General features: G+C 48.6%; 1 protein-coding gene across 1 annotated transcript; it reads right to left on the bottom strand.

The window, feature by feature from the left end:
- Nucleotides 1–16,193: 16,193 nt before the first annotated feature.
- On the bottom strand, nt 16,194–25,714 carry Ccne1 (cyclin E1). The gene is made up of 12 exons (XM_051207257.1): nt 25,459–25,714; nt 24,923–24,974; nt 24,730–24,817; nt 24,417–24,485; nt 20,956–21,104; nt 20,702–20,837; nt 18,733–18,879; nt 17,984–18,079; nt 17,672–17,806; nt 17,456–17,567; nt 17,208–17,365; nt 16,194–16,820 (listed from the first exon to the last, which is right to left on the bottom strand). Exons 2-12 carry the CDS (start codon nt 24,943–24,945, stop codon nt 16,698–16,700), a joined length of 1,236 nt encoding a protein of 411 aa, XP_051063214.1. The 5' UTR covers nt 24,946–24,974; nt 25,459–25,714; the 3' UTR covers nt 16,194–16,697.
- Nucleotides 25,715–71,315: the final 45,601 nt, after the last annotated feature.

Genomic DNA, 71,315 nt, shown 5'->3' with positions numbered 1-71,315 from the left:
CTCTCTAGCCTGCACAATTCCTGTTCATTAAAGCCTCTTGCGTTGTTGCAGCAACTGGACTGGACATTGAGTTCTTGGGGATACTGACCGAAATTGGGAGACTCCTCATTCTGAGGGTCTTACACTATATCACTGCTTTACTTCACCATTCATAATTAAATTCATAATTAATCTATTTTGCATGTATATGTATAGTATGTATGTATGTATGTATGTATACACACACATGGCTTGAGGATGGACACAACTTTTCTTTTTCTCTACTGTGGAAAGCTCAGACCCCTAGTGACAATTGGTAATTCAAGGTGTCTCACATCATATTATTTCATCACCTAACATGACACATGTAATTGATTTACTCTAGATGCCTACACTATTCTATTTGTTTCTAAACAAAGATCTCTCACTATACCACAGCAATTTGCGATAATACCAGTATAGCAAGACTTTCCCTTCCTTCTTTATCTTTTTTGGTTTTTTGAGACAGGGTTTCTCTGTGGCTTTGGAGCCTGTCCTGGAACTCACTTTGTAGACCAGGCTGCACTCAAACTCAGAGAGATCCACCTGCCTCTGCTTCCCAAGTGCTGGGATTAAAGGTGTGCACCACCACCACCCGGCCCCTTTCTTCTTTTTCAAAATTGCCTTAGCAGATCATCTATCATTTTTGTCCTACACTGTAAATTCAGTTTCCCTAATTCCAATATAGCCAGACTGGAGTTATTATAATGAAATGATATTGACTATGTAGAGCATGTGATAGAAAGTTTACATTCTTTTAAAGGTGAACGTTCTAGTTTGCTTTCTGTTGCTGTGATAAAAATCTCACCAAAAGAAATTTGGGGAGAGGAGGAAGAGGGTTTGTTTGGCTTACAGATTTGCCCGTCATTGAGGGAAACCAAGGCAAGGACCTGGAGGCAGGAATTGATGCAGAGACCATGAAGGACCTCTGTTTCTTGGCTTGCTCCCAGGTCCATGTTCAGGTATTTTTCTTGTACAGCCTAGATCGACCTGGCTAGGATTGGCCCCGCAAATAGTGGGCTGGGCTCACCTACATCAATTAACAGTTAAGAAAATGCCCTATGAGCATGCTCAAAAGCCAATCCGATAGAGGCATTTCTTCATTTGAGGTTCCCTTTTCCCACCTATGTCAAATTGACAAGCCAAATTAGCCACTACAGTAAGACACTTCCTCCTATTTACCTATCCAAATCATTTTTAAAAGCTGTACATGGCCATTTCAGGTTCTTCTGTTAGCTCACTGTCCAAACACTTCAGTATTGCAGAGGATATTATATTTTTATTATATTCTCAAGAATTATAAATGGAGAGAGACCTACTACTGACTATATCCTCATCTTAAGCAAACTATCGTGTTACAGTCTTCTTAGTTTAGCTAATCTGTTGTTTTCTATGTTGATGCTCATTTGACAACTATAAAGGGTGCCCAGCCTTTTTTTTTTTTTTTTTTTTTTTTTGAGACAGCCCTATGTAACAGCCCTATCTATCCTGGGATTCTCTATGAAGACCAGGGTGGCCTCGAACTCACACACTCCCACCGGCATCTGCCTCCTGAGTGCTAGGAATGAAGGCGTGCAGCACCACACTCGGCAACGGTGGCTCTTTGCTTCCAACCCTTGCACCACTCACTGAGTTTCCCACCTGACTACAGAAGTTGGGGCCTTCAGTGACCCCTCCCCCTGTATCTTCCATGTCTACATCTGGGGATTCACTCAATGGATGACTTGTTTTCCAAGCTGAGCAAATGAAGATATTTTTTTTTCCCTTCTGGGATTGAGATCTTCTCTCTCTCTCTTGAGACAGGGTTTCTCTGTATGCTTTGGAGGTCATCTTGGAACTCCCTGTGTAGACCAGGCTGGCCTCGAACTCACAGAGATCTGCCTGCCTCTGCCTTCCAATGCTGGGACTAAAGGCATGAGTCACCAACGCACGGTTTTCTTCTCTTTTTTGTAGACCTGTGCTGGGTGGAGATTGGCCAGCCATTAACAAGCTGCAGCAACCTTTGGTTCTGTGACAGGTTCTATGATCAGTTCTACAATTCATCTATGATCCCTGATGAAGTGTTTTGGGAGGGGCCTGCCTGTGGAGTGTGTTTATCATATGGTTGCTGTGGGTTTCTCTGATTATACTTAGGACTGTAGCATCACTATATTCTCCACCTTCTGCTTAGAACTAAAATCAACTAGACATCAAGAAACTCTGCAGTCAAATCTGAGATATCTCTCCCACAAGGGACACAGTCTGTTCACTCTTTCAGGTGAACTAGAAAGGAGAAGGAAACTGGCAATCTTGTAGTTTCCCAAGATGTGGAAGATGTGTAAGACAGAGATGCTGTGTGCCCATGTAGCCATATAGTCTGTTCAGACACTTGGTGCATTCACTGCAAGAGAAGGCAGGTGTTTATCCTCTAGGAAGAAATAATGTGCAGAGTGTTAAGGACTGAAGATCTGATGTGTGACTTTGGAGAAATCGGAAAAGCTGGAATGAGGATGAATGGTATCCCAACTCTCATCCATCTTTAAAAAGAAGTTAACATGTATTTTTAAACAAAATGGCATTTTGCCTACTTTTAATCTCCCTTTTTTTATACAGGAGCTCACCCTAGTTTTACATGGAATATTATTTATGAATAAAATGTTTTCTATTTTTAGCATTGGAGAGAGAGCTCATCAGTAAAGTGCTTGCCTTGCAAGTTTGAGGACCTAAGGTTGAACTTTAGAGCTCATATTAAAACAAAAAAATAAGCAGCCAGGCACAGTGACTCAAGTTTGCATTCAGTGCTCAAGAGGTAAGACAGGGTTTTTAGAGCTTGCTGGCAGCTACACTATCATACTTGGTAAGTTCTAGGCAAGTGAGACACCCTGTCTTGAGGAACGCCATATTGTGCTCTGAACCACACCTAAATACCCATACACCCTAATGTCTGCACATGCACACCTGCATCTGCACATACATAGCAGTATGTGCACACACAAGTAGATACATGTACACCTGCAATCTGCACACATACACATGTACACACAAACCAGTATCTACATACATACTGGCATCTGCACACGCAGGTGCATACACACCATTTCATAGTAAATTCCAAATCCAGTTTTTTCAATATCATTAGTCCAAAAACAATAGAGTATAATATATAATGGCATTAAGTATGATAATCTAGAGACACAGAAGACTATAACAAGTTACATGAAAATATTACAGTATCCTGTGTAAGGGTAGCACAGCCTCAGTTTTTATAATTTTGGTGGTCCTGGAACCAAACCCCCAGGATTCCATGAACAGAGGTAGATCCAGAGAATACCCTTGCCTTTTTCTTGTCTATCATTTTAATGAGGAGGTTTCGATTTCTACATATGGATAATGAATGAAATTATTTAGAAATGTTAGCACAAAGGAAAGACAAGAATAGTGGATCTTCTAAAAAGTCACAAGTGTGAGGCACTTTTTAGGGTCACAGACATGAGTTAAGCAGAGAATGAAGGGAAGGGAGATTGTTTTGGGTTCTTTTCCTTTTGGGGAGAAGCTTCAAGATAAGGGTTCTCTGTGTAGTCCTGGCTGTTCCAAACTCGCTCTGTAGACCAGGATGGCCTCGAACTCACAGAGATTCATCTGTCTCTACCTCTCTAGTGCTGAATTTTTTTTTTTTTTTTTTTAGACCAGGTTTCTCTATGTAGCCCTGGCTGTCCTGGAACTTTGGCTGTAGACCAGGATGGTCTTGAACTCAGAGATCTGCAGGTCTGGGCAAACTTGGTTTCTAAACTGTAAAAGTAAAAACGGCCAGTGGGGCCAGCAGCAGGGCACATGAACAGCACTCCTGAGGCCTAGGTTCAATCCCTAGTATGAATGAGAAAGAGGGAGGAGGAGGAGTGGGAGTCAAGGCGGAGTGAGAAAAGGCAGTAAGAGAGGGAGCACGAAGATGAGGGGAAGGGGATAAAGGTGTAATGAGCCTCCGTGGATGACGCATGAGGCCTGCACCGCACCAAGCCAGAAGAGCGGAAGAAATAGGAGGGCAAGGGAAGAGAATCCGGGACAGCCAGTCTTCGCCCCGCGGTAGCTCCAGGAAAGCAGGTCCGAAAACAGAACGGTCCCGGAGCGCCTGCGCGCGTGCAGCACTCCGGCCCCGCCCCTTCAGCCCCGCCCACACGATGCCCACCCCGGGAGCGGGTGCTCACGCCTGGCCCCGCCCCTGCCTGTCCAGCCCCGCCCCCTCGCGGTGCGCCGCGCAGCCACGCGGAGGCCCAGGGTTCTGCCTGCCCGAACAGCGCTCCGCCCACACGCTCAGCTCTGCGCGGCGGCGGGTGGCGTTAGCTCCGCGCTGCGCAGCCGCACGGACGTGGGGCGGGGCCGAGGGGTGGGGCCGGCTCGGAGGCGGAGGCCGGGGGGCGGGCTCTGATGTCACGTGGGTAAACACGCCGCACGTGGAGCTCAGCCGGAGCCAGGAAGGCGGGGCCGCGGACTGGGAGGAAGGAGGAGGGAAGGCTCTGCGCGCGCAGGGAGGTCCTGGGCGGCCAGGGGCGCGGGCGGCCTGGCTGTGGCCCGAACTTCAGTTCCTCCATCCTGCTGCAGTGGTGACAGCTGTGGCCAGCCCAGCCCCTAGGGGACGGGTGTAACCCCTACATGATAACTCCCTACCGTGCGCGCTCTCCCATTTCACAGAGGAGGTAAAGAAACTTGCCCCAAGCCACGTGGCTGGAAAGTGGCGCCACCAGGATCCGCCTTGGGCAGCCCGGCTCCTGGGGCTTGCTCAGTGGCTTGCGTTGCAAGATCTCTGGGTTCTGCCCTTGCCCCTGGAGCTGCATGTACTTGGCTAATAATGGTGATGTTTGCTGCCCCGTGAGCAATGAGGTGACAGGGGTGCCTGCTTCCCCAGCAGTCTAGAGCCAGGCGCATGCCAAACCGTCGAGATCGTTTCCGCCTGGGTGGAACCCACGGTGGTCCAGACCCCTGGCCTCACATCGCTGCTCCCTGGACAGTCCCTCCTCCCTGCCTTCTTTCGGAGAATCGCAGAATCCCTTTCAGAGGCGACGCCCAATGCAGTGGGCTCTTACCCTTCTGCCCCAAAGGGCCTCCTTCCTTTCCTCTCTCCGTTCTCCTCCTCTCCCATCTGTGCCGCGTGACCGGGGGGAGGCGCCGTACAAGGCGCAGTCCAGGCGTGGGGCCCAGCCAAGCTGTCATCCCGGACTGGCGGGCCTGAGGAGGCCTAAAAGGGGGACCCGAGTGCTTGGGACTGGTAGGAAGCATGCTCCAGGCAGGAAAGGCTGAGCTGCCAAGAGTCCTGGGGGAGGAATGCGCGCCCCCTGCAGGCTTAGGTGGCTAGGTCCTGCGGCCCTGAAAACCCATTCCTGGGGCCCTCCCAATTTTGGGTTTGGGGGTTCAGGAACTTGTTAATAGGAGATTCCATTAGTCTGGTCGCCGTTCCCAGGCAGCTCCGTCTAGCAGCAGGCCAGTGTAGCAGCAGGCCTGAAGCCGGGCGCTGAACCTCGATTTTTCTCGTATTCTCCGGATTCATTTACCTAGATGCCAGCCTCTGTATGTCCCTTACTGACAATGTCTTCCCTTGCCCTCTAGCCAGCACCCCTACACATTCAGCCACGTGTGTTCTCCCCGTGCCTCCCAGAACAGCCGTGGGGTGTTGGGCTCATCCCATGTAGGGTTGCTCCATGCTGCACAAAGGATTTCTGTAGAGAAACCCTAGCTTGGAGATTTGGCTAGGGAAGACCCCTCCCGGGCTGTCTTTTTCCCCTGAGTGAAGTTGAGGAAGAGGAATATGGAAGCCAAAACACTGGGAGCCCCAGGACAGAGCTTAAAGGAAAAATTGGCAGAACCCTGCTGGGTTGTACCCCGCCCCGAGGCTAGGGGGTGGACAGGCTTCCCCGAGGCTAGTCACTGAGACCAGCATAAAAAGAGTTGTAACTCCTGGGGAATGGGTGACTATGGCTTCTCAGCTACAGCAAAAAAAAAAAAAAAAAAAAAAAAAAAAGCCGCAGTGAAACGCAGGATGCAGCTGTTCGCCGGCTCATCCCTGCTGCTGCTCAAGCCTTAGCCAGGATCTGTGCTGTTCCTGCATTTGCTGCTTTAGCCAGACCCCTGAGGAGCCCCCATCCCCCTTCTGTGGAATCGGGTAATTCTGATGGGCTGACTCCAGTTCTGCCCCAGGGACCGATGCCTGCCACATGCCTGTCCTGCTCCAGCTCTGCATTCCTTGGCCACAGTGATTAGGGACCCTTCAGCTAGAGATTCTAAGGAGGAAGTTCTGGCTGGCAGGAATGTCAACCTTAAAGATAATGGAAAATACCAAGTGGAGAGTGAAGTCAGAACCGAGCAAAGCCAAGCTGGGCAAGGGGGACCACTTCTTAACACCCAGATGGAGCTGTGCCTGAAACTATGTAGAATTATACCTTGACTGTTTCTCAGAATTCATAAATTTCTTATTTGTCCCCCTGGCAGTTGTTACACTTTAATTTTCTCTCGTCTGACTGTCTAAAGAGAGGGGAGACCCTAGCTACCACCTCTGAATAAAATTTGGGGCTTCAGGCCACATGGTCCACCTGAGTTCAATCTGTCTGTGTGTCTCCTATGTGTGCTCTTGCCTGCTCTGACTTTCCCCCATCTCTTGACCAGTGATGACCCTGAAAGAGTACTCTCTGGGTCTGTCTTGGTCCATGATTATACTCTTGGGGCTTAGAACCTTTGTTCTCAGCTAAGGGAATGGGAACTAGCCATTGGTCGTCCATGGCTAGCTGGGATTCGGTGTTGCCTTTCTGCTATTGGGATGTGCTAGTTTGAATGGCAGTTCCTTCTCTGCTTGGTCACCTTACCCGTTGTGACCATTCTGCCTCTCCCATTGGGCCCTCTCATAGATGCCGTATAACCAGTCTTGGGTAGTGAATGAGAGATGCATTTTCAACTCTTAACTTTACCCCTCTGGATCCTGAGTCCCACACAAAGGCTCAGGCACTCCGAAGGCCACAGCTGTTACCCACCAGCAAGCCAGAGGGTGGGAAGTGTGAACACACAGGAGGGGAGAGGGTGCTGTGTGGGGATACAGACGTGCGCCTCCCAAAATGTGCTGCCGCACATCTGCCCAGAGAAAAAGGGAGGCTCAGAATCTCCAGCTTTTTGTTATTTTTACTTTTTGGTGTGAGGGGCCATCTGTGCAGGTTTGAGCTTGTCTAGAGGCAACCAGAACTGCAGATGAAATTCAAATACAGCTTACTTCCCAGGCTGTGATGCAGAGACTTCCTCCAGGAGCTGGGATTTTTTTAATAGCATCAGAGCATGCCGGGGGTCCAGCAGCTATGCACATGGAACCTGCCACCTCAGCCACAGTCCTCTCAGCAAAGGCTCAGAAAGCCTTTGCTCACCAGTCCATGGAGAGAAGAGGTTGGCAGTGCCAGAGGTGGAGTGGGGACAGGTCTGATACCCCACACTAGCACCATGGAGCACCAAAAATGCCTCCATGAGCATGCTGCTGTGGACTTGGCCTCATCTTATTCCTATGGCCTTTGCTCCCCACCCCCACCCCTCCCTCCCTTCCTTTTGTTGAGCTGCTAGGAATTGAACCAAGAACCTCAAGATTGCTAGACAGTACTGAGTTAGAGCCCTAGCCCTCTTTTTACTTTACGAGACTCGCTAGGCTCCCCAGGCTGGCATGAGCTTTCAGTCTTCCTGCCACAGGCTCCTGAGTACTTGGGATTCCAGGCTAGCCATCAGGCCCAGCAGGGCCCTGACTTAATGGCAGCCTACCCCCCAACCCCCACCACCCTATGCTGATGAAGTTTATATTCACTTAGAAACACAGTCTCTTGTTGCTCTAATGCGGAGTGGAGAATGCTGGGTACTGCATAGATGCTTCCCTGAAGCCTCTGCCCTGCCTTGACTCCCTCATGGGGTTCTGCTCATCAGGGAAGGAAAAGAAGCACAGGCCAGTCTTCTGTGACATTCCTGACACCTCAGCCTGGGCCTGTGGTGAGAGGGCAATGATAAAGTAGCCAAGCAAATTCGGTGTAATATCATCAAGGACCAAGAGAATGAAAACCCCAGATTTCTTTCCTCCTTTTGTCCTTCCTTCCTTCCTTCCTTCCTTCCTTCCTTCCTTCCTTCCGGTTTCCTCTCCTCATCTCCCCTCCTTGTCCTCCCCTCCCTCTTGTTCCCTTTCCTTTGTTCCTTCCTGGAGAGTCCTTGCTGGGTGTGGGGTCTGCGTGCATTTCATTTTAGCTCTCGGGAAGCAGAGGCAAGCAGATTGCTGTGAGTTCAAGGACAGCTGGTCTACATAGTGAATTCTAGGGACACATAGTAACTCTGTCTCCAAAAGCAGTACCTTAGTGAGGGATAGGATTGGAGGATCACCAAGACCTCTGCCTCCTGAACGACCCCGGCCTCCCGCTGCCCACACACAGTTGCACTTGCTCGCAGAGACAAGGCTAGATGCCAGTGTCAGAAGAGGGGTCTCCGTGTGGGCTACAGAAGAGCATGGTAGAAGTGAGGGTAGGAGGCTGAGGCCGGGCAGGACTGCTGCCTTCGTTCCTAGGGTACAAACATGACAGGGTGATGGTGTACAAGAACTTCCAGGGCCTCACTGGACTCTGGGCTCACATGGTGCCGACTAGCTGGATAGACAAGTGGCCCCGCCCCAACCAAAGCAAAAGATAAGTCATTAGTATGTTCAGAGTAAATTACTGAAGTGCCATTGTTATGAGGCTAAGAGAAATATAATCGATAGCCCCACCCACCCCTCCTTTTGTGCTTGCATGAGCCCTTACTGATGTCTGCCTCTACCCCATCCTGCAGATGGATTGCCCCTTCCAACTGCCTTGGACCATGCTGAAATGCACCCGCAGGGAATCAGTCATTCTAGGATCTAAAAGCATGCCCTCTGGCACCACACCTCATCCCTAACCCTGACAAGATGCTTTTGGTCTTGATATTCCACTATGAGACGAAATGAAGCAGGTGTGTGTGTGTGTGTGTGTGTGTGTGTGTGTGTGTGTGTGTGTGTCCCCATGTCCTCATCCTCCTGCAGTGCAGTTCAGGAGCCAGTCCAGGAAGAACAAAGCCAGCCCTAGAGTGAAGGATTTCTTCAAGAGCCACTTTTGCCTAGGATTCTTTTACATGGCCACCCCGCAGGGCAGCAGAGGTATTCAGCTTCAGCCTCTCTGTATATAGCAGGCACCATTTGGGGGAATAGCTGTAAAATCTCACCTCCCCCACCTCTGGTCATGACACTCCTTAGCTGGGCTGAGGGTCAAAGATGACTCCAAAGATCTCAAAGAGACCAAGATCTTTGAAGGCCAAGGGAAGGTGGGACCTACCTGCTTGCCTGGGTGACTTCTGTGCTATGTACTGCTGTGGGCCTTGACCCCACCTACCCTGACCTCTAAAGAAATGAAACTACCTTTGCATGAGAGGAAGCAGGGGAGTTGCTTGATGTGTGATTGCAACCGCAAAACGCCCCAAATTAGTCTGTCATCACCATCTGGGAGAGCATCCTCCAGGAAACAGAAATGAAGCCTTTGCAGGTGACCCTGAATTTCTGCTCTGGGTACTGTGCAACAGCATGCTTGGCCTGTGGAGAAACTGAGACTCAGCTGTCAGTCAGCCGGGCCAAATGACAGTAGAGCCAACTCTCCTGTGAAGCAGTACCTTACAGGCTCAAATGTTTTTGAAAAGCAGGTAAAAGAACGCTTCTGTCTTTTTCTATAGTAATGGTGTGTGTGTGTGTGTGTGTGTGTGTGTGTGTGTGTGTGTAAGGATTCTCTGTGTAGCTCATACTGGCCTTGAATTTGTAGCAATCCTCCTGTCTGTGCTTCACCAGTGTTAGAACCACAGGCAGCTTGGATGTCAAGACATTTGTATTAAATATTAGCAGTGATTGAATACGTGTACTTCTGGGAAGAAATGTGAACTTCCTTTTCTGTAAGAAAAAGTTTAGTGTGTTTTATGTATATGGGTGTTTTGCTTGCTGTATGGTAACCACATGTGTGTAATGCCAACAGAAGTCAGAAGAGGGCACTGGACCCCTTAAACTGGGGTTAGAGACAGTTGTGAACTCATGTGGGCACTGAGAGTTGAACCCAGGTCCTCTGGAGGAGACTAGACTTTTAACCACTGAGCCATCTCTCCAGCCTGTTTTCTGTTCTCCTCCTCCTTTTTTTCTTAAGTCTTCCCCTTCTGTTTTCATTTTGAAACCATATTCTTTTCTGAGGATGAGATCTCACTATCATCCTTAAACCCCTGGAGATCTTTCTGCTTCAGTCTCCCAGGTGCTGGGTTCCAGGTGCAGCAGCCCACCCAGCCTTCGTTCTTTTTTGAGAGTCATGAGTCAGAGACATATGTGAAGATGGACAGCACTGGACCTGAGGCCACAGTATGGACTTGGAGAAGCACCCTGGCACAGTGCTTCCAGGGTCACCCAGAGCTAAGGAAGCCATGTCTAAATGCCAACGCTCTCATTTCTAACATTTCAGGACTCTGTAGCCTGTGTTGGTTTTCAACTCTTGGTCCTCCTGTGGTTTTAGCAACTCAGACCCAGCAGAACCCCAGCTGCTCTGCTCTGCACCACCTGGGGGAGCAATATCAAATGCAGGGCTTGGGAAAGCCTAGATCAGGAGGCCACTTGAGTAGGGACTTGGAGCAACTCAGAACTTTGGGGATGGCACTGTAACTGCTGATGTGTATTGACTTTGGATAGGTTAGGTTCCTCCTATCTCTGCCCCAAAGCAAATGGCTTGTGTCTCTGATGATGTGCCGTAGACAAGGCATGCTCCTCTACCTCATCTGACTTTTGCAGCCCTTCCTGGGATTGGGATCATTGAAGAGTGATTGCTTTGCTCAACCGAAAAAGAACAGAACCAGGGGCTTAGCTTGGTTCCTTCCATTCCATTCATGCCTTACTTTTCAGTCTTCATGGATGAAGACAATCTGTGGTATAAGAACTCATCTCTATCCGCCCATCTCTTTGGGAACAAAATTTTAACGACTACCTGTTTTGTGCCAATCCCCAAGTTTGGGAAAAGAAATTAACTGTAGATGATCACTAAAAAGTAAAAACAAAAGAGAGTGGCTGAGGGCACGCACGTGTGTGTGTGTGTGTGTGTGTGTGTGTGTGTGTGTGCACATGTGCTCGAGGCAAATGCAGGTGCACACTCACAAAAACACACTGAATTGTATCTATTGAGATGGCCTTGAATACCTGAACTTAAGGTATCCTTCTCCCTCAGCCCCTAAGTAGTTGGGACAATAAAGGCCTGCATCTATGCCTACACACACTGTTTCTTTTTTCCAAGACAGGGTTTCTCTTTGTAACAGCTCTAGCTGTTCTGGAACTAGCTCTGTAGACCAGGCTGGCTTCAAATTCCCAGAGACCATTTGCCTCTGCCTCCCAGTGCTGGAATTAAAGGCATGTACCACCACTGGGGGAAAAAAAAAAAACAGCAAATATTTCCCTCTATAAATTCAGAATAAAATTTGGGGCCAAGTTAAAAAAAAATTTTTTTTGTTGTCTTTTTTTTTTTTTTTTTTTTCCTTGAGACATTGTCTCACTATGTAGCTGTAGCTAGCCTGAAACTTGATGTGTAGACAGGCTGACCTCAAACTCAAACTCTGCCTCATCAGCACTGGGATAAAAGGTATGTACCACCATACCTACCCAAGGAGATATTTTAGCCCCAATAAAATGGCATTTCTGAGGGATTGGCACTTTCTATATTTTCCATGTTTACAATATTCTAACTTATAATGGGCACACTTTGGCAATGAGAGTAAAACCAATAAAGTCATACCATAGGAATTTTATTTTTATTTATTTAATCTCTTCGAGAGATGATCTTACTTGAGGCTGACCTCAAACAGAGAATCCTCCTGCCTCTGCCTCTCAAGTATTGTAGTTACAGGCAGGGACCACCACACCTAGCAAAATAATAGTAATGTTAACGGGAAAAGAAGTAGGTGATTGGAGGTTCAGGGACAAATGTGAGGAGGCGGGAGCTTTCTCTCCTCCCTGGCTAAGGCTGCACATTGGAGGAGTTGGTCACAGCTGAGGAAGGTACAGGGACTTGTGTTCTTTGGTGTGGCAATGTGCCCTAGAGGAAGCACTCAGCCGATAGCCACATCTGTGCTCCTCACTGGGGGAGCCTAAGCAAGCTAAGCAAGGGTTCCAGTGCCGAAACACTCCCAGGCATTCCCAGCCCAGTCCTCTGGTGGTATTACTCTCCATAGTCATGACAGCCCAGAGGAACGCTAAACAGGGAGACAATAATTGTGTATGGCTCACTTCAGGAAGTGGCAGAGCCAGGTCCTAAGGCAAAGTGCCTTGCTTCCAGAATCCAGTGAAAATATCTTTCAGTGAAAGTCAAAAAGGGAATGGGCCCACACAGGAAGGTACAAGCTAACCTAGAAAGGTGAGCAGACAGATGTACAGGGCAGAAACAGCTCTGACTAAAGAAGAGTCAGCAGTCACTTGATGTGAGCGTATGATCTTAGAACCTAGAAGGATGAGGCAGAAGGATTATGGGCTTACCTGGGGTATATAGAACTCCCCCCCCCCCCGTTTCAGAGGGAAGGAACGATAGATTAGTGCATTAGTGCTGCTTGGGGGATGTGCACACCCATAATCCTAGCCACTTGGGAGGCAGAAGCAGGAAAATCGTGAATTTGAGAGCAGCTTGAGCAAGTTAGCAAGATCAACTTTAAAGAGGGACAGAGGCCTGGGATATTGCTCAGTGGGGAAAGCACTTAACATGCAGATGTTTGGAACCCTAGAAGCAGTGTAAAACTCAATGCCGAACTGCACACATCCGTAATCCTCGCTGTCCTGCAGTGAGATGGGAGGCAGGGAACCCTTGGGAGCCTGTGGGCCAGTTAGCCCAAAGCATGCACTAGTCAACAAGAGACCCTGTCTCAAGGAGGAAGATGAGGACTGACACCCAGGTTGTCTCCGGACCTTCACGCTTGCGCTGTGGTACATGTGCCCATGCTTACTCTCGGGAACAAACACAGACGCAAAAGTAAAAAGGGAGGTTGTGCAGCGTCCCTCAGTCTACGTGGTGGAAGGAGAGAACCGACGCGGTTGTTCTTTGACGTCACACGCTCACTGTGATGCACATTTAGATGCTCACACACCCCAAGTAAATAACTGCAGTGAGTGTGGGGCTGCTGGGTTTTGGTTATCCCGGTTGCCTTCCCTTTATGGCCCTCACCTAGTGCGGGTGTTTTCCTACAGTGTCACAGAACCATACCTGAGCCACTTCCCTCACTGTCTGCCTCCAAACCTGCTCTGAGCAAGTCAGTCGTCCCCCGTCCTTCCTTACTAACCCCAGCTTCCTGCAGCACAGGCCACCACACCCATCTTCAGTTTGATGCACAGTCTCTGTCACCTGTTTGTTTGTTTGTTTGCTTGCTTGTTTGTTTTTTCTCATCTTCCTCCACCCCATAGGAGGAACACTTTTTGCAGACTGCCAGAGAGAATTCAATAGCCACGCCTCGCCTGGCCTGGTGGGGGCACACCTGTAATCCCAATTCATGAGGCTGAGGCAGGAGAATTGTTGGCTTCAGGCCAGCACGGACTACACAGCAAAACTCTCTAAAAAGACAAAACTGCAATAGGAACAGTTAACTGCTCCAGCCATGTCCCCGGAATCCACCCCACTCTCGGGTTGCTGTATTTTCTGGCCTAGACTCCAGCCCACAGTCGAGAAGGGACTGGAAAGTACTTCATCTAAGTGGGAAAAGCCAAAGCTACCCTTGAACCTCTTGGGCCCGTCTGATGCTACACGTTTTAGGATTGGAATTGATGAGACAAATGACTTAAAAGGGGTTGCTTATTTAATAATAGACAACATTGTCCTCCCATCCGAGGCTCCTTGGAAATAGTACCAGGTTAGCCAGTGAAACTGAGCACATTAGAGTTTTCTGGAGTTAAATTCAGAATTTGGACAAGGTAGGGAAAATCTATGCTCATTGAATAGAAAATGCAATTGTCTGTCAGCGCAGGAACTGAGTGTCTGCAGCAAATTATATTTAGGACTCTATTGTCGCGGGTAGATTGGCTAATGCCTGGTTTTAAGTGTGGGCTTCTAATGCTGTTACTCCTGGTTAACTTTGCCTGCTAGGTAACCTTGTGGAACAAATGACTGCATTGCTTGAATAACATATTTGATCAAATAGGACAATTCTTTCAAAAATTGAGTTCTCTGTGGCAATTTGAGACCTGTAATCAGCAAATTAGATGATTACAGCAGGGATAAAAATAGTCTTCTAACAATGTCCAAGGTATAAATGTGATTTGAATTTCAAACTGCTGAACATGTGGTAGGAAAATGCTCGGTTGGGTAAATAGGACGAGACATTATCAGAGCTGATTTCCCTTCCATGCCTGCTCTGAGCTACAGCCTAATTTTGTCCACATATTTTGCAGTGTCCTCTACAACTGAGTTTGAAGGGAAGACAAAGGTGGATCAGGCAGTGTTCATGTCTCAAAGGGCACACCTGTCTGCCTCAGAAACAGTCCACATGACCTTAGTATCACTCATCTGTCCACTTGGTATGAAATGAGCTCTATAGTACAGGACGATGTTTTACCATCTGAGAAAGATGGCACTCACTGTTAAGCTTTCCCTGACAACACCGAAGTACCTACGTTTTTGTTTTAGGCAGTAGTTAGAGAAATGACAGAGACTGGTAAACCATGAGCTGGGGAAGAAATTGGTGTGCTGGACCAGTCGGCTACTGCGTCCCCATGTCAGATGCAAGATCTGTGCTCTCTGCTCTTGATTCTTTAACCATTGGCTTTTCTGATGATCACCTGCCCTCAGCTGCTTTTGGCTAAATGGTAGAACAGAGAGAATGCTGCAAACAGCTCTAGAGCCAAGCTACAAGAGGCATCAGCCACAAACTGTCACCAGATGGGAGCTTTGCTAAGGGACCAGTCACTTACCAATGGTTCCCAGGTTTATTTATTTATTTAGTTTTCCTCTGAGAAAAGGTTTCTCTGTGAGCTTTGTAGACCAGGCTGGCCTCAAACTCAGAGATCTGCCTGCCCCTCAAGTGCTGGGATTAAAGATGTGTACCACCACTGCCCACCATGGTTCCCAGGGTTTTATGACAGAGCCACACGTATTATAGGTTTTATTCACTCATGAGGAATTGTCCTTTGTTAGTACAGATAATGGATTTGCTACAATACTACAATTTGACTAGTTCCACGTAGCCAAGGCTGCCTTGGGCTTTCTCCTGCCTTTAAGACAAGATTGTCTCAACTTGAGACTTAAACTAATTAGCTGGTTGTGGTGACCCAACTTTAACCCCAGCACTGGGGAGGCAGAAACAGGCAGATCTCTGAGTTTGAGGCCAGCCTGGTCTACAAAGTGCATTCCAGGACAGCCATGGCTACATAGCAAAAACATCTCTAAGGACAAAAAAATAAGTGGTTAGAAATAGTGGTTTGTATAGATGATGTTAGATGTAGCCTTGTTTTATCTGTATGAATGTTTTGCCAGCATGTATGCCTGTGTGCCATAAGCACACAGTACCAAAGGAAGCCAGAAAAGGCTTTGGATTTCCTGAAACTGGAGTTAGAAGTGAGCTGGGAATCAAACCTGGGCTCTCTGAAGAGCAGCCAATGCTGTTAACGATTGAGCCACCTCTCCAGCCCCAGGTGTAGGTTACACTAATAGGAAGACAATATTAGAATCTCCAGGCTTTCCTAGGTGACCCAGGGTAACCTAAAACTGGATCCTCCCACATGCTGACTCAGCAGATATATACAGCAGTGTGCCCAGGTTCATTCTCTTCTTAGAGGCAGTTTCAGGCTATGTTAAATTGTTTAAACAAAGTCTTTCACATTCTTTAGGTTTGGGGAAGGGCGATGAACATGAATTATAGCTCTGTAATGACCTCTAATGAGTTTGGAGAGAGATGACATTAATGAAATTCCTGGGGTATGGAATGGCTTCACTAGCATAGCCTACCCCAGCTGACGACTCTGGTGTGAATAGCACCCAGTGCAAGGCATTGTGGGAGGAGTCTTGTGGAAGTCCAGGCTACATAGCAAACTCTAGGCCAGCATGGATTGGTGCACTGTAAGACTGTCTCAAAAATTATGAAACCAAGAGACCTGGTAGAGCCATTTTGAAAGGCAACTTCTAGCTTGTTACAGTGAAGACAGCTGCTTCAAAGATAGTATTATCTTTATTAAAAATGGATAGACATAGCAGCACTTACAAAACAAGAGTTCATGAAAGGCAGGACATGCTGTCAGCTGACAGTGGAAAAGGGCGGCCTAGCCCGGGTTGTGGGCTCTGCATCCCATGCTCGCACACAACCACCTGTCCCACCCAACACGACAGCAACCCACAAACCCAAGCAGAGGCCAGCAGCAACCGTGGCCTCCTTAATTTCAAGCTTTTGTCATGTGTGAAGAGTCCAGTAGGTCAAGTAGCACCCTCCTTAGCAGCTTCTGGAGCACTCAGTGGTGTTCTGGAGGTGGCTGGTGTACCTGACCCTAAACACCTAGCATTCAATATAAGCACTTCTGTCCGAGGCCATTTTGTAGACGCCTGATGCTTTGGAAGAGATGCGCCTTTCCGCAGAGCATCGGTAGGGACTCCCAACCTCCAAGGCAGCAAAGAAGCTCCAGGCAGCTGCTTCCACACCACTATCTTTGGCAGGGCTGGTCATTCTGTCTCCTGCTCACTGCTCTGCTTCTTACTGCTGTGTGGGGGTGTCAGGACCCCACTGGGAGGAGGAGAAATCCTGTTTTGTTCTGACAATATGGCTTTCTTTGCCTGGGCTTTGTCCTACATGGAATAAAAAGCAACGTTGTCAACATTAAAGAAAGTGTTGTTTCACTTGATGTACATTTTAAATATGGAGGCCAGAGGGAGAAGTAACAGAAATAAAAGTAAAAGTTAATACATCTAAAGTTAGGCATGGTGGCAGACTTGTAATCCTACCACTTGGGAGTAAGTAGAGACCAAAGACTTTTGAGTTTTAGGTCAGCCCAGACTATCTATTAAGACCTTGTCCCTACCTCCTCTGACACAGGATCCGTGGACCAGAAACATTCATAATGCAATTAGGAGAACTAGCTTTTCCTAGGCTCTCTGGGGCCTGCCTTAAGAAGTAAGATTGTTCAGGAAACATTGGTTAAGCACTTGTCTGATGGGAGCAAGGGCATCACTGACCAGCAAATCCAAGCTGTTGGTGTGGGTCTGGATGTTGTGGGAGTTTTCTATGGGAACTCCCCGGAAGTGCTTGAGCTTGGAACTTCCCATCTCCCGGATAACCATGGCGAACGGAACCATCCACTTGACACATTTCTCTATGTCGCACCACTGATACCCTGCCAGTACAGAAGTTAGAGGCTCAGTCTGCAGCTCACAGCTGGTCTAGGCGGAAGCATTGTCTGCAAACTCAGGAAAAACCAACATACCTGAAACCTTCTGCATCAGTTCCAAAGAGGAGAAATGATACAAGGCGGAAGCAGCAAGGATACCATAAGGAAATTCTAAGCAGCCAACATCCAGGACACACAGATCTAAAAGCTAAGGGAAGACAGGAGTGCTGAGACGGTGCCACACAGCTTCTAGAAGCCCCTGGTGTGCTCTGTGCCCCCCCCCCCGCATTGGGGACGCAGGCGACCACATACCTCAGCGATCTGCACAAAGACCTGTTGTGGGTACTGAGGAAGCAGCACTTCCCCGGTGTCATTGACATATGCCACTTGGACATAGACATTCAGCCAGGACACAATGGTCATCGGGCTTAAACGCCACTTAAGGGCCTAAAGGGAGAGAGGATAGCTGTGAAAAGTTCAGGAGATGCAGCCGTAGTCCCTGCCACCACACGTCTAGCTGGAGAAGACCCACTGGGTGCACCCACACCTTGAATGGGAAAGACAGGTGTATACATTTAGTTGAACACACACACATACAGACAGAGGTATTAATGTGTAACCTGCCTTCATCATCATTAATTCCATGGTAAGAATTTCATCTCCTGAACAAGCGCCATCTGTAACATAAGCAAACTGGTGCAACTTTGGAGGGTAGATTTCCTAAAAGGGAACAGAAGGAAGATGCTATTAGAGAGAAGCCATTCCCGGCAGTTTCAGTTTGGGACATGCACCCAAAATGATCCTAGCATGCTGACATGAAAGAGTACATACTGAAAGGCTCCACAAAGGTTCACTTCACCAATCCCAAACACATTAGATATAAGGAGGTGAAACTAGCTGGTTGTGATGGCTTTTAATCCTAGCACTCCAGAGGGGTGTGTGTGTGTGTGTGTGGACTCCATAAATAAATGGAAAAATAAACAGAACCTTAAATGTTTTCATTCACCCTATATAACCACACCAAAACATTATTTTTGTGTTGTTCTGAGAGGGTCTTACCATCTAGCCATGCTGGCCTCAAACTCTGCATCCTCCCCCTCAGCTGTCTAAGTGCTAGGACTACAGGTGGGAACCATTACGCCCCAATGTCAATCTTTTCAGTCCCAAGTTCAATTACTAATCTAATCTAAATGGTCGGTGTACTTGCTCCTTGCCTTTATTCTTGGTTGGTTTATGTCTGACCTCCCCCCACCCCGACACCATGTACCTTAACTTTAGAAGCCTGAGTTAGAATTCAAGACACGTATGACCAACAGTTGGCGGAACTTAGGAAATAATGCTTGTTACATAAAGGACGTTAGTGAGTTGTTTACCTCAAGTTTAGAAGCAATAAATAAAGCTGAAATTCCAATAAGCTGTAAAAGCGTTTTCAGGATATTCTGTTGTGATGCCATGTAACGATCAAAGAAGTCCTGTGCCAAGTAGAACGTCTCCCTATGAAGCTTATAGACTTCACACACCTGGAAGAGGGCTCCGTGTTAGAATAGCTTCTTGGGGCACAGCAGTAGCAAACTTCCTGAGGTCTGACATAGTAAGAATGCTACCGGCTTTTCTGACCAAGAGTGTTGCTATGACAGGGCAGCAAACCAGACAGGCTGCTTGCTCCAAGTGGCATTTTCTTAGGCCAGTTCCCACCCTGGAAAGTCTACAGTGCTCAAAGAAGGCAGCCCCTTTTGCAAGCTTCACTGGGACGCACAAAAAGAACTCGTGTATTTCTTCAGAGCTGAGCAGTACCAGTTACATTCCTTTTTGGAAGCCTCACTATACAGCCCTGGCTTGAACTGGAACTTGGGTCCACCTGCTTCTGTCCACCAAGTGCTGGGACTGACAGTGTGCCACCACATGCCAGTTTATATTTCTTTCTGCAATGGTGGGGATGGAGTAGTCATAGCATTACATACAGGCTTGTGCCATGACACCTGGCTTATACAGTGCTTCCAACCTGTACAACTCTGCACTCAAAGCATTTCTAGAAGATACTAGGAACAAGAAAGCAGATTCTGGGGCTGGAGAAACAGCTCAATGGTTAATGGTACTTGTCAGTTATGGTATACATCTGTAATTCTACTTAGTAGGTGGAGGTAGAAGTTTATATACAGAAGTTTTGACCCTGTAGCAAGTGAGAGAGCCTGTCTAAAATAAAACCAAGACTCACGTCTGATTGAGGCCCCTGGATGCCCACATTAGCAGAGACGATTTTTTTAAGTCTGGGATCACCAGGGCGCATAAAAACTAGAGGCACTGGCTACCCATTCATTCAAATGACTCTTTTAGAAGGCGAACTTGCCAAGGTGATTCTTTTCACCTGTCATAGAAAATGCCTTCTCTTACTGCAGGCACCTAGGAAGCTCTCTTGAAGCCAAGCACCATGGAGAAGTGTAGCAGTAATCGAATCTCACTGCCTGTCGGCAATACTGGGGATCGACCTTGGGGACACACGTGGGGCCAATGTACCAACCAACCACGGCCAGAGCGCCAGTCTTTAAAACATCTTTTCTTTTTTAGTTTTTAATGATGATCTTGTTAGTCTGTCATACTTTTCAAAAGTGGGGATTCTGTTTGTTTCTTGGCTGTCTGGAATGGAACCTAAGGCCTGGAGTAGGTAATCAAGCTCCACCCGGGCCTTGTGTACCTGTTTATTGATCAGCAGCTGCACAGAAGCAGGAAAATGATTCTCAATATGATTAGAACAAGACAGCCAGATGAGAAACCCTTCTGGGAGCAGGGCGGTGGTAGTGCACACCTTTAATCCCAGCACCTCAGAGGCAGATCTTTGAGTTCAAGGCCATCCTGGTCTACAGAGCAAGTTCCAGGACAGCCAGAACTGTTTGTTACACAGAGAAACCCTATCTTGAAAAACAAAAAAATCCTGGGAGGAAAGAATGACCCAAAGAATTTAAAGTGATTGTAAGATCTGGCTGTTGCAGGTAACCTGAACAGCTGGTAAGTACATTCCAGGAGACATCTTTAAAAACAATTTAGCACATATAGATACACATAGTTCAAATAAATTATAATGTTTATGCCTACAATTTGTTAGACAAACACAGCCTTTGTAACTATTCAAACGTAGGAAAAACAATGAGATGCCAACTTCAAAATATCTAAGGGACAAAATGATTTCAGAAATGTCAGTAATTTAGAGAAAAAAAGAAACACCATCATAGCACTTATACCAGGCAACTTCAGAGACGAAGAATGTGCCAATGCAAATGAGCACATACAGACAGAAAGATCTAGTAATAACGGTGATGCTCCAGCGGCCAGGACAACCAAGCTCACCTCCATTAGCCAATCCAGAAGAACTGCTCGCATCCGTGCCTGCAGGAGAGGATGGCGTTGCAGAAAGTGCTCATCTCTTAGGTAAATCTTTTCCTTGTTTAGCATGATCCTCCAAACTTCTTCTCTATTGCCCCAGCTGTAAAAAGAAAACACAAGAAACATCAAAACCTCAGATAGATGTCATTCTGCATCCACACTAATGTGGACCAGAAACAAATGACGCCCAGAAGTCATGGGTCAAAGTCAACACCTACTTCAAGACTGGAAGTGGGGAGGCTCTGGGTGGTCTGATTTTCCGAGGCTGAAATGCAGTCTTGGGGTACTCAAGCTCATCGTCCTCCTCTTTATTAGGGGTGGGGATGAAAGAGCAGGGGTCCTCACACGCTGATTTATCATCCCAAGGCTGCCAATGAAACACCACAATGTGTTGGATGCAAACCAATACCTTGTTTATCCACGAACTGGTAGGTTACCTGGGCTTGGCACACTGGCCTTTGTTAATATGGAGACACCATGGATTAGCAGGAGCCGCAGGCATGCCTTGAAGCTTCCATGTCACTCCTATAACTAGCTTAGGTCACATGGACATCAGATTAAGTGTTTGGGTGGCCAGCTGGATATAAGAGAGGTCAGCTTATATTACAAAAAAGATTGGATATATATATATCCAACAATAGGAACCTTTGGTTCTATCTCCCTCAAAATAAAGACAAATCATTACTTTTTAGAAGCAAATCAAGTTGCAATCACAGGTCAAACTAATGGATTCATGGAGATGATTTTGTTTTCTAATAAAAAGCTCGTAGTTTAATCTCTAAAGCTATAAAACAGAGACTATGGGTTGGAGAGCTGGCTCAGAGGCTTAGAATACTGGCTACTCTTGCAGAGGACCTACATTTGGTTCCCAGCACCGACATGGTGCTTACAACTTTCTATAACACTAGTTCCACAGGATCCAACACTCTCTTCTGGCCTCCTCAGGCAACAGCTACAAATGGTGGTGCACACATAAGATACAGGTAAAGCACATATAAAAGTAAGTTAATCTTAAAAAAAGAACAAAGGTATTAAAGCAGATAATGAATCTGCTAGTGTGGAAGCCCCTGGGATCTAAGACTTGCATCATTTTATGTACTGATTCATTCATTTGTTGACAGGGTCTTGCCTACGCAGTCCAGGTTAGTCTCTAATTCATAAGCTAAGGGCACTAACGTGGACTAGAAAACAAAACAGGTAACTGAGATGTCTACCTGAATTGAATACCCTTGGAAGCTCTTGCAGAAGCCAGGCCTTTGGGAGGAAGACCAGGTTTCCAACCAGTGGGAAGAGCAAAGCTCCACACAGCTCCTCTCTGCCCAGTGTACAAAAAATCAAGCATGCAAATTATCTACAACAGCTCTCGACAGCTGTTCGAGAAAGGCAGCTTCCTTTCAGTTCTCGCTCTGCATGTTTGGTAGCATCGCTGGCGCTGACTCAAAAGGTTCACATTACCACTATTGGAAGTGGTTCTTCCTTCAATACGTCCTTCTAAAGGTACAAGCTAGGTGGCCACCCTCCACAGGCAGATGGCTGGAACATCTGGGAACGGGCCTTTAGAGATAAAACTCAGTAGTTTCCAACCTACAGCTCATAGACAAATTAGATGAGCCTTCAGCAGACAAGTGGGTTCCAAAGTTGGCTTTTTTAGAAGCCAGTGGATAAGGCAGAATAACTAAGCCTGTTTTTGAGTGTATATCAAGTTTCACAAGATGCCAGATCAGCCTGACTTTGAGATCAGCTGCAACTATGGCTCACTACCTTTTATCCTTATACTGGATTTTTCCCCTTATGCAAACAAGTGGAAAAGTAATTGTTGACTAGTATTCAGCGCCTAATAGACAGCTATGTCTTGCCAGGCAATGCACACCTTAATCCCAGTACTTAGGAGGCAAAGGCAGGTCAATTTCCATGGGTTCAAGGCCAGTCTGATATACAGAGTGAGTTCTGTAGGACATCTACGGCTACACAGAGAAACCTTGTCTCAAAAAAACCAAGAAATCCAAGGGAAATAGATTTTATTATAACAGGGCATTCTTCTCATGTAGAGTAACTCAGGTAGTAGGGTATATGCTTCTAATCCTAGCACTTTGGGGGCTGAGGCAGGGGTTTACTAAGTTTCAGGTCAGTTTGGGTCAAATATAGGGATTCTGTTTCAAAAACAAAAATAGTAGCTGAAGAATCAAAGATCTTTGTTGATGTTCAGCATCACTAAATTTAATATGACTGCTTTCATTGGCCCCAAGCTGTTGCACAGGGCTGAATATAACTCCACAGAACAATTCTATGCCATTAAGACAAACATATAAACTCCCGCAAAATTAATCTTCACTGGAAAGGAAAACACAGTACATCAGCAGTTGTTTGTAAGCTATCTACTCTACTAGCTCATCTCTGGACAATGGTTAAAATGTCTTCACATAGGAAATATGAGACAGTCACAACTGGATTCTTGCTATTGTTTCATTCGTGGGCCGCAGCTAGTCTCCATAGCCCAGACAAGGAGTCAGTCCTTTCTTGGACACTCTGAGCACTGCTGTGGTTATCCTGAGAGCAGAAGTGAGCCTGAATCTCCAAAGCCAACATGGGTGGCTTGGCTTTCACTCGGACATTTTGTTGGCAACATGAACAACTGAATCCTCCAAAGCATGGTTATCTTATAATAAATCCCTTTCTTCAGGGACTATGTCTTCCAACAGGAAGAGAAACTCTTTAATGGGGGCCCTCTCTGGAAATATACATTACTGCAGCTCTAGGTGGCAGGACATCATTGCCCAGAAAGCATTATTCAGAACCGCTGCCTCTCCCTGTCACTGTTAACCTCTTTGGAACTAGAGATGAGGTCAACAGAATACTGTTCCTGCTCACTTTATCTGTGATGAAGGCTGAAGGTCTCGCCAGCCACTCTGTAGATAGGCTGTGTCCCCTACCAGAGCCATAACTATAGTCTCCAGCCATTTCTGGAGGCAAAGAGATAATACAAGCTCTCTTTGCAGGGATCTGCTGATATTATGATACCATGCTGCATTTGAAAGATCTGGCAGGCACTACACAGGAGGGACAGAAATATAGCAACCAGTGAAATACTGGTTGAAGCATACGTCATTTCAGACCCTCGCTGAGGCCAGGCAAAGCCCAAACAGCAGAAAAGTTTTCATTTTTGTTTTTCCAACAGACTCTCACTATATGGTCTGGGCTGGCTTGAACTCAGATCCCCTGCCTCTGCTCCGATTAAAAGACTATATCATCATTCTTGGCAAGAAGTTTGAAATCTGACCTAAAGGGACGGAAGAAGTCCACATTCGACACAATAAAGCCACACATGTGTATGAGGGAGTAGTTGGGAGTCCTATCCTCCAAGGCACTGGCCTTTGGCAATAAGGCTACGGGCCCAGCTTTGCTATGGGTTTGCAAAGGGTTCTGGGTTGACTTCTGAGTCTCTTTCATCCTGGGCTTAGAGAGGACCAAATTATATGATGCTCCCTCTGGTTCCTCCAGGTATCAGTGCCTGTAACCTCAGAGGTGCTTCTCAAGAAATCCAAACCCTCCCCACAACCCCAGGCCCCAAAGAAGCCAGGCCACACTGACAGGCTCCCGTGGCTCAGCCATGTGGCCTGCAGTTCTGGTTTGGGAAACTTGGAAGAAAGAAAGCATGGAACTCTAGCCGCAGCAGACCTACCTGACTGCTATCCTGGCTTTTCACAGTCTTGTCAATTTTGGCAATTTCTTCATCTGGATCTTGCAAAAACTAACAAAAACAAAACAAACAACAAAAAAATCCCAATCCACCAAGGGAACACATGGAGCAACCCAGAGACAAAAACATGGAGGGGGGGGGAGTTTGTTAGGTTGAGTTCCATTAAACTAAAGGAAACCTTCTGGCCAACTAATTCTCTTCACTAGTAGGTGGGAAGACCCAAATTTGGTACCCAGGTAAGACAGAATGGTGGTGGTGCTGGGGGTCCTTCCCAACCTGTGTCCTTTGTACTCACAACGGCCACATTTGCCTTCCTTTTTCTGGAGCGGGCGGAGAAGTCTGGGCCACCTTCTTCTTTCATGCTGCCGTGATCCTTCGCATCTCTGCAGAGGCATGGTGTCAAGGAGGTGCTGCTCCCCAAAAATCTCAGGCCGCCCCTCCCCCACCGCTGGCCACCCTTCCCCTCCCGCAGGAGCAAGGCCACTCACCTCTCCTTCCTTTCCCTTGGCATGGCGCAGGGCTTGGGCTCCGAACTCAGACCTGGGGGGTACATCAAGCAGGCATCTCGGTGAGCACGGGCCACAGAGGGGACCCGAGTCCGCCGGTCCGTCCCAGGCACCCCTCCCCCCTCCCGCGCGGACGGCAGCGGCGGGAGCCTCCCGGGCCCGGAGGCCGGCCCGGAAAATGGCCGATGGGCCCGGGTGGCTGTGGCTTGTCACCCGCGGGCGCCTCTGGCAGCCTGCGATCCTGGGTCCGAACCTGAGGTTGGGGGTGGAGGCCCAGACGCCCTCCGAGAGGACCCCCCGATCCATCACCGACCTGGGAGCCGGGGCTGCCCGTGTCCCCTTCTACACCTCGCCCCTGACCCGTCTCTCAGAGCCACCCCGGCCGGGGCAACCTGAGCTGGTACCTCAGGGGACCGGGCCACCCGGCCTCGCCCCACCCCCACCCGGGCCCGGTCCGGTCCGACCCGGTCCGCACGCTTGGAAGTCGCAGGAGTCCCGGGAGTCCAGGCAGCCCGTACCCGAAGCTGTGTCCGCCGCAGGCAGGCGGGCAGGCGCGCTCGGGCGGGCAAGAGGCCGACGGCGGGCGGGAAGCAGGAGGCGGGAGGCGGCGGCCGAGTGCGCGGCGCTGGCGGGATCCGCGCCTGCCCCCTACACCGCGCTGGCTGCCGAGCCGGCTGCTCCTGCGCCCGGCTTCGAGCGGGACATTTAAAAATCCCAGCGCGCGGCACCGGCCCCGGCCCGCCCTCCAGCCCCGCCCCGCGGGCTGCGAGCCCCTCAGCGGCCGCCGCAAGCCCGGGGCCCGCCCCGTCGCCGCGCGGGCCAGCGAGGCGCTCTCGCGGGGGCGTGGCCTGCGGGGGGGCGTGGGCCTGGGATGGGCGTGGTCTCGGAGAGGGGCGGGAGAAAATGACTTGGCTTGCGCGCCAGAGGGGCGTGACGCGGACGTGGTGGGCGGGGCCTGCGCGGGGCGGGACGCGGGAGAGTCGGCTGGCGCGCGCGGCTGCGGGGCGGGCTGGCTGACGCGGGAGAATCTTGGCGCGAGTGCTCGAGGTGTTCGGGACCACGAGGAGCCGCGTGGGCCGCGCGAACGGAATGTCAGCACGGCAGACCGCAACCATCCCCTGCCGGGCTTGGCAGGAGGGATGCACGGGAGGGCCCGGGCGCAAAGAACCCGCCGGCCGTCGGTCTCCCGCGCGCGCGCACCGCCCCTCCTGGCGCGTCCTCCCCGCCCCTGAGACGCTGAGTTCCGGGCCCTGAGTCCGGGGCGTGGGTGTCCCCAAGGTCACAGCAGCGTGTGGAGCCTGGGGCCAGAACCAGGATTCGGGTTGCTGCTGTGAGGTCTCCAGTACCAGCAAGCCCTTTAATTTGTCAATGCCTCGCGGTCCATTCATTCATTCATTCATTCATTCATTCATTCATTCATTCATTCATTCATTCATCTGTCCGAGCACCTTCCTGTGCCTAGCACACATTCGCCCAACGCGCATGCAATCAATCCTCTTACACCCTCAGGTCCACATGAGGTGAGGCGGTCTCCAGCCTAAAACTTTACTACAAGTGTTTTCGTCGTCTCTGAATAAGCGCATGCCTCACAATGTGAAATGACCCTCAGCTTCTCAAACCTGACCTTCAGTCAGCCCTCCTCCTGAGCCGCTAGATCAGGTGCCCTTTCTCGCCCCAGGGCCTTGGAGCTTTTCTGTGCTCTCCTGTCCCATTCTGGCTGAACAGCTTCCGGAAAACTTAAAGGTCTTTTGGTGACCACTTCATCTCCAGCATACCTTTAACCCAGGACCTCTTCTCCAGTGTCACAGCCTTGCTGTGTCCAAGAGCTTGTTTCCTTGAGCCTCTTGTTCACTGTTTTCTTGTCCCCTTACCCATCCTCTGCCTTGTTCAGTGCTGAGCTCTGGACATAGTTTCTGGACCAAGGACACTTCCGTGTGTGTGTGTGTGTGTGTGTGTGTGTGTGTGTGTGTGTGTGTGTGTGTGAGAGAGAGAGAGAGAGAGAGAGAGAGAGAGAGAGAGAGAGAGAGTTAATGGCTGGTGGCAAAGAAAGACAGTCCCTAGTCAACTTGTAGCATATGTAACACTTCTGGGGCCCTTCCCCAGGGTAAGCCTATCTCCTCTCTCTTAATGACTGTCATTTTGGAAGTCAAAGCTGGGTGTGCCCTTCCCACAGGTCCTGACTAGCACATTGGTGATGTCCCAGGCTGCTGAGATGATTTGGTCAGGATGCCATATGCAAGTTGAGCCCAAGACCCTATTTTCTCCCAACCTTGTAGGTGACAACAGCAGAGGGTAAACTTAAGAGGGTGCAGCCGTTACGTTCTTTAACGTGAAAGCCCATCCCCATGAATTTACCAGTAATTCTTTCAGGTTGCTTCCACAGTGACCCTAGTTTACAAACCACAGCAATATACTGTCTATGCTCGCTGTGATGACTAAGGGAAACAGATGACTCAGTACCAGGCCTTCAGTAACTGTTCTGTTGTAGCAGCGATAGAGTTTCCTTTATGGTTCCATCAACAAAGAATGAAAGTCCCAGATACATCATGTCCTAATAATAAAATAGATGACTTAAAGACTACACAATAAAAATCACAAACCACTGACCCTTACAGCAGAGTACAAGAATCCCACACTCAAGAAGGCAAAATATAGGTTGGGTATGGTAGCGCACACCTTTAATCCCAGCACTGGGGGTGGGGTGGGGACAGAAGCAGGTGGCTCTTTGTGAGTTTGATGCCAGCCTGGTCTACAGAGCGAGTGTCAGGAGAGCCTCCAAAGCTACTCAGAAAAACGCTGTCCCAAAAAAACCAAATAAATAAATAAATAAATAAATAAAGATCAAAACCAAGTAAAGCCAGATTTTAATTTCAGCTCATTTAGGAAGAGGGCTGTCCTGAGGATTGGCAGTTACTATACAGAGCAGTAGTGACTGAGATGAGAAATTCTGGGGGATTTATGGAAGAAGAAACTCCAGTGAGTTGTCCACGGTTAGGAAAATCTCTGCACCGCAGCTTGAAGCGTTTAGAAATCACTGATGGCCATTCCACCTGGGATAGTTGGCTTTGAGATGTATAAGCTCATTTTCTTTTGTCCCTACATGGCGTCAAGAGCACATAAGCACTAACACAGCCTGAGAGAGACTACAGAAAGAGACAAGACCCAGCTGCTGTGCAGAGTGGGGTAGCACCTGTCTGCCATGAGTCTTTTGGTTTGTTCACGACCTCCCTGTGCCCCACTGTTATCTGCAAACAGGTGTGATTCTGACTGTCCAGCCTCCTGAGTTACTGTGAAGATCAAGAGACCCACGCCTACCAAGCTCTTCCAACAGCGTCTGACCCAATAGGTGCCCGGATACATTCATAAGGTGAGTCAGACAGTTTGTTTTAGCTTCACATGTGACCCAGGCCCTGCTTATGGTGGACGGGTAGACACAGGAGCCAGGACATGAGGTTTACAGAGAAGGAATCCCAGAAAAATATGTTATTCTAACATGGGGACCTTGGACAGGTTTCAGAGATGAAACTTTCACCAGCCTAAAAGGCCTCTCTTTCTCTTAGTGTGTGTGTGTGCTGTATGTGTAGTGTGTATGTATGTGTGGCGTGTGTATGGTGTGTGTGTGGTGTATGTGTGTGTGTGTGGTATGTGTGTGGTGTGTGTGTGGTGTATATGTATGGTGTATGTGGTGTGTATGTGTGTGTGTGGTGTGTATGTGTGTGTGTGTTGTATATGTGTGGTGTGTGTGTGTGTGTGTGTGTGTGTGTTTCAGTGCTTGGGCTGGAACCCAGAGCTTCACATACACGAAGTAATCTCACCGCTGAGGTATGTCCCCAGCCCACCTTAAATGTGTTTAAACAGAAAGTTAAGAGGCCCCTGCTCTTTGGAAAAGTTTGCCCAGGGAAAATGAGGCCCCAAATCTGTACTCCCCAAGGCCTCCTTGCTGGGCCTACTCAGCCCACACTGCTACTCTTGAGCCTCACGGTGGGGAGGCTACAGCAGTGGTGGTCCTAGCTCTGCCCTAACTATTCTGTCAGGGAGCACAGCCAGTCAAAGCTGCTTTAAGTGGGAAGCAAGGATCAATGAAAAATTCCTAGGGAAATTAAAATCACGCTTTCAGCCCAGTGTAGCACAGAAGATAGACAGCAACTGATGCATATGGATTGTGAGCCAAGCCCTTGTTTGAAAGGATCAGAGGCTAATTTGCAGATACTTGGGAGAAGTGAGGGTGTGTAAGCACACTGGGTGTCGAGGGGCGTATTTGCAGCAAACACTTACTGCCTCAGCATGGGCAAAGGCACAAGGGTGCTTTGTTCTGTATCCGAACTCCATATCCCCAGCTTTGAGTTAAATCTCCTCATTTTGGGCTTTCTGAACACAGACACAGCTGCAAAACAGAGGTGGGGCTTGAGGGAGAAGGCTGGGCTCTCACTTCTGGTCAGAGATCAACATTTTTCTCTAAGCACCACCCTCTGAGGCACTTTGATGGGAGGCAGGGCCTTGGCCAATCAGAGCACCACATTCCTGGTTGTGCGATTGGTTTATGCACGGGCCCATGGCCCCAGCTGAGCCAATGACATTCCTTAGGAGTTGCTAGGCTGACTGGAAGGGGGCTTGCAGCCACGAGGCCATCTTGCCACATAAGTTGACCTGCTTTGGAGGAAAACTTTTCCTGGAGAGCAGAGCTGGGGGAACTTGGAGACTGGTTTCCGATTTGTTGTGTCCCTGTGTCCAATCAAGCTTAAGGCTGGATTACTAGGAACTTCCTGGATGCTGGAACCAATCAATTATTTTCATGTATTGACTTAGCTAGTTGGGATTGGATTTCTTATTTTATGCCACTGGAAATCATGGTTGCCATGAGTGAATGAGAGGGTGAGGAATGGTCAGGTTTTGCAGTGAGCATCAGAGTCCCCAAGGCAGCAAGGCCAGCAAAGCCATAGACACTTTCCTCTGTGGGTGCCAGGCCTAGGCACATAATATCCCTCAGCCAGTACCATCAGTCACGTTGGAATCCATTTACAATCAGCCTGGCAGCCAACAGAAGTCACACAGACAGGTGCTGGCAGCTGACTGAAAAAATACCAAAGTTTTGAATTCCTATATGCATGAAGGTTTCTGAGTCATAGAACAATGGAATAATTTGGCAAAGTTGAGCCCACATCTGCGCATAACAACTGCAGAATCTTCCTGTATGGAAAGCTTCTTCTCTTTGCATCTTTTATTATTATTATTATTATTATTATTATTATTATTATTATTATTATTGGTATCGTCATCATTTTGCCCCATGTCTTTATTTCTAGTTTAAAGACCAACCTGGCCTCTTTGCTTGTCTGACTTTGAAACTCCACCTAAGAAGGAATTCAAGCTCATTCAGAGCCTGGAGGGATGAAGGAGGACTGAGATTAAAGGAAGAAAGCCTGGAGAAGGAGGGCCAGACTAGAAGCTCCTAGGCCTGTTCTTGCGTTTCCAGTCCAGACTGTGGAAACCTGGCTCTGCTATGCAAATAAACGGGTAGGTGAGTGATAGAGGATAAAGGGATGCACTTCAGAATGCCTTTCCAGGGAGTGATAGGAAGCCTGGGGAGGTCTGGTGTGCGGAGTCCCTTACCTAGCACATTCTTTTGCTGGTACTAGAGACACAAAAGGCTATTCCACTTGTGAGGACAGGGCTGCCCCATCCCTCCTCCTCCCTTCTGAGTTCTGAGGGCCTCTCCACCTTCGACCTTTCACTACAAATTACATTTCGTACTTCAGTCCCTGTGTTTGCAAAGGAAAACCTGTCTCTGCCCTAAATGGAAAGTCAACATCCCTGGACACAAGGAAAGGAAAGCATCAAGATGTTTATATCTAAAGTAGACACATCCATGCAGAGCCTGCTGCCTGCACCGGGCTGTTTAAAGCGGCGATGATTGTGAGAAGTCACTTACACAAGGTTCCTGCAGAAGTCACACTCACAGGGACAGAACATTGAGTGCAGGCTGCCAGTGCCCGGGAGAGGAGCATCACTTAATGGGGATCAAATTCCAGTAGGGCAAAATGAAAGAGATATGGTTGAACAGAGATAGTGACAGTACAAGAATATGAAAGTCCCTAAGGCCACCAAACTGTGCATTTAAAAACTGTGAGAGTGGCGCTGGAGAGGCGGCTCAGTGGTTAAGGGCCGGTACTGCTCCTAAAAAGGATCTGAGTTCAATCCCACCATCTACATAGGACAACTCACAAAAGTCAAAGCTTCAGCTACAGGGATCCCAGACACCTCTGACATCTGTGGACACTGCCACTCCCCCACATGTACACCGGTACAGACCTGTACGTATAATTAAAAATGTAAAAAGCAAGAGTTAAAAACAGAACACAATTGTAGGTCAGGCATGTTGGCAGAAATCCCAGTACTCAGGAGTCAAACACAGACAGTCCGATGTGAGTTCAAGGCCACCCTGTTTTATATAGTAAGTTTCAGGCCAGCTAGCAATACATACATACAGTGTGTGTGTATATATATATATGTGTGTGTGTGTGTGTGTGTGTGTGTGTATATATGTATACATATATGGATATATGGACCCTATTTCAAAATAAACAAACATGTGGGGGCAGGGGGCATGGCTTGGCAGCACCATGCTTGCTTAGCTGGGGCTCCATTCCTAATGCCACAAGTGATCATCAACTGCAAAGCACCCCCAAGCCAGCAGTGTGTATTTCTACAACCTTCGCACTCAAGGGGTCTGAAACAGGAGGGTCATGAGTTCAAGGCTGGCCTTGGATACATACTGAGACCCTGTCTTAAAATGAAAAAAATCAAATACCACAAAACCAGTTATTCTGGGTTAGGTCTAAGGGAAAGGAACAATGGTGGATGGGGGACAAAGGGAGGAGATTTCAGAGACAGCATGTGACTCTGAGTGAATGAAGGCATTGGGGAAGCTGTCCTACAGAAGGTGACACTGGTAAATCCCCACAGAGCAGTTCCCTTGGCTGTAGAGGAACGCCCTGATGTGAGTGCATTCCTATTTCCTTGGGGAGTCTTTCCTTGTGACCTTTGGGTGCCTTTCATAGTTAGGAGGGGGTGAAGATTGTGGAAGGAAAGCCGAGGGGAAACATTTTTAGAGTCTGTTTCTCCACCCACAAGGAGTGCTCTGATCAAAAATTTGTAAATTATTTATTTTATGCATGGGGATGTTTTGCCTGCATGTGTATCTGTGCATTTCATGCGTGCCTGGTACCTACAGAACTCAGAAGATTAGATTCCTCTAGAATTGGAGTTATAAATGGTTTCTAGCTGCCTTGCGGATGCTAGGAATTGGACCCAAGTCCTCTGGAAGAGTAGCCAATGATAATAACTGCTAAGTTATGTCTCCAGCCCCTTGTCTGATTAGTTTCTTGAGAGAAGATCCAAGAATTTAATTTCCTTTCTTTTTTCTTCTTCTTCTTTTTTGTTTGTTTTTTTTTTTTTTTTTTTTTTTTTTTTTTTTTTGAGACAGGGTTCCTTTGTGTAACTTTAGAGCCTGCCCTGGAACTCACTCTGTAGACCAGGCTGGCCTCAAACTCACAGAGATCCTCCTGCCTCGGTTTCCTAAGTGCTGGGATTAAAGGCGTGTGCCACCACCAACTGGCTAAGAATTTATTTCTTATACTGGGGACATCGAGCTACATTCCCTGTAATCATGTCCTTCACACTACTGGATTAACAGTAGTGTGGTTGTGTCATTGCTCTGGGTCACAAGCAGTCTCTAACACAGTGCGTGTTAACATGATGACTCTGTCCTGAGGGCTTGAAGGTGACCCAGGCATCCAGCCCTTAAGATGCTGTGGCAAGGCAGTCAACCATTCATGACAAGACAGAAAGAAAGACACAAGCAAGGCTGCCTGTAGTGGCATGGGCCTGCCACCCCAGCGCTCAGACTTAGATGCGAGTATCATGAATGCTTGACCAACCTGAGCTACATAGTGACACCCCATTAACAAAACAAAATGCACACACACAACAACAACAACAACAACAAAAAAACACACGGAGCTAGAGAGAGGCTCAGTGGTAAGAGCAATTGCTGCTCTTGCAGAGGGTTTGGGTTTGGTTCCCAGCATCCCACCAGGTGGCTCATGCCATCTGTAACCACAGTTCCATGGGAATCTGATACCTTTTTTTGGTCTCCATGGGCATGCACACAATACACAGATACATATATTGGAACACATAAAATCAATACATAATAGGGCCAGAGAAATATCTCAGTGGTTAAAAGCACCTGTTGTTCTCTCAGAGCACCTAGGTTTGATTCCCAGAACCCACATGACAGCTCATAACCATCTGTAATTCTGATTGTAGGTGTTCTGGCGCCTTCTTCTGGCTTCCTCAGGCAGTGCACTCACAGTGTATGAACACTCATGCAGGCAAAACACTAAACACATAAAATTTGAAAATATTTTTTAAGTCTTTAGGAAAGAGACTTGAGAAAGTTCCCTCAGCCCCTTCTCCACATGAGGACAGAGGAAGAGGACAGATCCATGGACCAGGAAGTGACCCTTTTTAGGCAAGGCATCCATGGGCACCTGTACTGTGGCTTTCCAGCTTCCAGATGTGTAAGAAGTATGTGGGGTTTTGGTGTTCGGAGCCACTTGGTTTATGTTCTTTTGTTAAAGCAGCCTGGACAAACTTAGACAGTCATGGTGCCTCTGCCTAAGCAGCTGGGAGGGGTCTTTTTAGCCCTCTCTGGGTCAGTGGATGTGACACCGTCCTTGAGGTTCTCAGCTTGTAGGACTTCTTTCCCAACTCCTGGCTGATATTTTGCAGTCCCCTAATCTTCCTCCTTTAAATTTTTTTTTTTTTAAATTTGGATGTTATTTTAAGCCAGGTGATGGTGACTTACACCTTTAATCCACCAAGCACTTGGAAATAGAGGCAAGCAGATCTCTCTTGAGCGTGAGGCCAGTCTGGTCTACAGAATGAGTTCCAGGACAGTCAGGGCTACACAGAGAAACCCTGTCTCAAAAACCATAGCTAGATAGATGGATAGATAGATAGATAGAGAGATAGATAGAGAGATAGATAGGAAAGAGAGAAACCCTGTTTACAAAAAAATGCTGTTTTGACAGTCTCATGTAGCCTCCTTTATCCTAAGATCCTCTGTATCAGCCTCCTCAATGCTGTTTTGGGGTATATGCCGCCACACCCAGCTCTCCCTCTGGTTTTTGGAGACAGGGTTTTTCTGTGTAGTTCTGGCTGTCCTGCTCTCAGACCTTAGTGCCCGTAACTCCCTCTTCAGGAGCTCCTGATGCCACAACCCCTGCTTCAGCCATGCCTACTACACATCTCCACTTGCCTCTAAGCAAATGCAATAAAAGATGCCCGATGGTGAGTCGTCTCCCTACCCTGTCCCTACTCCCTCAGCCTTATTCAGGAAAAGACCTGTGCCCATCATGCTTAAAGCCCAAACCTGACATTTAGCCTTGGTTTTCATCAACATGCCCCAGTGGCTCTCAGCCTCCCAAATATTTCTAGTCTGTTAGCATTTCTCTTTCTTGGCTGTCATCATAGATCAAAACTGCAGTTCACTGACTGAAGGCCACATTGCCTTCCTGCCTTTATGGCCATCCCTGCCACCAGCTGCAATGCCTGGTACCCAGCATTTAGGGTCATCCCTTTGGGAGATAACCCACACTAGACTTGCCCCCTGAAAATGGAGGGGACAGCTTCCAGCTGCTTTACAGCACTCAGTCACTCCCTGGGGAGACAGGCCTAGCGGGCAGAGCCCTCTCCTCCCAGTATCCCTCTGCTACATTCTCCCTGGCTGGCTCTCTGCCCTGTCTCAAGCCTGTGGCTTCCTGGAGGGGTTCATATCTGTTCCTCACTGCCACCTTTCCCATCCTCACCGCCTTCTCAGAGACTGGCCTCTTCAGACGGGGGCCATTCATTCCTGGCTATGGTTTCTGAAATTGTCCGTCTCGATCTCAGGCTGTTATTTTTTTGTTTCACCTGTCACCAATTTCCTTGCAACATCCTACTATTTTACTCATAAAAGTGTTCCAAAATGTAGGAGTAGAGAGATGATAGTGTGCTGAGCCTTCATAGCCTTCCTTACCCTATATCCTTAGTAATTAAAATTTTGCTTGTCTGCTGGGCTTAGTGGCCCATGCCTTTAATACCAGCATCTGGGAGGCAGAGGCAGGTGGATCTCTGCACGTTTGAGGCTAACCTGGTCTACACTGTGCGTTCTGGGACAACCAGAGCTACATGGTGAGACCCTGTCTTGAAACAAAATAACAAGGACCATTAAAAGTATGAGTGTTTGTACATAACCATAACACGAATAAAATACCTAATGAAGCCAGGCTTGTAATCACAGGGCTCAAGAGTGGAGTGGGAGGGTCCTCAGTTCCAAATCTAGCCTGGTGCTCAGTGAGACCCTGTCTCAAGGAAGAAATGAAGACAAAGGTATCAGTTGGTTGAATGATTCTGAGGCTGGGACTTAGGGTCTCGTGTATGCCAGGTAAGTGCTCTACAACTGAGTCACATCCCCAGCCCCTCAGTGGCAGATTCTAGGCAAGCACCCTACAGCTGACTCACACCCTTGGTCCTGGTGCGTCCTAGGCAAGGACTATATGGCTGAGCGAAATCTCCTGCCCCTCCCTCCCTCCCTCCCTCCCTCCCTCCCTCCCTCCCTCCCTTATCTCTCCGCCACCTAATAGGTACTGCACTGTAGTTTTCATTTCCTTCCTTCCTTTTTCTTTTCTATATGCAGAGTGTGCATTGTCGTAGTCAAAGCTTTTACTGCTGGGAAGGAACACCATGACCATGGCAACTCTTATAAAGGAAACATTTCATTGTGGTGGCCCACGTACACGTCAGAGGATCAGTCCATCAAGGCAGGGTGCATGAGGGCATGCAGGCAGACATGGTGCTGGGAGCTGAGGGTCCTGCATCTTGACTCAGGGGCAACAGGAAGTTGACTGACACACTGGGTGCTATGCTGAGCATAGGAGTACCTGAGCCCCACAGTGACACACTTCCTCCAACAAGGCCATACCCACTCCAACAAAGCCACACCTCCGAGTAGTACCACTTCCTATGAGATTATGGGATTAATCTCCTTGAGACAGAGTCTCTCAATGAACTTGGAGCTCACAGACTGGCTGCCCATTGAACCCCCCAGAATCCTTTTACCTCTGCTTCCTTCACACCTAGCTTTGTCCATCCTCGGACTTCCATGATGAGTGCGGTGTCCCCTAAGCCATTTCCGCAGACCCACAGCCTTCTTAGGAAGATCTCCAGGAGCGCATATGGATCTTGTTTGTTTGCTCCATGCTTGTTTTTGTTTTCTTCTCGTGCCCCAGGCTGGTTCCAAACTGATAACCCCTCTGTCTCAGCCTCTCAAGTGTTCACTTGAACTCTCTGGAATCGGTTGTACGATGAGGTTTTGAAATATTTCTTTCATTTCTTCTACATTAGAGGCATCTCCAGGGGGACAGTGTGTGGAAACCATCGACCCCGATGCAGACGCAGACAAGGGGTGAGAAAGGCAGAGTCTGTAATGAACTCTGAAGGGAGCGATCATAAACAGCCTTGCAGCCTTCTGCTTTCTATCAGTTCTCTGCCCCTGTGAGCTAAGCTGTGTCTGTCTAGAAGACTCCCCCTGGCTTCTCACCCCATCCCTGTGCCCTGCTGTGTACTCAGTTGAGTCTTCTGGAAGGAAAACTTTCCAGGGCTTTTTGGTTACCTCAGAATATAGCTAGCTCACATGTGGAATAAATCTCATACTTTTGATGAATCTCAATACTCCTTGTTTGTTTGTTTGTTTGTTTTGTTGTTTGTTTGTTTGAGACAGGGTCACACTGTGTAGCCCTAGAGGCCTGGAACTTGCTGTGTAAATTAGCCCAGCCTTGGTCTTTGCCTTCCATATGCTGAGATTGAAGGCATGTGCCACTGTCCTTTTTGTGACAAGGTCTCACTGTATAGCCCTGGCTGGTCTGGAACTCACTGGATAGAACAGTCTGGCCCAGAATCCAGAGATCCATCTGCTTCTGAGTCCCTGAGTGCTAAGGTCAGAAGTGTGTGCCACCGTGCCGATGATGATGACGATGGTGATAGTAGTGGTGATGGTGATGATGGTGGTAGTGATGATGGTGATGATGATAATGGTGGTGATGGTTACAGGATCTCATCCTGAAGCCCAAGGAAACTTCAAACTTGCAATCCTCCTGCCTCAGCCCTAGCGCTAGGGGTGCAGGCACATCTGTGATACCCTACACCTGCCACATCTGAATGAAAAAGCATGAGTGGACAGAGTCCTGTGTAGCGTGGGCTGAAAGAGCATTGCAGGGAGGAGGCCCCAGAGGAGGCCCAGTGTGTCGCCTAAGAGCCGGGTACCCCCAGGCTGTGCTTATGGGGAAATTGGCTCCTGCCGTGCTCCACCTCCTCTTCTGGCTCCTCACTGTGACCTGCTCCTCTGGGGCTTTCTTCCTGGTTCTCCGAAGCACTCCTATACCTGAGCACAGATCCCATCCACAGTCTCAGCCGGTTCTGGCCTCCCCCCTCCCTCCTTCTCTAATTGATGTTTTCTTTCCACTTCACAAGTAGGTTGGCTGGTAACACTGAAGTCTGTTTTATATACATATAGATAGTTAGCAAACACAAAATGTGTGGCAAGCTACATTCCATCTTTATGTTATTAACACACAAAAGCAAGAGCGCTCCAAGTTAGAGCCTGTGCAATTTAGCCGCTGCCAGCCATATGGTGTGAATGTGGTGCAAAAGACGATAGAGGCCTACCGAGCCCCTCATCTGAAGAGCCCTGGGCAAGCAGGAACAGGGATGGACTCTCCTGCATACCCTCCTCCACTACGCCCCATTTCCCTGGCCAGGGCTGGTCGACCTTCCTCCCTCCCTCTATGTCCATATTTTCCCCACAAGCTCAGGACTGCGTCCCCGTCATGACAGGCAGAGACCAGTCCTTGAGATGGGAAAAGGGTCGGGCCAGCTAACACAGGAAAAAGGCTTCCAGCAGCCTTTAGAACTCACTAGTGAGTAACTGGGTGATGGGCTACAGAGTCAATACAGCCAGGCCTATCACTTCAGATAAAGTGGCTTAGGCGAGCCTTTCACAAGAGGCTACGTTTGACCTATGACCTGAGGCATGAGGAAAATCCAGCCCAAAAAAAAAAAAACCTCTGGGGAAGTATTGCAGGACCAAGGTCTGGGGGCAGGAATTCGTGAATGTCCAGGCTAGCTGGGGTAAGGCTGGAGAGGCAGGCAGGATCACAGGCTGAAGCAAGAGTCTTGAGTTCTACTCAACTTTGCCTAGATGCCTTGGGAGGGTTTGAGGGAGGCAGGTGAGTCATCTGACTTTCAGGCTTAAAGGTCACTGTGCTGAGGGGAGCAGGAAGTGTGGGACACATGGTGAGGATTCCATCGGTGGAGGCCAGTAGGGCAAGCAGACAAGACAGCAGCTGGCCAAAGTTGGGCATGTGGGGTGGACCCTAGGGTCAGGCATACTTGCAGGAGAGCGGATGCTGATCAGCTGTATCCTTCCTGGGGCCTCCCAGGGGTGGGTCGGTTTCTCCTGTGGGGCTACAGGACTTTGGTGTGTGCTGCCCCTACATGGGTGACTGGGGGGGGGGTGTGTGAGTGGTATTTACTCTGGTGACTTCCCAGATCCCTTCAGGGCCCAGGTGTCCCTGCAACATCCTGGGCTTTGGAGAGCTAGGTAATTCGTAGCCTCTTTAAAACTACTGGGTTTTCCTTCTGGCCACATCCAGCATCTATCTTTACCAGTCCACATCATATTCAGGAACTAGCTCAAGTGGCTTCGGGCTCCTTTCTCCCCCCACCCCCCACCCCGGTGTGTCCCTGCAAGGTCCCTTGTGTCTACTGTAGATACCAACATGGTGTTGGTGATTCTGGGTCTCTTGTGGGCTCAGGCTTTGCCCCTCCCGCTTTCTGACTGAATTCATCAGATGCAAAAACACGTTTCCTGACACACTCTTTTCTGAGCGAGTTGTGGGGGTCGTCAAGCGTGGCTGGATCCAGTCCTGTCCTCAACTGCTTGGTCTTGCTGTCTGTTAGGTGTTCCCTAGAAGGGAACAAGGCTGTCTAGGTGTCCCAGCAGAAGTCTAGGCTTGGCATCCATTGGTCTGGCTGGGTCATCTGTTCTTCCTGGCTTCATGTGTCTGATTACTTGGATCATATGCTCACCCGGAGTGATCCCAGATATGGAGCAGTGAAAAGATATGGTTGCTCCCTTTTTGGTTCCCCTCAGGGATTTACGAGTTTTGGTGTTGGCTCTCCTTTCCTCTCTTGTCCCTGATGCTCCAGGGCACAGTCCTCCACTAGGGCACTGGAATAAACCTCACAACATCTCTGCCCACCATGGCCTGCCTAACACCTTCCGTAGCTCCCCATTGCTCCCTGGAAGGAGTCTGTTCTTATGTCTACTCTCTGATGACTTGGTTCCATCTTCTCCCAGACCTCCATCCTCTGCTCTTGCTTTCCACTGGGACTTGTTCTCTGCCTGGAATGCCTTTCCTAGCTTGTCTAAATGGTAAAATTCCTCTTCAACATCCTGCTCTGGCATTACCTCCTCCAGGGGGCCCTCCCAGACTTCTTAAGCATTTAGAAGCACCTTCTACTGAGCTGCCCCTATTTCTCAGCTCACTCTCTTCATCCCTGTTTATTCTGAGGGTGAAGTTTTGTGCTCACGTGGTACTAGGCCAAGCTATGGTGCCCAGTCAGAGTTTGCTGCCAGATTTTTGTCTTGGGCGGGCTACGTTGTGCCTGCTGTGGAGAAGACCATGCTTCACCACTCATCTTACTCCTCCTCCCGGCATCTTGCCCTGACTTTCCAGGAGCCTTCTGTCTGCTTATCACTGGTTCAGTACCCTTCTGGCACAGCTGTCCTCACTCTATTCACTTATCTGATGTCTTTCTTTCAGTTTGCCCGTACCCATGACCCCGTCAGCACCACAGGAGCAGACACCGGCTAGCACTGTGCCTCCCAGCAAAGGGACACAACGAGGAACAGCTCAGTGAATGACCCATGGCTCTCCCCAGGCTGCCTGACACATTGGGATTGCCTTTGGGAAAATCTGTTGTAGTTCCCGCCCCCCTGTGTGTGTGTGTGTGTGTGTGTGTGTGTGTGTGTGTGTGTATGTGTGTGATCATGAGAATGGAAGAATTTTGTAAGGTGTAAAAGACGGGATCATAGCCGGGCGGTGGTGGTGCATGTCTTTAATCCCAGAACTTGGGAAGCAGAGGTAGGCTGCTCTCTGTTCAAGGCCAGCCTGGTCTGCAAAGTGAGTTCCAGGACAGCCAGAGCTGTTACACAGAGAAATACTGTCCCTAAAAAACCAAAAACCAAACCAAACAAACAAAAAGATCATAAAATAAATAAATATACAAAAACAACAATAACAAAAAAAATTTCAACTGGGCAGTAATGATGTACATCTTTAATCCTAGCACTTGGGAGGCAGATGTAGGCCAGTCTCTGTAAGTTAAAGAACAGCCTGGTTTATGTAGTGAGTTCCAGGACAGCCAGTGCTACATAGTGAGACCCTGCCTCAAAAAAACAAAAACAAAAACAAACAGGCTGGGTGGTGGTGATGCACACCTTTAATCCCTGCACTTGGGAGGCAGAGGCAGGCAGATCTCTGTGAGTTTGAGGCCAGGCTGGTCTACAGAGCAAGTTCCAGAACAACCAGAGCTGTTACATGGAGAAACCCTGACTCTAAAAAAAACAAACAAAACAAACAGAAACTAGAATCATGAGGGCTGGAGAGATGGCTCAGCAGTTAAGAGCGCTTACTGCTCTTGCAGAGGACCCATGTTCAGTTCCCAGCACTCACAGAGGGCAGCTCACAGCCACCTGTAACTTGAGCTTCCAGAGATTTTGATATCTTCGTGAGGCATCTGCACTTAAACGTGCATATACTCCCCAGTACACACACACACACACACACACACACACACATACACACACACACACAATATTAAATTTAAACACAAAATTAAAACAGGTTCTATTGCATATTTGCAACTATTTAGTTACAATCATTAATTAATTAATTGGTTGGTTGATTGTGTGTGTGAATGTGTCTGCACCATGATGCCAGTGTGGAGGTCAGAGGGCAACTTGAAGAAGTCAGTTCTCTCCTTCCAGTATGTCAGTTCTGGGGATGGAACCTACATTTCTAGGCTTGGTAACAAGCACCTTTACTGGCTGAGCCATCTTTCGGACACTAGTAAATTAGGGTCTCTTGTTTTTGCTCTGAGACAGAATCTTTCTGTGTAGCCAAGGGAGGGCTGGAATTTGAGATCCATCTGCCTTAACCTGTAAGCACTATGATTACAGATGTGGCTCATGACAGCCTGAGAGTATCTGAGTCTAGGGGGGCCCAGAGCTGCCCGGAAAAACATCTGTCCCTCCTGTGTGGTGTGGTGTGGCCATCATGCCTGGCTCCTTGCCTGGCTTTGTGTGAGTTCTGGGGATTCGAACACAGGTCCTTGGGTCTGTGTAACAAGTACTTTACCCTCGTATCTCAGCCCTCTGTTGACGCTTTCTTAGGAGGGCTGGTTTCCTGTAGCTTCCTCAGTGCAGGCAGACAGCTCACTTTTTCCATTAACTGCTACTGAAGACATAGCTGGTTTGACCAACCCCAGCTGCTGTGTTAGAATTCTCTAGTATGCCTTCAGAGGTGGCTTCATGACGGTGACACCTCCTCATGTCACTGATGAGACTCTCGCTTTCATGACAGTACCCTTCCTAGTGTCACTGCTCATAGCCACCCAGTTCCACTCATTGCCAGGTAAGCAGAAGCCAGGCCAGGGCTGAATGTCACATGAAGGGTCTCTTTCTGCAGTCAGGGTCAGAGGGAGTGAGGAATGCCCCAGAGTCTCAGGACTCCATACCCCAGAGGCACCTGGCAAGCTATGACCTCAGCCCTTGTGGCGCTGCCTGTCTGCATGGACAGCATGAAGCAAGCTGCCCACCACCTGTTCCTGTCAGCTCTGGGCTACAAGCCTGGGGGCAGGACTGGGTGGGCAGCTGCCAACAGGGGCCTGGAATGAGTGAGGGATTCTCGTGGAACACAACACCAAGGCCTGCCCCAGCATCCCTGGCCCTCTGGGGTCCAGCACAACCCAGGATGGTCCAGCGCCACCTGAGAGGATGCCTACCCCGCCTCTCTGAACAGTTGTGGTGGGCGCCCTGGGTGGCGTTCTCCTCCTCCGGCATGCATGCGTGCCCAGCACAGGTGCGAGCTGTTATTCACTCTCCAGCTTCCATTTCCACAGTTCGGCACCTGCAAGCCAGGCAGAGCCTGCCAATGGGGCTGCGCTGTGCATGTGCCCGCCAGCATCAGCCCTGGCTGCTGATGCTTGCAGGCAGCCACAAGGGAAATTTTTAGCACAAAGACCCTATGCCCGGGAGAGAAAGGGGAATTGCTCGGCAAACTTCAGAAGCGATCAAAATGTCCTTTCTGTGAAGTCCCAGCTTTAAAACTGTTAGCAGGTGCATGTACAATAGCCAGCCAGCAGGGACTGGTTCTTGCGCAGCCATTTCCGCCCTTACCATGTTAGGAATTTGAAGCAGCTTTTTCTTCAAATTGTCATTCTCATCTGGTAAGGAAAACTGATCTTCCCAGGGGGGCACTCCACTCTCCTGAGCTCCTTGGAAGAGCATCCTGCCAAGCTCCCCACATTCATTGGTGACTGCCTGAGTCTCCCCCCCAGCCACCTGCAGTATCCCAGTGTGGACAGGAAGGGCTTTGGGGGGGACAACAGAGAGGATTACTGGTCACCTGGAGGTGGTGGCCCATGTTTGTAATCTCAGGAAATGGGAGCCAGAAGTGGCAGTATCGTGATGTGAGCTAGCCTGGATTACATGGTGAACCCCTGTCAAACAGAACCGCCAAAAGATTCATGATCACAGTGCTAGAAATGGGGACTGGGGAGGACTTTATGATATGAGGTGCACATGGTCAGGAGGCGGCCTATGGACAGGCCACCAGAAGCCGGGCCTTTCGTTAGCATACCCCTCACTCACTCATAACTCAATAGGAGCATCATTTGTTTGTATTTATTTTGAGACAGGGCCTCTCTGCATAGCTCAGGCTATTGTAGAACTCACTATGGAGACCAGGCTGGCCACGAACTCTCAGTGATTCACTTGTCTCTGCTTAAAGGTATATGGCAGCATGTCCAGCTGCTTTATCTTACATTTAATCCTGTGTATATGTGTGTCTGTGTGTGGGTATGTGCACATGAGTGTATGTGCCCTTGGAGTCCAGAAGAGGGCTTCTGTTTCCCTAGAGCTGGAGTTAGGGGCAGTTCTGAGTTGTGTTATGAGTACTAGAAATTGAAGTAGGGTCTTCTGCAAGAGCAGTGTGTGCTACTAACCACTGTGCCATCTCTCCAGCCCCTAAGATTTGTTTTTACTTTTAACGATATGTGGCTATGTGGATATGTGCCCACCGAAGCCAGAGAGAGTGTCTCCTTTCCTGGAGCTGGAGTTACAGCTGCCTGACATGGGTTTCAGGAACCAAGCTCAAACCCTGCAAGAGCAATACACACTCGGAAGCTCTCAGCCTTCAACATGTGTTTTTCAGCATGAACTGTGTAAGGCCCCCTCGCCTGCTTGGATGACACAGCAGTGCCAGGAAGGTCCCTTCCTTTGATAATGAACTTTGGAAGAGAGCAGAGGAGGACAAATGGCTATTCCAGGAAGAGCCTAGGGGAGGAGCCTTAGAACTCAGTCAGTCTTCAGGGAAGGAAGGAAAGAATCAGCCAGGGCAGCCAGTTGAACTTTGCATTCCTGTTGGGCATAACCAGAAGCCAGACAGCCTGATCCGATGAGAGGGAAGGCCAGTTAAATCCGCTGTGTGAGAGGCGAGGATTCAGGGGGTGTGCAGTGTCCAAAATGCGATAGCACAAATAATAACTGAGTGTTTTAAAAAGACAGTGGGTGGGTTCAAGGCATGGGGAGACACTGATGGCTTTCCCCCAGAGACCCCTGGGATACAGAACAGGCTACAAAGCAAGACCCTATTCTCAAAATTCCAGGGCCTTGGGGCTGGAGAGAGGACTCAGGGGTTAAGTGCCCTTTGGTCCTTGCAGGGGGTCAGGGTTTGATTCCTAGCGCCCAATGGTGGCTCACAGTCATCTGGCACCCAGTTCCAAGCGATCTAATTGGCACACAAGTGCATATACACACATGCAGGCAAAAATATTCCTACAAGTAAAATAAATCTTTAAAAAAAAATTGAGGGCCAGAGATGTGGCTCAGTAGTGGAGTGCTTGTTTGGCAAGTGCAAAGGTCTTGGCATCTATCCCCAGCATGAATAAATAACACATTGGTCTCCACCACCCACCTCAGGCTGACAACATGGAGAGTTGCAGATAAGGATGCCAGGAGGCCTGAAAATCAGCTTCCCTAAGGCTGGCCTTTACCATTGGGCCCCAGACTCCTTCAGAGATATAGTATTGCCCAAAGCTCTAAAATTCTCTGTTACTGGTGTCCTGGCTCAGTCCCTTCCCACATGGAGGAAGATGGAGGGAATGAGTGATGGAAACGGTCGGACACATTCCTGGGGCCTTCAGGGGCCCGATAGCCAGCTGCCCACTCTTTCCACCCTGGGCACAAGAGCAAGCCGCCATCTCGGCAGCCATTGTGAGATTGTGGGGTCCCGCTCATGGGCTCTGAGCATCGCTCTGAGCACCAGGGACTCCAAGGTACTTTACTATTATTGACTGTAAAATATTAGACAAATGATCGCAGTATCTGCGTCTAAGGAGTTGCTCTTGCTGGGGATAGATTTTGGGGGCGGTTTAAGGGTCTTTTGGAGCCAGGAGCCCCAGATCCAAAGGGTCTCTCAGAAGCCTTTAGGAGTGGGATGCTCAGGACTGGGAAGTCTTTGATTACCTTACATCTGGTTTTATGGAAACTTCTGGGAGCTGTGAGAGAAACAGAACTGTAAACAGCACAGTCAGAGTGGCCTCTGCACCAGACTTCTAATGGGAAACGGCCCACGAGGCTCCCCTGCCTCGCAGCCTGGGGCGCATGCAGGAGTTATTAAATAATACGGCCGCGTGGAGAGCAGGATCGAGCCCCAGAAGGGGAATCAGTGTTTTATGCCCTTCGGTTCTGCGCAGTAAAAGAAAATATCCCCGTTAAGTGCAAATTAATTGGCTACCGTAATTGGCGCGTGGTGCTGCCTCCGGCCTCTGGATGGGCTGCAGCCGGGACCTGGAGACCTGGCCGTGCTCATGGCTCCGGCACGGTTAGGAGTCCACTGGACTCACTATTGATGAATAGCTTCCTGTCGTTCTGCGAGGGATATGCAGCAAGCCTGCTGAGCTGTCTCTCGTCTGGCACCTGGGGAGGGGCATGACCCCCATCTTGTTGCAGGATGCTGGGTCCCAGTCAGGCACTGTGAGCCACATGTGTGCACACACTATTCAGTTCCAGAGAGGGGCCTTATGTCGTCTAGTTCAAGAGTCCAAGATGTCAGGCTGTTACACACAATGGGTATGTGGTGTACCACACAGGGGTGTCTGGCCAACGACATCCTACACTGAAGGTGCCACGCCGTGTTTGGGATAGTGCTAGCCCAGGAAGACAGCTTTTCCCCCCAGTTTGTTTTGATTTATTTTGAGATAAGGACTCACTACGGTGGGTGTCTGTGCACATTTGTAAAGGTCAGAGGTCAACCTTAGTTGTCATTCTCAGTTGCCATCCACCTTTCTAGTTCCTTTTTTCTTTTTTCTTTCTTTTTTTTTTTTTCAGGTATGCGTGTGTATGGGTGCCTGCAGAGTCCAGAAAAGAGCATCAGATCTTCTGGAACTGGAGTTATATGTGTTTGTGGACAGCCCGAGGTGGGTGCTCGGAACCAAACCCAGGTTCTCTTAACTGGAACCCACCATTAGGCTAGGCTGGCTGACCAGTGCGCCAAAGGGATCTTCTTGCCTCTACCTCCCCATTGCTGGGATTCCAGACACGTACTGACTTGCGCTGCTGTTGATGTGAATTTATATTGAACCCGGGGTCTCAGTACTTTCCTGACTGAGCCATTTCCCCAGCCCCTCAAGTCATCTCCTTGAAAAGCCTGTTTGCAGTGCAGCCACAGTTTGAGGTCCTGGGCTTCAGTGTGAGTCTGGAACATAATTCAGGCTACAGGGGAGCTGGCTATGCATGGCAAGTGAGTATGAGCCCCTGTCTCTAGTGGTCACAGGTTCCTACAAGCAGGTGACTTCTATGATGCTGACCCAACTCCTTTAACCCTGAGGTATAATATATACACGATGGTATTTATCGTCATTTACTTTCATGTAATGTGACTCTAGATGCCACCCATGTGCCGAGAAGTCTGTGTCCTGAGCGTTAGGCCCCCTTGTGGCCACACAGGGCGTTGCATGTTTTCTCCACAGAGCCATAAATTTGGGGGTCCCCTCCAGGGACTGGTCTTGTGGAATAATGAATCAGCACCCAGGAAGTCACTTTGTTCTGTTTGTTCCTTCCACCTCAGCCTGGCTCTGGGTGTCTCCCCTGCATCTGCACTGAGGGTCTCCCAGGCCTGATGGACATGTCCATGGAAGTGTTGGAGTACCCTCGTGTCTCTTATCCTGCAGACTCAGGAAATCTTCCTTCTTTTGCTCTCACTTTTTCAGGTGCCCCAGGACACCCGGCCGCTGAGACACCGAACCTGCAGGTGACCTACCACTGTCCCTGTGTGGCAGGGAAAGGGACAGTGGTGACACTGAGCATGGGCCCTTCTAGTGACATGGACCTCAATGGGCCCAGCATCGCCCACAATCCAGGGTTCTCAGAGAAGCAGGAACTCATTTGTTTTAATGCCACTTCTACCAGTTTTAGTTGTTGGAAACTGTTTTAAAGTCTTTCAAAACACTAATGTGCAATAAACCTGTGCCAGTTAGACCCAGTCTGGTCCGAGTTTGAGCACGAAGGGAAGAAACTCGAGTCTATACCCTGGGAAGTCAGGGGAACTTCTGCTGAGCACAGAAGGGCCCACAGTGTTCTACAAAGAACTCAGTACCGGTGGCCCCAGCACTCAGGATGCTGAGGCAGGAGTTAAGGGTTCTGGGCCAGGGGCTGGAGAGATGGCTCAGCAGTTAAACTCACTGGCTGCTCTTCCAGAGGACCTGGGTTCAGTTCCCATAACTCACCTGGTAACTCACAACTGTCTGTTACTCCACTTCCAGTGAATTCAGACCCTCTCCTGGCCTCCTCAGGCACCAGGCATGCTTGTGGTATACAGATACACATATAGACATCACTTACACATGTAAAATTATAAAACACAATAAGGAGTTCCAGGCCAGCTTAACCTACATGTCAAGAACAGGTTCTGCCTTTGCCTAAATAAGCAAAATCAACCAAACAGAACCAGGAAAGTTTTTCTTTTCTTTTTGTGGGGCTAAGGACTGAACCTAGGGCCTTGCTCTTACAAGGCAAGAACTCTAACACTGAGCTAAATCCCCAACCCCCAGAACCAGGAAAGATTTGAGAGGAGGAATTTGGGGACATCCAAATCCTCAGATGGCATTAGAATCCTCTTCCCTGACTGAGAGGAGCCCGAGAGGCAGGCTCTGTCTGGAGCTCCGACCTCAGACTTTGTGTCGTGGCTATTTTGCGTTCAGAGCAGTGGCCTCGTGTCCTGTCAAAGGAGCCTAAATGTTGGGTGGCATAGGGGTGAGACCAAGTGGCAGACACCTCTGGGTGAGTATGGAATGGGATTGATGTTTCTATGACCCCATAGCTGAGGAGTGAATGGAAAGATGTATAAATGAATGTATGGAGAGGTGGATGAATTGATGAATTGTTAGTGGATGGATAGATGGAAAATAGGTGGGTGAATGGGTGATGGATGGATATGTGGGTAGGTGGGTGGATAGATGTATGAAGAAATGGATGGCTGGTTGAATGGAGAGATCAACATATACTTAGATGGATACATGCATACACTGGAGTATGAATATATGTGTGAATGGATGACAGAGGCCTTTGATGAATGTGTGGATGGATAAATGAATGGATGCATAGATATGTTAATAGGTGGATTGTTGACAGATATTTATGAATGAGTGAGTGGATGGAGAGACTGAATTAATGAAATGAAAGATGAGTGGGTAGATTGATCAATATGTTGATGAATGGATGAAGAGATGGAGGATGGTTGCAAAAATGACAGATGAGACATGGTCTTGGGCAATTAATGCATCAGGACAGTATTTACAGGTAGAAGCGTTAAGGTCTCACTCAAGCTTGGGACTACAGTAGACATTCAGTATCCATTTCTCCCCAGAAGCTATGTTTTAGCCCTGGGCTGTTTTCTTTAAACAAAGGAGGCAGGTGGTTGGCTTGGCCTCTTTCCAGAGGATTTCAGCCTCATCCTTGTTTCTCTGGGCTTGTGGTCCTGTTACCTCACAGGGTGGGAGAGGTCACATGTTACTGACCAGGTAGGTTTAGTGTCCACTTGTAGACTTGTGTGTTTAAAGAAGTAGCTGAATCACGTGTGCTGGAAGTCTGTGTGGCCAGCAGCTGAAAACACACCACAAGTCATATGCTTGTATCTGTCAATTACCTACCTCTCTACTTCTGCTATCTCATCTAGCTGCCAACTACCAATCTGTCTATGCATCTTCCACTAATACCTATTTCTATTACCTATTTCTTAGTCAAAGATCTGTATCTGTTAATTATCCACCATCTAAGGATCGATTTATCTGTCTATCATCTATTTAAATATCCCACATAAGAGGTTCTCTCTAGGAAATAAAGTCATAGCACTATGTGGGGCTTCGGTCTGATTTTGAGTCTTCATCCACTCAAGATGGCTAGCACAGGCATAGGTGGGCAACTTCAGAAAACACTGAAACTTCTCATTTGGACCTTGGTATTGGGCTGGCATGAGAAATGAGAGCTAGGTGTCTATTGGTGTCCAGTGTTATTCTTCCCCAGCGATGACCTATTGCTGAGCCGTGAGGCTGGCTGGTGATGATGCTGGGGTGTTTGTGAAAATGCCAGTCCTAGTGCTAAAGGCTGTGTTCATCTGGGAGGTGAGGCTGGGTGCCTGACTCATTTGTGGGGGGACAGTGGTGACTAAAGTAAGCCTTGCCACTTGTCACAGAATTTTTCCTCCTGGGGGATGGAAGGGACACGTGAAGTAGTGCTTCTAAGGTCCCAATGACAAACCAAATTATGATTCCACTGAAGTTCTCCCTGGGGAACTAATGAGGTTATTAGTCTTCCTTACAGGGTGTGGGGGAGAGGTTACGGGTACCCTAAAACAGCCACACTGAAAGGTCTGCATCTAGCATGCTTGATAGCTTCCCCATGGCTACTTGGATAGAGCCCCTTCCCCTAATCCTCCCAAGCCTAGATGTTCTAGTCCCTCCCTCCCTGAAGCCCCAAGGCTCTGTGCAATTAAAGCTGCATACAAATGTCTGAGAGGAGTGGCTGGTACTAAGGCGAGGACCTCATGACCCTCCCAAACCCTCCTTATAGGAGGGAATGTCAGCAGTCCACAGGGCTGATCTTGGTTGACTTTTGAAAGTGGACATCACTCTCTCCAGGCCTAGCACAAGGTCTCTAGGGTCCACTCTGACTCTCCTTTCTTCTTCCAGGCCTTGGTGATCTTATCTGCCTATTGGCACATACATGGCACAAACATTCTTTCAGGAAATAAAGCAATAGCTTTATGCAACAACGGAGAGGCAGTTTGTCAGTACCTCCTGGAACCCGCTCAGGGCCCTCAGACTCTAGGCATCATCTTAGGCTAAAGCTCAGCATCCTGGTCAAGCACTGCTAGCATTCTGGGCTGACCAATTTGGTGTTGTCTGTCCATGTATCATAGGATAGTGAGCTGTTGGATTGACTTGGTACCCACTACTACCTTTTTCTAATTGGGCAACCAAAATGTCTGCAGACATCGACACGTGTTCCTGCAGGGTAGAACCACTTCCCTTGCGAGCCTCTGCCCAGATGATCAGCATTTTTCTGTGTAGTGCTTTTGCTAAAATGTAAAAGCCAACACACAAAAACCTGCTAGTGTGAACCTGCATATCAGTCTTTGGTTGTAGTTTTTGGTTTTGAGTTGTACTTTTTGAGACAGGGTTTTTCTGTGTAGTCCTAACTGTCCTGGAACTCGCCCTGTAGACCAGGATGGCCAAGAATTCAGAGATGCGCCTGCCTCTGCCTCCAAGTGCTGGGATTAAGATGTGTGTTGCCGCCACTGCCACCACCACCACCTGGCTTTATGTCATTCTTTCACTGTCCTTCAACCCGGCCATCACTTTCTAAGTTCAGAGAGGTGTCTGAGCTTGGTTGGTTTTTGTTTATTTTGAGACAGGTCTCACTATGTAACCCCAGTTGGCCTCAAACTCACAGAGATACTGTTATTCCCTTCAGTCAAGAATAAGACCACCACTACAATTTAAAGCCAAATTCAAAGCAAGCTTTAATTAAACACTGGCCAGGTTGATAAGACTCTGGCCAGGTGCATATCTGGGTTCCCAGAGAATGGCCATGAGCCATGTTTTGGAGAGGTTGAGAAAGGCAAAACCACCCAGCCATCATATTCCCCATCAGGCCCAATCAGGGGCAAGTGTACATGTATTTCCTGCCTGTGAATCTCCCACCCACATGTGATCAAGCACATCTGTCAGATGGGTCAGACAAGCTTGTTTAGGGGAGTGAAAACATGTGACTTGTCATCTCCTTAAACAACATTTCAGCAACTACCTGTCCTTGGGCAAGGGGCTTACAGGTTAGAGGCATTTTGTTTCTTGAATCTCTTAGGCACAGTGATGAAAGCTTAAACTGTAAGTTTGGCTCTCACACGGTCTGCCTGCCTCTGCCTCCTAGGTGCTGAGTGAGATTGAAAGTGGGCAAAACCAACTGGACTTGATGCAGATGAAAAGAGGAATAAATAAAGTTGGACTGGACTCAGCAGGGAGATAGAGCGGTGGTCATGGGAGGAGTCGAGGGGAGTGGATACGTCCAGATTACAGTGTGTGAGGTTCTCAAAGAATTAATGAAAGTATTGCTTTGGGGGAGGGAAATGCCGGTGCCACCGAACCCAGCTGTTTTTTTTTTTTTTTTTTTTTTTTTTTTTGTCATGCTAGGGCTGTGAGCTGCTAGCCACACACTCTGTCATCCAGGTACAGTACTAGACCCGCAGCCCTACTCCGGCTGGTCCTTGCACATGCTAGGCCATCACTCTGGGTTTTGTTTGTGGGTTTGTTTGTTCATTTGTTTTATTGTTTTGGAGATAGGGTTTTATGTAGCCCAGGCTGGCCTTGAATTTACTACATAGCTGCTATGTGGTCTTGAACTCTCCATCTTCCTGTCTCAACTCTGAGTGCTGGGACTATAGCTAAGTACTACCATATTCAGCTCTAGCCTTTTTCTTTAAGAATCTTCCAGAGTGAGTAGGTAGAATGGAACTTGTGGCCCACAGGAGACGGGCATTTAAAGCATTCAAGCAGGCCGCAGCTTGTACCAGCATTACCAACTTAAGAGTAAAGTCCGACATTGCTCATCATCACGAGACTTCACCTTTTCTCCCTGTGATGTCAGAGGCAGCAGATGCTAACTGCCAGAGAGGTGGAGAGCTGAGGGCAGGCCCTTCAGGACAGGCAGCCCATGGTGTTGGAAGGAGGTGGGAGAGCATGGGCCAGACTGACAGGTGGAGCCTGGTGCCCTGGGGACCCTGTGACCAGGTCAGCAAGGCTAGAGCTTAGGGAGCACAAGTGTCCCCAGGAGTAGAGGTCCAGGAGAACCTCATAGGCCAGGAGAGTCTAGGGGGGAAGGAGGGTCAACACTCTGCAAGCTGAAGCAGACATGCCAAGGCCCCATGCTCTAAGTCTATTGAGGAACGACCCCACAGTGGTAGCCTCGAACAGCATGATGTGCTCACAGCTGTGGAGGCTAAAGTCCAAAGCTGAGGTCCCAGCAGCCCTGTGGGGAGCAGCCTTCCTGCTCATCCTAGCTGTTGGCAGATCTAGGCCTTGGCTTGTGTGGCTGCATTCCTGAATCTCTGTGCCACGTTGCCATATTATCACCATCTTTTACTTTTTTTTTTTTTTTTTTTTTTTTTTTTTTTAATTTTAGGTGGATGTTTTGCTATGTAGTCCAGGATAGCCTCAAACAAATTTTCCTCCTGCCTTAGCCTCTTGAGTGCTGAGCTCACAGGGATGTACACCGGCCCTGACACACAGCTTTCTGTTTATGAACCGCCGCGTGCCTATCTGTGGATACTGAACTCACCAGACTCAACGCTGGGACTTGGATATGTCAATTCCCCTCTGGTAACTCTTCACCCCCTGCTGCTCCCCCTCTCCACAAGCCACCCTTCTATGTTTATGTCAGATCCTGCACCTGAGAGGAAACCCCGGACATCTGTCCTTCAGGGTCTGTCTGGGTGATGCCCTTAACATGGTGACCACTATGTCCATCTAGCCTTCTGCAAATGGCGTTTCAATCTCTTTTACTCGTTTTTACTTCATGTGTGTGAATGTGTTGCCTCCATGTGTGTACATGCATCATGTGCATGCAGTTTCTATGGAGGCCATGAGAGGGATGCCAGCCTCCTGTCCAGTCCAACCCCCATACTGGAAGTACAGACAGTTGTGAGCTGCCATGTGAGCATAATTTTGATATGTTCCTCTGCATTTTCCTTCAGCAGTTTCAAGGATTTAGGTCCTTTTTTTTTTTTCTTCAAACAGATCTTGCCTCAAGTTTATTTGTAAAAACAGCATAGGGCACAGGTCATCTGCAGAGTATGTAGATGTGTTACACCAGTCCATCTGTCTTCACAGTGGCAGAAACCTTTTCGATGGGGCCTTCACAGGGGCCTGGGCACCGTTGGGAGCCTGAGCTGGAGCTGCAGCCTGGGCCTAGTTGGAGCTGCCTCTGCCTTGGTTTGAACCTTGGGCTTTGGTTGCCAGAGCCTACGACCCTTGGCCATGTATCTTCTAATCTCTTCCCAAGCTTGGGGTGAGCAATGAAAGCAAGATGGCTGAGTTTGTAGCCGGGACCCTTGGGTTTTACTACCAAGGTAGTAAAGGGCCTTGATGGCCTCTGCGCATGCACTCATTGCCTTCGCGTTGTTTGCCTGCATCTTCTTCAGGCCTTTCTTGTTGTGTTTCTTGGCAAAGCGCATGTTCCTCAGGAACTTGGGGTCAACCCCCTTAAGAGATTCATATCTTTGTGATTGGGATTTCTTGATGCCATTTCTGTGCCATTTCCGGGACTGGTTGTGTGTGGTGTGGTTCTTGGACTTGTCCATGTCTGAACGGTATCTGGCGGCTCCCGAAGCGCCTGGGACCGGAAGAGAAAGAGACTTTTTTTTTTTTTTAATGTGGGAAGTTTTATTGGGAGAAGGGAAGGGAGAGAGGGAAGAGAGAAAGATGGAGAGAGAGAGAGAGACAGGCAAAGACCTCAAGGTATAAGTTTTTTGTGAGGAGAGAGAGACAGAGACAGAGAGAGAGAGAGATCTAGTTTCATTTTTCTCCTTGTAACTACCCAGTTTCCCCAAGCACATTGCAGAAGAGGTTGTCTTTTCCCAGGGTGTTTTAGTCCTTTTGTCCAAACCCTGGTGGCTGTAGCCATGTGGTTTCCTTTCTAGGACCTTTATTCTGTTCCATTGTTCTATTAGCGTGTGTGGTGGTTTGAAAGAAAAGGGTTCTCAAAGGGAATGGCACTATTAGGAGGTGTGGCCTTGCTGGAGGTGGTGTGGATTTTTTAGGGGAAGTGTGTCACTGTGTGTAGGAGGGGTTGAGGTGTCATATGCTCAAGATACTGCCCAGTGTCTCAGACCACTCCAGCACCATGCCCGCCTTCATATCATCACCACATGTCCCACCATGATGGTAATGGACTGAACCTCTGAAGTGTAAGCCAGCCATCCCGTTAATGTTTTCCTTTACAAGAATTGCCATAGTCGTGGTGTCTCTTCACAGCAATAGAAACCCTAGGACAGCATGCTTTAATGTCATCGTCTTTGTCACCATGACTCTGTAGTATAGTTTCAGGTCAGGCACTGTGAAGCAGGAACCGAATGCCCAAAGGCCATATAGTTCCCAGGCTTATTAATCAACCAAAGAAAAGGACTGGTGATTCTGGGGTGACTTCCTTGACAATTGTTACATGATGCGTAGGGCTTCGCGTCTTCCTGTAGACTCTGCAGGCCTTGGCCACTGTGTGATGGCTGTTGCGTGGCTCTAAGGCTCCCTGGCTTGATGCCTCACAGGGCTCTTTGGGGTCCTTAGGGCTACAGTGCTTGAGTTAGTACCCTGAAACCAGCCATGCGCTAGTCACAGAGACGGTGGCAGTATGTGCTTGGGGCCACCGCTATTCCCAGTTGCAGTCTAGAAGGAGACCTTTAAGGACCACAGTTCTGATATCTTCCCACCTTCTTCTTAACGTTCTCAAACATCAGGCATATAGGAGAAGAGCTACATTTTCAGATGCAAATGTCTCTCTCAATGGAAAAAGCCTTAAAGCCAACAGATGAAGTATAGAAAGAAAGTGACAATTCCTTTAAGAATCTTCATTCTCTGGGTTATAACATCATGCGGGAGTATATGTGTGTGTTGTGTGTTTTTTTTAATCTTGCTATCATGAGCAGCAGGTAGCAAAATGTTGATCTGTAATGTGTTAGTAAAACAGCATACATTGGAATATTGGCTTTTTCTGCCATCTGCACCAGTTGACACTGTTTTTCGTACCAGCTTATTACATTTCTTGTACAAACATACTTTTGGGTGTCTGTTGATTTATGCTATAGTTGCTCTGGGATTTGTGTTAAAATAGCATTTTAAAACTTATAAAATATTGCTATTTTTTCCTTGCTTGATTCGTTGTCACTTGAAAAGCTCTGGAGTGGCACAGACTCCACAAGGCTGCATTGGCAGTCTGGTGCTCTTGACAGAGTAGAAGATTGGGCCAGGCTAACTCAGAATGTCCTACAAAGTCCAGTTATGGAACCCCAGGGTGCTGAACTCAGGTCCCCTTGGGGCACAGTGTGGGTTCTCCAGGGTTACTTTTTACTTCCAAATGAGAACTGTAAAGATGAGGTAGGGCTGGTCAAGTGGCTGAGAAGTTAGTGTGCATTGCTCTTACAGAGGCCCCAAATTCAATTGTCAGCACTCGTCTGGCAGCTCCAAAGGGATCCTACTCTTCTGGCTACCTCAGGCAAGTATACATACCTACACATAGGCCCAACATGTAGACATAATTAAAACTAAAATAAATCTTCTAAAAATAAAGATTAAAAGATGGTGTGTCTTCTTAAAGCTTGACTTTTCAGGACTGGGCCTTGAACCCAGGGTCTTCCACATGCTAGCCAAGTGTTCTGCCACCGAGCTATAGCTCCAGCCCTTTTATTTTGTTTTATTTTATTTTGAGACAGGGTTTCTCTGTGTAGCTTTGGAGCCTGTCCTGGAACTTACTCTGTAGACCAGGCTGGCCTCGAACTCACAGAGATCCGCCTGCCTCTGCCTCCCTAGTGCTGGGTTTAAAGGCGTGAGTCACCACTGCCCAGCAACCCCAGCTCTTTTTTAACTTTCAGTTTGAGACAGCCTCTCACGAAATTGCCCTAGCTGGCCTTGAACTTACACTGTAGCCCAGAATGACCTTGAATTTGTGATCTTCCTGCCTCAGCCTCACAAGGGTAGAGATTATAGACTTGTGCCACTATGCCCTGGGGTAGCACGTTTTACTTCTCAAATGGCTTTCTTAACAAAATCAGAAGCTAATCTTCCTAAACTGGCTTGGGTAGGAGGTAATTTTGCCAATCTGCAGCCCCACAAATCTGGGGCTACCTCACATAGAGCTGGGGGGGCATCCTGGCAGTCTGCAGTATTGGGCTAGGGCACAGCTGGGTTATGGTGTCTGAAATAGGATTCCTCAGAGCCCTGGGGGGGAGACTTCTCCCTGGTGGATGGTGTCTGCAGCAGGCTGGTGCTGAGGCGAGGCATGCTGACACTCTAAAAAAACCTGTGCAAAATGCCACAGATGGAGGAAGAGCCGATTCACATTGCAGGCAGTTTTCTAACACGTTAAAGACTCGTGTTTTTACTCACTGCTGAGCACGGAGGCATGATGAGTTTTCTTGTTGTAAAGACTGAGCAGGCAGCAGGCAGCCCGCTAAGCAGCAGGGCCAGCTTTGGGTACACACCCCTCTCCCAGCGTCTGAGACAGGGACTCAGACTCCCCGGATTCTGTCCAATCAGACCTTCTCTAACCCATGCTCCCTTCTTGCTGCCGGGTGGATTCTGGTCCCTCTTATTAAGGATTTGACATTCTAGTCCCGTGGTTCTCAACCTTCCTGATGCTGTGATCCTTTAAAACAGTTCCCTCATGTTGTGCTGCCCCAACTGTAAGATTATTTTCATTGCCATTCACAACTGTAATTTTGCTACTGTTATGAATTGTAATGTAAATACCTGTGTTTTCCGATGGTCTTAGGTGACCCCTGTGAAAGGACCATTTGACTCGTACATCCTCAGTGCACAGGACCCCGCCAAGCCTGTGGGCTCTCACACCCTCTATGTTTCCATACTCAGCACATGTTCCTTTGTCTTTCTTGAATCTCAGCCCAGGCCTAGGAAATAGCAAGGACTCCGTGGATCTAAAATGAGGGGGGAAATTCTTTCGAAAAGCAACAAGGTATGTGTGTAAGGGGATCCTTACTATGTAGCCCAGGCTGGCCTCAAACACGTGTTCTTCCTCCTGCCTCAGCCTCCTAAGTGCTGGGATTATGAGTATACGCCTTCATGTTCAGTTCACGGGAAAGAGTGACAAACGGAACACACGGCTCAATTCTGCCAGTTCATGGCCTTCAGGACGGTTATCCACAGGCCTGGGGACCAGGAAGGGCTGCTTGTTTTTCCTGATGCTTGGAGCAAGCAGGCAATGGGGAATGAAGGCTCTTCGTGGCTTGCACCTGGCCAGCAACTTTCCAAAGGAGCCTTGGTGGCTGGGCGCCATCTGCTGGCCAGATCTGGTAACGCCTGTAGAGAAACTCCATGGCCAGTTCTAAGCAAGAAGGGCCTGTGAGAGGTAACAGAGAGGAAGGCTAGGAGAGGTCACCGCCTCCCCTTGTTGGGAGTAAAACCCCTGGTGAGCTCCCACATTCCCTCTGAAAATAAGGACTAGTGTTTCTCACCTCAAACCAGGCCATGGAAATTGCTGGTCCTCCACTAGAGAAGTAGAACCAGGAAGAGACTTCTCACATTCCAGAATATAGTTATGGTAGCCCTGGGGCAGTGCTGTGAAGGTGGCTGGAGAGACAGCTCAGCAGTTAAGAGCCCTGGCTGTTCTTGCAGAGGGATGCACATAGCAGTACACAACCACCTGTGACTCCAGTTGCAGGGGACCTGGCCTCCAAGGGCACTGAGTGCATGTGGCGTACATATACTCACACAGGTGCACACATATGCATATAAATAAAAATAGCGTTCACCCATCAGCAGAGCCTGTGGGAGTGGCCAGCCCCTCTGTGCCTTCTGCACACGGTTGTCATGCTCTGGAAGATTTACAGTGTTCTTCAGAACCCAAGAGCGGAAGGCTTGGCTTCAGGCAGAGGGACTCAGAGGCTGGGCCTTCTGGGGGTGCGTGGGTCAAGATGACCTGACCACCCTCTGTGAGGTAACCCTTTGGTGGATTCATAGTAACTGACTGGGTTTGGGGATACAGCTCGCCATGAGAGCAAGACCATTCTTGTCCACTTGTAGGCCGACCTTCTCTCTTCCTGCTCCCACCATAAGGCTTGGGAGCAGCAGCCGCCACCAAAGCCTCTGCAATGGGAGCCAATGGTAATCCTTTTACCGCTCAGCAGATGTTCCTGGGTGTTCTATGCAATGTGGGGATCGCACTTCCCTGCTCTGTGACAGTGTTAGGTATACTTCACCTGATGAGACTTGAACAAACCGCACCCCCTGAAGAGGGTCCCAGCAACAGACTATGTGTGATTCTACCTAAGTCTAGCTTGGGAACCAATGAGCTTATTGGGTTTATTTATACCCAATACCACCCCAAAAACTTCCCCCCAATATGGATGACTTTCTCATAGCTAAATTGAGAGAGGTCTACCCCACCCTCAGTTAGCTCTAGAATACTCTGTATACTCTAGTATGCTCTGTGTACTCTAGTATGCTCTGCATACTCTAGAATACTCTGTATACTCTAGTATGCTCTGTGTACTCTAGAATACTCTGTGTACTCTAGTATGCTCTGTATACTCTAGTATGCTCTGTATACTCTAGTATGCTCTGTATACTCTAGTATGCTCTGTATACTCTAGTATGCTCTGCATACTCTAGTATGCTCTGTGTACTCTAGTATGCTCTGTGTACTCTAGTATACTCTGTATACTCTAGTATACTCTGTGTACTCTAGAATACTCTGCATACTCTAGTATGCTCTGTGTACTCTAGTATGCTCTGTATACTCTAGTATACTCTGTGTACTCTAGAATACTCTGCATACTCTAGTATGCTCTGTGTACTCTAGTATGCTCTGTATACTCTAGTATGCTCTGTATACTCTAGTATGCTCTGTATACTCTAGTATGCTCTGTGTACTCTAGTATGCTCTGTATACTCTAGAATACTCTGTGTACTCTAGTATACTCTGTGTACTCTAGAATACTCTGTGTACTCTAGTATACTCTGTATACCCTAGTATACTCTGTGTACTCTAGTATGCTCTGTATACTCTAGTATGCTCTGTATACTCTAGTATGCTCTGTATACTCTAGAATACTCTGTGTACTCTAGTATGCTCTGTGTACTCTAGTATGCTCTGTATACCCTAGTATGCTCTGTATACTCTAGTATGCTCTGTATACTCTAGAATGCTCTGTATACCCTAGTATACGCTGTATACTCTAGAATACTCTGTGTACTCTAGTATGCTCTGTGTACTCTAGTATGCTCTGTGTACTCTAGTATGCTCTGTATACTCTAGAATACTCTGTGTACTCTAGTATGCTCTGTGTACTCTAGAATACTCTGTGTACTCTAGTATGCTCTGTGTACTCTAGTATGCTCTGTATACTCTAGTATACTCTGTGTACTCTAGTACCCGCTGAGACAATGAGACGATGGGTGTCTGGGGCAGACCTATATAGAGATAGATGTGTGGGTGACACAGGAGAGAGTGGCTAGAATCTCAGGGAATGGTCTGAGGATCACAGGCCCCATCTTTTGAGGGTCTCTTGAGAAGAGCCACAACTGCCCTGGTGAAGAGGATGCTGTCTGTCTGGTGGGCACTCATACCCAGGCACACTAGTCATCTCCTCTGTGTGTGTATGTGCGTGAGTGCGTGCGTGTGTGTGTGTGATCTCAGATACCAGACACCTTAAGTGAGCAAGATCTCAGCAGCATCCAAGGTTAGGATGCAAAGGGGAGTCCACATGTGTGCAAAGGGGACAATAGACCCGACAAGTCTGATGTGGCCTGAGAAAGGACCCCTGAGGTATGTTCTAGGCACTCCCAGCACTGCCCTGAAGCTTCCAGTGACCCAAAGAAGTCATCCTCAGTGGTCGGTCCCAACCAGGTCTCCTGTCCCTGACGGCGAGCATTCCCAGAACCCAGCCAGCTGCCCGCACAGCTGGCATTCTTGAGATGCCTGCCAAATGAGCCCTGCCTGCCAGACCCAGGGTCCCTAGCCTCCATTTCTCTCTCCCATCTCCCATTCAAGTGGGAGGGTATGTCCCCTGACTGTAGCTACACCTACATGGTGGGGGGGAGTGGGCTCTGGCCTGGCCCACCCCCTCCCATCCACCACTCTGTCTTCCATTGTCCCCTTTTGTGTGAGGACAGCCCTGGCTGTGTGTTCAGGTTCTTCCTCTACAGCTCTCAACACAACCCTCCAGCAACTGTGACCTGGGGCAGGTTTCCCAGACCCAGTGCTGTTGACCTCTGACCATATCATTCATCATGGGGCCACCCTGGCCGACTCTTTGTCAGCTTCTTTAGTCTGATCCAGCCATCAACCAGAAACACCCGTCCTTCTGCTCTGAAAACTAAAAGTATCTCCAAGCGCTGCCAAGTGTCCCTCGGGGACCAAAATTGTCCCCTTGTCCCTATTTACCCCGGGGTTGCACAATTCAGAGGCCCTTTGAGGCACGGTGAGCAGGCCTGGAATGTTAGAGCAGGGGACTCCAGGGATTTAGATTCCCAGAGTAAGGATCAGGAGGGGCCCAGGCTTTAGGTAGGGACCTAAAGCTGATCAGATAAAACCCTGCCCAGGGGCTGTGATGCCTGCATGCATAGCTGATTCTGGGGGCCCACAACAAAGCAATCCGACTAGTTCTGACTGTTCAAAGGGCTTTCGAGACAGCTGGTAGCTTGGTGGTTGGTGACAGGGGCAGGGAGAGTTCCAGGTCAGCTTGGGCTACACAGACCATACTCAAAACAAAACAAAAACCCAGGGGAGAATGGGCCACACTTGTAATCCCAGTACCCAGTGTGGAGAAACACAGTTGGGAGGTTTTGAGTTCAAGGCCAGCCTGTGCTATGTAGTAAAACTGTATTAAAATACCCAAGCGAAATCCCAGCACACGAGAAGATGAGGCAGGAGGATGAGCATGAGTTTGAGGGCAGCCTGGGCTACAAAGTGAGTTTGAGGCCCTATGGAACACATAGTAAAACTCAGAGTGAGATCAAGCGGGAAGGGGGGGGGCGGAGGAACTGAGGGAGAGAAGAAAGGAGGGTAAGAGGAAGGAAATTCCCAGCCATACCCGTGGCATTGTGAGAACTAGCAGAAACCCTCCCTGCACACACGCTCTGGGTGTTCAGCAGTCTGCAGCATCATAGCACAAAGGTTTCAGCTGGCACCTTGATGCGCACCCCTGGAAGCAGCTAAATAAACTTCCATTCTTTATGAACGAGCCAGCATCAGCTCTTCCATTGCGGCAATAGATAACAAAGGCAAGAGTTCATTCCCTACTTACTGGCTGTAGTGAATTGAAACAAAATGTTCTTAAATTGCCAGGCATTTGTGGCACACAAATCCCAGCACTCGGGGGGCAGAGGCAGACGGATCTCTGTAAGTTCGAGACCAGCCTGGTCTACAGAGCTAGTTCCAGAGCAGACTCCAAAGCTACACGGAGAAACCCTGTCTTGGAAAAAACAAACAAACAAACAAACAGAAAACCTTAAATCCTGGACTCCTGAGCCAGGCACACAGGCTTTGGAGTTTGCCCTGGAACCTCCAGGTTTATGGCAGGTAACCTTCACACTCTGCACTGTCCTATGAGGTTGTGGGATGATGAGTGAAACTGTCATGCAGTCTTGGCAGGGTGCCGGCCACTCAGTTATCGCTTGAAGCCTGGAGAGCAGGGCACAATCTTGGTGTTTAGGGGACTTTCTGAGCCAAACCAGACCTTGGAGTCATGGACCGGTGCTGTCTCAGAAGCAAAGCCAGCTCCTCAGAGACTTGGCATATTACAAAAGTGTCATGGTCCTTACAGGCAGGACATACAGAGAGACACAAGTAGGGGCTGCTGAAGAGCCAGGAGGTATGATTCTGTGCCTTGGAGTGAGTACTGGCTCTCCCCAGCTCTCCACCCAACAGTCTCTCCTTCCTGACACTCATGGCTCAGCGCTCCCTCTCAAACATAAAAGACATCATCCAGGGTCCAAACTCAAGTGCATGACAAGGGCAAGGCCAAGCATGGTGACATTGCATGAGAACGTCAATATTGGATGCTCGGCACCCACAGCAGCCATTTTGAGTCTACAGAGCGGCAAGAGCCAGTGCTCAGTTTGGCTGTGTCAACAGAAGGACCATGTTAAAGAAAAGGGAGGAAAACTCTCTCTGTCCATCGGACTCTACCAACTACAACAGAAGCCCAGATACTGTCTGTACTACGTCTGGGGATATCTAGATCCTGATGGTGTCATGATGGATGAGGGCTGAGAAACACTGGCGTTATCTTGCCTTGTGAGGCACAGCAAAAGGAACAAGGAGCTCCCTGTGTTAACTGAAACTGGAGCCCCAGATTGACTGCCAAGAAGGAAGGGTGTGGGGAGGCCTGGCAGGTGCACCTCCTAAGCCAGCCCAAAAGGCACAGGATTCAGGGATGACACTGCCTTTCCAATGTCTAGGGATGGAGAGTCCCCGTTGCGGACTGTCTGTCTGAGACAGGGCCTTGCTGGGTAGCACAGCCTATCCTGGAACTCTTATTTTAATCTGCCCTGGAGATTGAACCGGGGCCTCTCCTTAGCTGCTGTTGCTGTGACAGAAGCAACCGTCATGCTGGGGGACTCATGGTGGCGGGAACTTGAAGTCCCTGGTCACATTGCATCCACAGCCAGCAAGAGGAGAGCAATGGCAGCTCACTTTCTCCTTTTTATATAGTTCAGGACCCCAGCCAAGGGAATGGTGCCACCCACAGTGGAAAAGTATTCCAGCATCCACGATTCTAATTGAGATAATTCCCCACAGGCATACTCAGGGGCCCATCTCCCAAGCGATCCTAGATTTCATCAAGTTGGCAGTTGGGACTGACCCTCCTGCCACCAAACCTGGTGCTCTGAGCCACACCCCCATTTCTCTTTCCATTAAAAAAGAAATTAAGACATGGTCTCACTAAGTTGTTCCTGCTGGCCTTCAACTTTTGATTTTCCCGCCTCTAATCACTGTGATGATGTATAGGTGTCACACGCCTAGCTCCTCCAAGTGAATTTGTCCTGTGTATGTCTGTACCCAGAGTCCTAGACAACGTCTTGACTTCACTCCACTCCTTATCCCCACTGGGTCCGGGATGTGTGGGTGTGGCCTTCTGGTCATTTCATCCGTTACAAGACCCTGTCAAGCCTGCTCTCCTTCCTGCCTCTTATCGGAGCAGGGGAGAGCTCCAGTGTGATCCCCATCCTGGGATCCTTGGGGGTGCTCTAGGCTGATCCTCCTGCTTCTGTATCCCAGGTGTCAGGCCTGAGAGCCAGGCCTATATAGCTGCTGCTGCAGACAGGACCTGGGGACATATGTTTGCTTGGGGGAGCCCCACCTTGAACACCCTGGTGAGAACTATGACTTCTGTGGTGTAATTCATTGTCAAGCTCTTGGGAAGTATGTTTCGCAAGCTCAGACGTTTGTTTTAAATTGTTGTCTACCTGGACAACAGGAAGGGAGTGACTACCTATTCTACACGGGAGGGATAGACCAAGGCAGGGGGAAGCAGGAACTAAAACTGGTCCGCTAACCAGAAGATCAGTGCCTAGACCCCTCAGCCCTAAGCTCATCCTGCAGTCTCCAACCTTGACCCATGGCCAGGTTGAGGTGTGCAGGGGAGAGAACGACCACACTATTCCTATCAGACCCACAACCAAGCAGCCTCAGGCAAAGCCATACAGAGGGACAAGAGGAGACAACCTCCTCAGCGCTACTCTAAGAGATCCATTTTGTTTTTAAAGATTTATCTTAGTTTTTTTTTTTTTATATGTGCATTTGTGTGGCTATATGCATGTGAGTGCAATGTCCTTGGAGGCCAGAAGAGGACGCCAGATCAATGGAGCTGGAGTTACAGACCATTGTGACTTCGTGTGGGTGCTGGGAACTGAACCCATGTCTTCTGTAAGAGCAGCAAGTGCTCTTAACCACTGAGTCATCTCTCCAGCTCACTTTTTCTTGTTTTCCTTCTTTTCTTGTGCCTCCTCTCCTTTGGGGGCTGGTGTGCAGGTCCTATGGGTTTCCCAGGCAAGCCGCAAACTGCTGGTCCTCCTGTTGAAGCTTCTTGAGTGCTGGGTTCACAAGCAAATGCCACCATGCCCAGCTTCTCGGATGTTTCGCATCAACATGGGTTACCCTTTATGCGGAAACTGGGTTTAAGAGACACTCTGTGTCATCCAGATATGTGACAAAATCTGATTTGGGAGAATAAAGAAATGAGGCCAGTTATACACTCATGTAAAGTGAAGTCCAGCATGGCAATGGCCTCCCTGCGAAAGACAGTCCTGAAATTCACGTCCGAGGACCCACTACTTCCTGGGCCCACCGCACTGCACTCTGGGTTGCTGAGCTGGACTCTTACAGGTTACCCACAGCACACTCAACAATCAATGACTTCCATCAGAGAACACATGAGCTGATCTGACCAATAAAAACTAGAGTTTAAATAAAAACAAAGCAAAACAAAACTAGCTCCCATAGTCTTGATTGTGGTGGTGATGACGTAAGGACCCCCCCCCCCCCAGGAAACGCGGTGAGAAGCAGTTTTCATCCCAGCACCTGTCCTCAGCCACTTTTTGTTTTAATGAACTAATATTATTTTGGTGTTTCATTATGTCACCCAGGCTGGTGTTGAACCTGCTATCGTCCTGCTTGCCTCCAGAGTGCTGGGGTAGGGGCATGGGAAGGGCTGTGGACCTTGAGAGAGCCATCTCAAGCCTCTGCAGACACCCACCGCCTGCTCGTCCACCCATCTCCAGCCTGAAGCATTGCTCTGAAGCCAAGATGGAGAGGGGGTCCTTGGATTGGGGCTGTCTGGAGTTTCCAATAATTTACCAAGAATCAAGAGCCAGATTTCCTCTGGGAAATATTAGCCCTCAGGTTTACAAAGTGCCTGGGCTGTAAATACCCATAAAAACGACAGTTTGTCGGGCCATATTTATTCTGAAGCTGGTCAAAAGATATTAGCACATCGAGACTGGATAAATCTGTCAGTTCCTGAGTTCCCCAGCGCTCCTGCCTAGGCATGAGCTGGCTGGCCTGGTGTTCCTCACCGAGGCAAATGTAGTCCTGAAGCTGAAAGCCGGGGGTTGGGGGTCAGAAGACCACGCTCCCGCTCCCGTTTCTGAACTACACTCCACCAGCATGACGACAGGGGAGAGCTCTCCCTCCCCTCTCTTCGCCTCCCTCTCCACTCCCCTCTTCCTCCCAGACACTGGCTACTTGCTGTAGGTTAGCTGTTGTACCTTGACCTTAGCCACATGATGGCGCTATGGGCAATTGGGCTTCTAGGGCCCTAGCTTTTCCTGTTGTCTTTCCTTCGGGACCACAGGAAAGCAGTTTATTTCCCTCCTAGGTTCTCAGTATTACCAGAGTTCCCACCAGAGGCCCCCAAGGCAACACCTCCAGCTGACGGGCCATGGACTCCCTAAGACCACGAACCACAACGAATCTCCCCCCACCCCAATCTCTCATGGATTTTGTCACCGGGACAGAGAGCTGACACCGAGTCTGTGAACACTGCAGCCTGCAGGCTTGTGGCTGTTGGAATATTCTCCTTTGCTCTGTCCACCTTGATTGCTCACAGCTCATGCCCTCTGAGAGCATGGATGGCACACACCATTTCCTCCCTGAGGACAGGAGCAGGGGGACCCCCCCCTTGCCGTGGAGCCCGGCACACCCACAGTTCAGCTGAGTTTACAGACTACCTGTTGGTTGGTAAGGAAGCAGTGAGTGTACCACTTAACACCACCTGACAGGGTCTCTGTATTTGGTGATATTTTATGATCTAATAAAGCTTGCCTGAAGATCAGAGTGCAGAGCTAGCCACACGAGGTAGCCATAGAGGCCAGGTCAAGTGGTAGCACACATCTTTAATCCCAGAAGTCGGGAGACAGAAGGATCTCTGTGAGTTCAAGGCCACCCTAAGCTACGTGAAATTGATCCAGTCTAAAAGAGAAACAGAGCTCACACAAAGGTGACCTCAGCACATGGGATCCCCCCACTTTAATCCCAGCACTAGAGAGGGATATAGGGTGGGAGGAGCCAAGAGCTCAGTGCAATCTGAGGTTTGGTGGAGACAGATGCAGTGTAGAGATACAGTCTGAGGACAGGATCTTCCTTTCTGTCTGAGCATTGGTAGAGTTGAGAACTCTAGTGGCTGGCCACTTTGCTTCTCTGATCTTTAGTTTTAACCCCAATATCTGGCTCTGGGCTTTTATTATTCATGCTACATCTATATACAGCCCAGTTGGCTGTGAACTTAGGGTAATCTTCCTATATCAACTTTATGAGTGTTGTGCATGCCGCTGTGTGCACATCATGCAGGTTTCTGAGACCCCGCCCCCTTACAGCGAACTGAGCAGCCGCTGGCAAGGAGCCATGCCACAGTGAGAGCTGGATGAAGGCCTGGCCAAGGTGAATGTCAGTAGACTGTGCCCACAGCCTCAGAAAATGGTTTGTGCTACTAGGTGGGTCAAGAGCAGAGACTTTATGTTCCGGGAACAGCATTGGAGAAAGCTTTTGTGTGGGTGGCAGGAACAGGGGCCCTAGAGCCATCAAGCGCTATGCCCAAGCCAGGCTTCTGCTGGATGCTCCGCACTGGCCTCTTTGTGCTAGACATCACCCCACCACGGACTCTGTACTTTCATCCCATACAGCTCTCAGGCAGCACTGACAGACTGTGGATCCCCCCAGTACCCATTTATCTCCTTTGATGAGAAACATGGAGGGCAGGGGCATCCCAGGTAAATCAAGCATTTCCTGTCTCCCAAAATGAGCTTGCAAAAGCTTATTTCATGCCATTACCATTTTTCTGCTTTGAACAGTAAATCAAAAAACTATCGTCCATTCATCCACTTTAAAACGTAATGTCTTTCTTATGCATAATTACTCGGACCCAGTGGAGATCTGTGCATGGTGCGGTAAATCCACTCTTTTAAAAGGTTCCCTCAAAGTACATCGGTGACATTAAATTGGTGTAGAGCAAATTTATTTATTTAATAGGTTTATTCTTTTAACTGGTCTGATAACCATTACTGTTCACTGTTTGGTTTGTGGGATGGAGGGAGTCCATATTAATTTATCCGACGTGTTTCCATGGCAGGTATTTATGTAAAAGACTTCTCTGGAAATAAGGGTGAATGTAATTTATTGGCTTAGCACATTGACTCTTAAGTGGCCTTCAGAGATCAGGGGAGTGTCTTAAAATGATTTAAAATAATTGAAGGTAGGGGATGGATGGGACGGGCTACAGGGAGAAAATGTGGGAAGCTGTATTTGGGTGAAACTTTCTTCCTTCCTGCCTCTTTTTCACCCCTATTCATCGTCTCCTTCCTATAATATGAAAATAAAGAAATATAAGTAAAAAACGGATTATAGGGGAAAGAAGGGGGAAGGGGGAGGAAAGACGGAGAGAAAATGTGGAGGGAGGGATGGAGGAAGGAGAGAGGGAGCAGTTTCAGTATCCGTTTCACAGTGTTTGGGAGAGCTGAGTTTGAAGAACCTGCTGGTCGGTCGGTTGGGGCTTGTAAAGTTGTTCGCTTGATGTCATCTTGTTTGTAACTCCTGATGGTGTTGGAGTGAAAGCAGACAGGCCCAGCTGGTGGAGGCGAGGGAGAGAAATGCTGAATTTTTAGCAGTTCGTGTTTATTTTTAGGCATTTAACGGTATCTTTAGCTTCCCAGTAAATGAGCCCATCAGAAGACCACATGTGAAATCGCTAGAATGTAAAACTACAGGACAGAACCCGAGGCACCCCAGGACCAAGCAAAACTGTGCCTGTGGGCTCCCCCTGCCTCGTACAGATGGGCCAGGCAAGCTCACGACACCCTGTTGCCCAGGCTACCCACACCCATCTTGAGAAGGTCACAGGGTCCAGGGCTTATGCAGCCACCAAGCACTGGGTCTACTGTCTAGCAAGTGTCCCCTCCCCTTCCCGGCTCCAGGGCTGGTCAGGCTTGCTCAGAGGCAGTGAACCTAGAATGGGTATTAGTGAATAGTGACCTGGCACTTGGGATCTTGGTCTGTTGGGGGTAAGGGAGAGGGCTGCTGGAGAGACTGGGGTTAAGCAGTGAGGACTTGGCATTTTTAGAAGCAAAGGCTGGTCTTGGCCATTCTTGGACACCGAAGTTGGCTTAGCAAGCAACATGTGGTCTTCACTCATTCCACAACCTTCCAGGATGGCCCAGGCATGCTGTACTGCAGTCTCTTGGAAGTTGCAGTAGACACATGCCCTCTGTTCACATGTCTGAACATTGGCAAGTCTGTTGGAAACAAAATGAATATTTAGAGGATTGTCGTCAGTCCCTGTGCTGGCTTGGGAGGTGACTCTTCTTCCCTTCTTCTCTTATCCTCCTCCTTTCCCTTTCTAAGTCAGCCTGTAAGTTAGGCAGTGCTCTACTACTGAGTCACACCCTCAGCCCCTCCCTGGGGGATTCTAGGCAGGGGCTGTACCACTGAGCCATGCCCCAACTCCTCACTGGGGGATTCTAGGCAAGGACTCTGCCACTGAGACACACTCCTAACCCCTTACTAGGCAGAAATGCTACTGCTGAGCCCGCCCCCAGCCCCTGAAACATAATGTTCTTAGATTATGCTCAGTCAGTCTCTGCCCTTAACATGGCCTATGTCCCAGGGGAGATAGGCAGACTGATGGTGACATTTGAGAACACCAAGCACACAGTAGGTACTGCTGTAGGCATCTCTCTTGAATGTTAAATGAGATAGGTAAGCAGTGATGCTGATTCACAAGTGTGCAAAGAGAGACACTGGGCTCCTGAGCAAGGCCACCTGCAGAGCAGTCCAGCGCAGCTGCCAGCTGCCTGTAGTGCTGCCAGGCCCTGCCCTGGGGACCATAGCTGCTGGCCAGGGCTAGACTCCCAGTTGGCATGGGACTTATGGATGGTGGTTAGCTGTTAGACATCTCCTGCCTTACCAGCCCCATTTGCTGTCAAATATTCCAAAGCCTTGGGCTCCTGTACCTGGTGACATCTTAACTAATAATGCCACACTGTGAAGGACCTGAGGACATAGCCCAAATCCCTCTGGGTACCAGGATGTGTGCATGGATTAAGTGGTTGTGGTCCTGAGTGTTTAGAGGGGTGGTGGACTTGGAGTGGAGAAGCCAGAGGCTTGTAGGGGGTTCCAGGAGCACCTAGGGCTCTCCCTGCCCACCAGCTTTGTTCAAAACTATGTTCTGAGGACTGTATCATTCAGGGCAGTGGTGGTGGAGGCTCTGCTTTCAGAAGCTAGCTTCTGATTATCTGCCATCCCTCTGTTCATCCATCGTGTGTGTGTGTGTGTGTGTGTGTGTGTGTGTGTGTGTGTGTATGCAAGGTTCTCCAGAGAACAAACTGGTAGAATCTATCTAATCTTTCTTTCTATCTATCTATCTATCTATCTATCTATCTATCTATCTATCTATCTATATATGTATGACATATATCTCTGTATGTATATACATACATACATACATACATACATACATACAGAAAGGGAATTTATTAGAATGACATACAGGCTGAAGTCCAGCTAGTCCAATAATGACTGTTTACCAACAAGAAGCCCAAGAGCCCAGCAGTTGTTCAGTCCATGAGGCTGAATGTCCTAACTGGTCTTCAGTGTATGCCAGAAACCTGAAGAAGTAGACTCCAATGCCAGTAAAGGGATGGACTGGCCAGCACAAAAAAACAAAAACAAAAACAAGGACAAGCAGGCAAAAAGAGAGAGCACCCCTTCACATCCCTTATACAAAATGCCGCCAGAAAGTGTGGCCCATATTACAGAAGGATCTTCCCACCATAAAAGATCCAGATTTACGGTCCATTTTTCCACTTCAAATAATTCCATCAAGAAAAATCCTGACAGGGCACACAGTCTCTTCGGTTTCCGTTAATTGCAAACGTAGTCAAGAATAGCCCCCACACACTCTTTTGCCTGTCCGCTTATCTGCTCGCCTACCAGATCTCAAGACCTGTCTCCATAACTGCCTTACCCTTCTTCTCACTGGGAGCCTGGCTCTGCCAAACCCTCCAGCCCATGGAGAGAATGGGCCAGATACCAGTTCTGCCCTATGCAGTGTTCCAGAACATTATGCTTAGCCAGACTCACAACGTTCCACTGATTTATTGTTTCACAGATTCAAACTCTGCTCAGTGGCTTGCCACAGGGGTGCACAGTGCAGGCTGAGGAGGCTGAAGCAGAGAGACTGCTGCCAGTTTTATGTCTTAGTCTATACCGTGAGCTCCAGGATACCTAAGACCATGCTGTCCAAAACACAAACAAGCAAACAAGACACCCAAACCCAAACAAAAGGAGCCAATAAATAAGTAAATTCCACTTTTCAGTCATGCGGGGAACACATAATGTAACCTCAGAGCTCAGTAAGCTGAGGCAGAAGGATGACAAGTTCAAGGCCAGCCTACCCTACATAGGCTGTCTCAAAAAACTAACAAGCAAGCACTCAAAACGAAGTCCACTCTCTGACTTGTGGAGTGGCTATGCAATGCTTATTCTTGGGGTGCTTTGAGTTTTCTGGAAAGCTCAGATGAGCCAGTCCAGCCTCTTCCTCTGGTCCCCACGAACCATGTGCTGGGAACCCCCAGGTAGGGGTGGCTCCCAGGAGCCCAGTGAGCCAGCTCTCCACCATCCATTAGCAGTAATGTTCTCACAGGCTCAATGTCCCTCTCAAGTCCACTCCTGACCCTGCTCACCTCATCTCCCTACTTCCCAGAGAGTATATGCCAGGCAGGATCTGAGTCACAGCCTCCCTTCTTGACAGCTGCTGTCCCCAAGTAGAGCCTGGGCTGTGGGCAAGGCCCCAACACTGAAGATAACAGCCTGGAAGCCACACCCACCTGTGCTGGCCTTGCTCAGTGCCTACCCTCTACAGACTCCTCCCGCAGCTTCACTAATGACTGCCTGAAGGCGGGGGTTTAAATGAATCCACCTGACCCAAGGCAAATGATAAATAGGTATCTAGTAGGGAAGGACTTACACAGATAAGGGTAAATAACCACCACAGCCTTCCTACTCCAGAAGATGCAGTCTCTGCCCTTCCTATGTTCTCCACGACCCAAGAGAGCATGCACCCGCAGCTCCTCTACCTTAAAGGAGTCACATCTGCACTTGAAAGCACACACAAAGGGTGTGGTCACTACTACAAGGTCACTGGCAAGACAGGATTCCACCACAGCTGTCCTCTTTGATCCTCACGCCCGAGAGATTCTTTTTCTAAATGATCTGGACAAGACCTGCCCTTACAGATCTAAATAACTGGGGGCAGTTTTAGTTCCCAGTACCCACATGGTGGGTCACAACCATCTGTAACTCACATTTCAGGGGACCCAATGCTCTCTTCTGGCCACTGTGGGTGCCAGGCATGCATGTGGTGTACTTACATTGTTGCAGGCAAAACACTGATGTACATAAACATTTTAAAGTCTAGATCAGCAGCTCTCAACCTGAAGGTTCCATATCAGCTACCCTGCATATCAGATGGTTACATTATGATTCACAACAGTGGCAAAATTACAGTTATGAAGTAGCAACAAAATAATTTGAAACATGAAAAACTGTATTAAAAGGTTGCAGCATTAGGAAGATTGAGAACCACTGGTCTAATCATCTATGAGTTTTGGGCATTGAACTCTGACCCTTGTACATTGTAAGCATGTGCTGTATCAC

The sequence above is a fragment of the Phodopus roborovskii genome, unplaced genomic scaffold (genome assembly GCF_943737965.1).
Source record: "Phodopus roborovskii unplaced genomic scaffold, PHOROB, whole genome shotgun sequence".
NCBI lineage: Eukaryota > Metazoa > Chordata > Mammalia > Rodentia > Cricetidae > Phodopus > Phodopus roborovskii.
The sequence above is the reverse complement of the archived record's forward strand: the minus strand, read 5'-3'. Positions and strand labels throughout refer to the sequence as shown.

Excerpts from the sequence above, each read along its gene's own strand:
- Ccne1 (XM_051207257.1), bottom strand. The coding sequence starts at position 24,945 with ATGCCAAGGGAAAGGAAGGAGAG. Across the intron at positions 21,105-24,416 it reads AAAGCCAGGATAGCAGTCAG|CCTTGGGATGATAAATCAGC; the intron begins GTAGGTCTGCTG and ends TTTCATTGGCAG. Across the intron at positions 17,568-17,671 it reads TCTTTGTGCAGATCGCTGAG|CTTTTAGATCTGTGTGTCCT; the intron begins GTATGTGGTCGC and ends GTCTTCCCTTAG.